The sequence below is a fragment of the Xiphophorus couchianus genome, chromosome 23 (assembly GCF_001444195.1).
Source record: "Xiphophorus couchianus chromosome 23, X_couchianus-1.0, whole genome shotgun sequence".
NCBI classification, from domain to species: domain Eukaryota; kingdom Metazoa; phylum Chordata; class Actinopteri; order Cyprinodontiformes; family Poeciliidae; genus Xiphophorus; species Xiphophorus couchianus.
Genome location: NC_040250.1, coordinates 19597360 through 19649923, shown reverse-complemented (window position 1 = coordinate 19649923; position 52564 = coordinate 19597360). Strand labels below are relative to the sequence as shown.

The window sequence follows — 52564 nt, the reverse complement described above, 5'->3', positions numbered from 1 at the left end:
ACAGGCTAAAAATAATTTTGCCTCCAACAGCTGGAATATTCTGCAGATATCCAAGTATGAGATTCCAAGTAACGAGTGAAAAATCACACTTTACAACCGCAGCATCCATTGCACTCCTTTGGGTTTCTTTGACAACTGCAGGAAACACCTGCACGCAGATGCCACTCTCTGTGCCCGTGGTATGCTTAAGTGAAATGACAGCAGAATATAAACACAGGCACACAACCACAGTCTCTTGTCAAGCCAGACTTTCAGGTGTGACTGGTAAAAATTTATTGAAATAGTCATTTCTGGTTAGAAAGAAATTAGGATCCATCACCATCTATTGCCACTTAAAATGTCTAAAATGAAGCACAGATGTGTCACATCAGGTATTTGTCATTAGAACAGCATTTGTAAATTGGTTTGGCCTTTTTTAAAGTTTTAAACATTTAGCCACCAGAAGCCTTCAGAAAGAAGATTGCATCAGTTTATAATTCTGGTAAGTATTTTAAAGAAGTTTTCAAAGAATTTGAAGCTGCAGCACATATTCAGAGGGCACTCAAAATATGCCCCAGTCTGGCCATCCAAGCAGTTTCACCCTGAAAACTGACTTCAAGGTGACACAAGTATCTAAAAACCCTAAAATGTCATCACAGGGCCTCCAGCAGGAACTGGCTACTGTAGATATGAAAGTGCTTGCCTGTACAGTCAGAAAGAGACTGCAAAAACATTCCTTTTATTGAGGACTTGCAACTAGAAAACCATTGCGCTATAAGAAAAAGTAGGAAGTCAGACTGCAGTTTACCACAAAGAATACAAAGACTTGCAGATTCCTTCTCATTGGATAGTTGAGTCTAAAACTCAAATTTAATCGATAAATAAGTCAGAAATGACATTCAAGGAAAACATCATACCAACTTTGTAACATATAGGCTGCGGGATGCTCACTATAATATAATCCACCATATATTAGATTAATTAATGGAGGGTGCTTGAGATTATCTGTAAAACAACAACAACAAAGATACAAGAATACTCACAAAGGACTGCTTGAGAATTAAGAAACAAAAAGTCCTTGGCAGTGTCAAAATGAAGATATTTTTTTGTCTTTGTTAAACTATTTGAAAACTTCTCTTTGTATTTATTCACACTATTTGTGTAGGATATATTTTGTTAAATGATTTGAAACAAGTAACAAAGGCACAAAGGCATTTAAGAAAAAGTTCTCACATCAAATTACAGAAAGCAATTGAAAACGAGCATAGTTTCTCACAATGTCTCTCCTCATATGGGGTCAAATGTAGCCTGTCTGAGCTACACTTGTGGTTTTCCAGAGTTATAGCAGAAGTGAAACTCGCAGCACAATCAGAACAAGGTCACAGGAAACCAGAAAAGCAAACATGAAGGTATGGGGTGAGGGGAGGAAACGCAGTGACACCAGCAACCGTCATTTCGCTTGTCTGAAAGGCAAGAACTTAATGACATATAACTTTACTGACTATTTTCTCAGCTCGTAGAGTCAAAACAGAAAATAGATGTCACAAAAAAAGTTCCATCAAAATGTAGCTTTATTTATAAACACATTTATGTTACAATAATGTATATGTAAAAAAAGGATATTCACAAAAACTGTACAGTTTAAATGTTGACACACAAGTATAGCCTGACACACAGCAGATCTGAACTCACTGGATTTCAAATAGGCTTTTAAGCTAAAGTGCAATCTGTAATTTTAAACCAGAGAAAGCTCAGGCTTTTTAAAAATAAATGGAAATGAAGATTTAAGGCCTTTTACTGGCGTAGCACTTATGAGAATTTTAACATTCTCTCTATACTCTGGGCAGCATTTTTCATGTCAGACAGATGGAAGCTTTGTCTATTTTGGGGGAATATGTCACACATCTTGGACCTGATGCTGCAGGGACGTGGCGGTGCTGGCTGGACGCGGGATTGCCGGGGGGTGTCTGAGGGTGCTCTTGCATTTCAAAATTGAAGCGAGTGCCCTTTTAATTTCTGAAGGCAACCTTTTTCCCCTCCCCTGTCCCTGAAGAGGCGAGAGAGAGAAGCGTTCGCTCCATCAGATCTGCTCTGGCGTGGATCTCACTTTCTTCTTGGTGCCTCGCCCTTCCCGTATCTCTGTTCACATCTCTGTAGAGTGGGGAGAGGAAGGGGAAGAGACAACAACGCACAGTTTATAAAAAGAGTAGCATACAGGCATACATCAATGCACAGCCACAAACATTCACTGACTAATAGGTTAGGCTTGTGAAGATACAGCAGGAGTTGCGATTAATTTGCAACATTAATTTTCTCCATGTCGAGATCATCGGCAGCAGCAGCAGATGTATGTTTTTGTTCTTTTTTACTCGTGTGCTTGCAAGGGGCAATACACACACTCCTGGGCCCCTAATGCACTATTCCTTTAGAGCTGATAGGAGGATCATGATGCTTATGTAGTCAAGTATGCCATTAACACAAAAGCCCACGCAGATAGTCTACCTCAGTCCCCAGACATGGCATTTAAATGTAAAAAGTGCTCAGAGATAAACAGAAGGGGGGGGATAACAGACCAAGGGAACCAAGCTGGCTACTGCTGAGCAACTCCTTCTTTCAATGTGTAGAAAAACATGCAACCCGGTCAGTGGCTTCATCTTCACAGCACACAGCACGCTGCTGGTTTGTCAGCTTAAACGTAAAAAGCAAAGAGACAAGATTGAGTAAAAAACATACCCGCGAGTTCCTGGTCCAACATGTTGATAAAACTCTCAAGCTCGTCTGTGTCTCCCAGCTTGGCTGAAGACAGAAAAAAGAAGAATTCAAGGGACTACAGAGGAAAAAGGCAGCAGTGGAACATTTCTGTCAGGAAATATGTGTCAGATTTATGGTATTTCCTTTGGCCCAATGCTCCCAAAGTGAAATATGAATCTAAGCAAAAATATTCTCTTCTTATTTTGTGCAAATTCAGGTGGTCATAAGTGCAGATACTTTTTATGGACATTAAGACCTTTTGCCCAGGGCAGCAAGGCCTGGGGGTAAAGCTATGAAGCAAAATTAGAAAGACTTATCTTCAGGAGTGTGCACATGTGTACACTATCAGTAAATATTACCATGGTGGAAGATGACACTGAAGCTGGTGTTAAAGGGGGAGTTTGATGATGTAAGACTGTTTGACTTGTATTTTATCACCTTTAGCTGAAAATCCAACATATTTAGCTGCAAAAAAATCCCCAAGGCATAAGGCTGCCACCATGAAGTTTTATCTATCTATCTATCTATCTATCTATCTATCTATCTATCTATCTATCTATCTATCTATCTATCTATCTATCTATCTATCTATCTATCTATCTATCTATCTATCTATCTATATTTTTTCCTGAAAACTAACATTATTCAGGTAAAACAGGGTTTGATGTGGGAGTGGGTGATTGTTCGGTTCAGTGAGGACCAGCAGAGGGAGGGGCTTGCCCAGGGCACCGTTCGTGCATGAACTGCCACTTCCCAATGTCTCAAAGCCTCAACAGCTTGGTAGATCCCCTCAGGACTTAGGTACAGTGCATAAAACCATGAAGATGAGCAAACTATACCCTCTTGGTCAGCTTTGTGTGTGTGTAAGTGGTTTTTGTTTTTTTTTTTAAATCAATTTAGATTCATCACCACGTGAGTGTAAATGCAATGGAATACATAGGGAGTAGTTCATTTACACACACACAAACACCTGAGACAGACTCCCTGCAGGAGAGTTTCAAAGTACGGTGCTGAGGAGCCACAGTCACAGCAGGGGGGGCTTTGTTGTTTCCAAACAAAACAGCTCGGAGCCTAATGTGAGGAGCATGCGTTGTTCTTGTTACAGTGATCAGAAGCAAAAGTGATAGTGATCACCGTGAGAACAATGGCTGAATCTGAATGAAGATGGGACGATAGGAGGCTTGCAGAACCTTTCAGCGCCAGCGTCGTGCCTGCATGGTGGAGCTCCTCCTCACTCGTATTCAAACTGTTTCCCATAGATGCTCCACTGCCTGGGAGGGAGAGAGGAGGATGGAAGAATAGAGAAGAGATAATAAGCACTAAGGGTTTTCCACGCAAATGATCAGTAGCAATGACAATGCAGGAGTTACACGTAATGATAATAGCATGTTCAAAAGTGAAGGTAAATGCCGGTTTGTGAGTGACTCCCATGTGTCAGCTGGAACACTTGAAAGCAAGCGCGTCTTTTCAAACGTTACCGGGGCCAGCACACTTTCAATAATGACGACGCATGGGAGCAGAGGAAAACATCTCCTCTTTCATCTCATAACCGCCGACAAATGAGCAACAATAGACAGGAAAAAGAACGATTACAGAAGATGCGCTATCCATAATTGGAGTTCATTCCAGTTCGTCATTAGGCAAACAGCCACTTTTCTAGAAGAGTGCAGGGTATGTCTCCTCTTGTACCAATAATTTCATGCAAATTAGACGTGTCAAGCCGTAGTTGTTTGGGCTATTAAAGATCGCCAAGTGATAACCCCAGAGACAACAGACTGTTATATAACAGGAAATGTTGTACAGAAATATCTTAAGTGTTCCACACATTCTGCATATTCTCTCATATAGCTTTTCCTGAATTTAATGAAATTGTGTTAGTACAATTCAATTAGAGCCAGTTCAAATTTTCTTTTTAAACTTACTGTAATCAGAGTCTTCCACCCCATTGTCTTCGATGCGGCTCTTGGCCTCATGCAGGACGCGCTGGTAATGCTGATGTTTGCTTTCAGAGGGGGCCTTCAGCTCCTCCACAACATCCTGGAACTCCTGCAGCACGTCGCCCAGCTCCAGCTCCAAGTCTGTGGAAAATTTGACAGCAGTTGGAATGCAATCCCAGACTCTGCAGAAAGGAAACTCCAAGACTGACTGGGAGCAGCAAAGCTGACACAGTGATACAAGGAGTAAAAATAAGATTCTGAGCTGGATTTTAGAAAGTTTAAATTAGTTTAAAATGAACAATGTGCAAATATACTCCAAGTACAAAATTAAGCTTAAACAAAAACGTCTTTGGCCTGGTTGTACACTAATGCAAAAAGGATCCCACCTGTCTGAGGGACACTGAAATATTTATCTCTTCTTTACAGAAGTACATAAGTTCCCAAAACAAACTTTTCTGCGAATGATTCAAATTACATGAAAAAAAATTCCTGACTATCATGCAGTATGCAAACATTATTTCTAAGTCAATTATACAGAAGTATAATGACAGAACAAACAGCATCAACAATTAATACACCATGGATATCTATTAGAAAGAGCTTATCTTCTACCTTTTATGGCATTAATATATTTTGCCATTCCCATTTTAGTTATTCCTTTCTAATTTAATATTAAATTCATTGACAGTGTCGCTAACTGCAATTTTATTTTTTGACCAATAGATCAAAGTAAAAGAAGGATCTAGATGGAGACTAGTGTACTAAAAACTATATATATATATATATATATATATATATATATATATATATATATATATATATATATAGGAAGCCTTAACATTCACACTGAAAGACTTGAACACTTCATGTCTCCAATAAAGATTTTAGTCCATAGCTCATAAATAAAAAATTGGAGATCGTTAAATGACAAATTACAAAACTATTTTTCCTATTTGTTCTTTGTTTTTTGTTTTTTTTTAACCAATTAAACTTATTGTTTTAAAGTATCATTGGACTCACCGCCTGTAATATCTGAGGACATGATAAAAAGAAGTTCGCCACAAGCTGCTGCGTCTCTCTGCTCAGTTCAGTCTGAAGCTGTCAGGAAAATGTAGTTTTATTTCACAGCCCTCTACTGGCGCCCAGCATTTAGAGGACGCGACGAACCAATAAAGTAGCAGGGGAAAAAAGTCAGAAATTTACTGTAAGTGGAAAAGTGGGCAGAAAGTTGAATGACAACGACAGGAAGAATCCGTTACGTAACAGACATACCGGACATGCTTTCATTGTGGAAGAGAAATATTATAGCTGTACGTGCACTGAAAACTTAATGAGTTCGTCTGTTAATTACGAGACAAACTTAACGCAGAGTGATCTGTGAGTATCGGTCGCATCAATTTTAAGATATAGATTGTGTTTTTGTGGCCGAGTTTCTGAAAATAAATAAATAAATAAATAAATAAATAAATTACTACTGTGAATTTTAACAAATATCTGAAGTAGTCTCAGTCTGCTGTAGTACCCTGCTCTGTCAACAGAGGCCCCCCTAGCCTTACAAAGTAAGTCTGAGGGCAATGTTATGCAATTTCAATACCCCTCATATTTTCCAGTTGTGAAAAAGATTAAATCATTTAAGCTCACATTAGACCAGAGCGAAATTAGTCCTCAGTTATTTATCTCTTAGTTTTTCCAAACTAGCATCCTGATATAGTATTAGGTCAATCTAGTTGTACAAAACTAGTTGTAAGAACTGTTGTACAATATATAGATAGATAGATAGATAGATAGATAGATAGATAGATAGATAGATAGATAGATAGATAGATAGATAGATAGATAGATAGATAGATAGATAGATAGATAGATAGATAGATAGATAGATAGATAGATAGATAGATAGATAGATAGATAGATAGATAGATAGATAGATAGATAGATAGATAGATAGATAGATAGAAAGAGAAAGAGAAAGAGAGAGAACAACATTATTGCCACATTTATCTTAAAAATATACTTTTTCCACAATTGCTTATCAATACATGTTGGGGTATCAAACATTACCAGTCATTTCCAGATGTATAAAGGGTTTAAAATCAAGATTAGGAATTAGTCTCAGCCAGAAGCAGACTCAGACAGATAAAGTGGGGGAAAAAATCATTAAAAGGCTGTTAAAACCTTATTAAGTGTTTACTGTGAAGCAGAAAGGCAAGTGGGGGGCAGGAACTACTACATTTATTATTTAAAAGTTAATAATTTCATTGTAGTTAAGCACAGTGTTTGTACAGAACCATCGTTAGTCACTGCCCTGCAGTGAAGAAAAACTATTCCAGTTCATGCAGGTAAACCTGTTATGTCTCTGCATTTGATCTGTCAGTTAGTCGGACAGACGGGGAGTGTGTTGTAGGAGGAGCATCAACAAATTATGCCTTCAACTGTGCAGGTTTAGATTGCTGCTACTGTGCTCAGTGATCACTTGCTACCGGGTGACTTATGTAGCATGTGCGAGGGCAATGGGCCATGGGACTCCTGATAATATGAACTGGGCTGGACTTCTGCAGGTCAGTGAATCAAAGATTATCAGTTCTGCTGGGTTCTTATTACTCTCTCAATGTTTCTGTGTGGCAGGCAGATTGAATCTTATTCTTAAAATGGAAACATATTAGAATCTCTTGATTTTGTGTGGATTAAGCACATCAGGAAAGTCTTCAGAGTGTGGATTTTGTGAGCAGTTATGTAATTACTCCAATTACTTTATATCAAATCAAACTTTGGTATTAGCTCTCTGCTTTTGTGCCTTTTGCGTGTGAGGATATTTGAATAGAGTAAACTAAACAATGACATCATTGTGCTTTTCGGTGTGTTGTTCAAGAGCTTATTCACCCATGAAGTTGTAACGCTATCGTTACCACCTGAGTAAATATCTCTTGGAATGTTTCCAGGTTCAAGGAAAGGAAATTAGGGTGAGAAATATAAAAAGAAATAACACTTGTTTTCTTTTTCTTTCACTCAGAAGTTGCTGATGATGCTTCATACCAAGCAGATCATTTGTGGCTCCATCCATTTCTCTATCAAGGAGGAACTGGAGCCTCATACTCTGGTTGGATCACTAAATAAACACTTTGCACCTCCTTACCAGCTCCTGACCGAGGAGTACCTGTGGATGAACAAAAGCACTGGGAATTTCTACATTACTGAGAAGAAGATGGATCGTGAGCACCTCTGCTCTGAGGAGACAAAAGACGATGAATGCATTATTTTGCAATCTGTAATTGTTGGGCCCTCTAGGGAGCTGGAGCAGTTTTCTGTGATCATAGAGGACATCAATGACAATGCACCATATTTTGAAAACAGCAAAATATGCCTGGATATTTCTGAGGATGTACCTGCAGGGACCAGTCTCATGCTGGATGACCAGGCTCGGGACAGAGATAGTGGACCAAACGAACAGCTGAAATACGAACTCAAAGGTTCTGGAGGAGTTTTTTCTTTAAAGGTTGAAGAAGAAGGACCACTAATCAAGCTCATCGTACAAAAGGCTCTGGACAGAGAGACTCAGGACCTGTATCAAATGCAGCTGGTGGCTACTGACTGTGGAGTACAGCCTCTGAGTGTATCAGTACCTATATTTGTCACAGTGACAGATGTTAATGACAACTGTCCAAGCTTTAGTCCTAACAGCCCACTCAGTGCCACAATCTCAGGAGACTCTAAGAAGGATACAGTTGTTACTCAGGTAGTTGCTGCAGACCCAGATTTAGGCCCAAATGCTGCTATTGTTTATTCCCTCAGTCCTAAGGTCTCTGAAAGGGCTAAGAAACTCTTAATCCTCAGCAGTCACAGTGGTCACATCAGGCTAACACAAGACCTTGAAATAGACAGCTCTGAGGAGCTGGTGTTAAAAGTGTTAGCCAGCGGCCTTCACTGCCCACCAGCAGAGACTCAGGTAACAGTATCCCTACTCCCCAAGGCTACCCAAGGTCTAACAATCAAGATCGGGTTCATAGCTAAGCATTACAACCAGACTGTTGTGATACCAGAGAGCCAACCCCCCACTCCCTTAGCTGTTTTAGAGCTTGAGGGTGACAGCAGCTTTAAAGACTCATCTCTTGCCATTGAGGGTGACGTGCCTTTCTTTTTGAGCCCACAGAGTGGCAAATATCTACTTTCCACATCAAAGCCCCTAGACTATGAGATGAAAAGTGAATATCACATTTCTGTGGTAGTGAAAGGGAGTTCATCTGAAAGGTCTGTGATCGCTCCGCCTCAGCGAGAGATCAGGGTGATGGTGGAGGATGTCAATGATAATGCCCCACATTTCTCCCAGACTGACTACCAGCTGGAAGTGGAGGAAAACAACGAGCCTGCAGTAATACTGCTGCAGGTATCAGCTACTGATGCAGACAGTGGACTCAACGGCAGGGTGACATACAGGTTAGATAAACACACATCTGCCATCTTTAAAGTTGACTCAGTGACAGGTCAACTATCTGCATTGGTTCCTCTGGATAGAGAACAGAAAAGTGTGCACAAACTCACTGTGTTTGCTCGAGATAGTGGGGTTCCTCCCCTGGAGTCCCAGGCCTCTGTAATTATTCGTGTTCTGGACCGGAATGACAATGCACCTGCTTTCTCTACTCCTCACTTCATCTTTTTCATCCCTGAGAATGCACCACCTTTTGCTCAGGTGGGGTTGATAGAAGTGGAAGATCCAGATGAAGGAGAGAATGGGAAAATAGAATTGCAAATTGTACAGGGTAACACATCTTTTGTTGTGGATAGCATACAAAGGATGCTGCATACCACCACCAACTTGGACCGGGAGATGACAGATCGTCATGAACTTTACCTGGCGGTCAGCGACAATGGCCGTCCAGTGGCATTAACCTCCAGTGCCAGGGTGACTATCTTTATAGAGGACATTAATGACAACAACCCAAAAGTGATCCTTCCCAGCAGCAATTATTCATGTTTGGTAGTCTCTCCAGGTACTCCAGTGGGTACAAATGTAACAAAGGTCTATGCCATCGATGAAGACTCTGGTGTAAACTCAGAAATCACATATTCTGTTGTTGCACCAAAGTCAGTTTGGCAAAACACCCCCTTCCAGGTAGACTCAAAATCAGGGAACATTACCTTAAGACAAGAGCTTTTGCAGGAAAATATGGGAATGCATAATCTGTTCATTGTAGTAAGAGACAATGGGAAACCAACTCCACTTTACACCACAGTTTGGATTAACCTGTTGGTTAATAAGAGCACAGATCAGTGCCATCTAGATAGGGCACCTACATGGACTGGGAGATCAGATTGGGTTGAAAGTGCTTCTATGTCTCCAATCTGTGAGGTGGAGACTGCCAGATCAGTTCAAGCGATATACTTTTATCTTGTGCTCTGCATGGCGGTAGTAACCATAGTTTTGTTTTTTACAACAGTTTGTTTGTACCTGAAACATAGAAAATATCCACCAAAGAAAAAGATGGGACATACAGAAGAGAATGAGATTCCACTCCGAATCAAAGACAAATATTATTCTGATGAATAGCAGCTCGAAGCAAGCAGCGAGTAATCTCACTCACAGTTTCAAGGATGAAAACAGCCAGAGAATTAGACATTTTGAGAGTATTTGTCTTGGGCTTTATGCAGTTAAAAAAAATCCCTACATGCTTCTGCAATTACCGTATATTCAGAAGTAGAAGAATAGTCCAGCAGGTTTCTGATAAAGACTCTGCACACTGTGACCAGAACTGATAAGAAGAGCATTTTTTCCTTGAAAACTCTTAACATTATAGACAAAACTAGTCATGGATGATGCACCAGGCAAAGCTACCCAGTGATAACGCGTATCACAGCCAGTGAGATATATTGTAGATTAGTCAAAACGTTCTCAAGAAATCATAAAATCTAAGGTACTTGTGCAACGTGCTGGTTGAGCCTATCTCAGCTTCCTGACTTATAGTGATGGGATCCTAAAGTATTTAGACACTTTAGGATCCACATAAGGGTTTAATGTTCCTTCAGAGGTGAAGTGATGAAAGTGTATAAAGGAGTAACCCTTGACTAGCTCCAGAAGTGAAGAGGCACACAAACGTCTCAAGTCTCCACCTTGCAGTTGTTACCTGATAACGCCGGTTCTTACCCACACGGTTGGATCGCACCCAAAAGGCAGAAAACTCACCGTATTGTGCCCAGCTCCCCGCCAGGTGTGCTGTTTTAATACCTGACTCTCAGAGGGAAGTCACACTCTACTCAAAGATGTTTTTACAAACAGCAGCTGGCGTCACATTCGGATAGATTTGGAGGAACAAATTAGATCTAAAGCAGGTTAAGTGCTGCATTAAATATGAATGAGCCAGGGTACGATGTGTGTGCAAATCTGGGAGCAAACAGATGTACAAAGAGGGAGGGGAAACTGTTTAAACTTTATAAAATCTGTACAGTGTAGTGTATTGTTGAGAGTAGGCCTGTGTGAGGTGGAAAGGAGGAAAGCAAGGAGACGGAGCCTGTAAAACACAATGTACAACAACCTGGTTAGTGCAGAACAAGGCTTGTATAACATGAGCTGTGTCTCTGAGGATGTCTGGGCTAGCTGCTTCAAAAATAAACAATCTAATAAGGCCCACACTGTGGGGATAACTACATTAACTGGGATCAAATAAGGAACTCTAAAACCAAATTAAGAATTGAATTAAAATAGCCTTTTTACAAGAGAAATTTAGGAATACATTGGATTACAAGATACAGTTTTGTTGTTGTTGCTGTTTTATAAAGATATGTACATATATGCTTACAAAGTGTTTTACATAATTCTATTTTATATGATTTAAGAAAAAATATTTACCTAAAAATATATCTATGTATTTTGTTATATGAAGCTAAAAATGCAGCTTTAAAAAAATGCAGTTGGCAGGTGAAAGTCTGCCATCTAGTGGATGCAGATGACGCCAATTGACCGACAGGGAGAGAATGAATCAGAAAACCAGTCTCTAACGTCGCGGCTGTCATATTGCCTGAGAACAGTGATGTGTCCCTGCTGCCCTGCTCCATGTTCAATCTACTTTCACTCACCTTTCAGTTTATCTTTTCAAGATGAACATTTAATTTCAGGCTATGAACAGCAATTGACTCCACAAATGCCCTGTGGATTAGTTGTAAACTGCATTTTAGTTGTGAACTGATTTTGTGATAATGTCATACAACTCTTGTGTGAATAAAATTCTAGTTATTTTTGTTCGTTTGTTATTGTTTTGCTATTTTGTTCAAGATCAATGAGGCAACCCCCCATTGCGTCTCAATTGTCCTAACATGTAGCTTTCAGTTATCCATATTTCCTGTTTGTGAACATTCCAGAACATAACAAAACATTTAGGAATGGCAATAACACAACACAAATCCAGCTCACCAGCAGTAATATCTTATGCAGTTTTTATGCTTAAGACGGTATTTCATAGATGGTGTTATGATAGGACCTGACAGTTTTACTCAGTCTGGAGAGCTTCACCTGACTATCCACAGGAAAGTTTTATTTCATGTTTCATTTAGAATACATACTCAGCAATACCATGACCATCTTATTTATGTGAATAAATACTGTGTTATTTTCTGTAATTTTAAGTCAGTCTGTATTGTTTGAATGCTTCATTTTCATTTTTATTTTCTTGCTCAATAAAATATGCTTTACAAATTATTTAGAAATGACTGGGCAGAGTGCTATTCGCTATTTACATGATCTGCAGCACCCAGATCTTGTGATGGTTGGTACAAGTGCATTTCGGTAAGTAGGTATGCCATAAAAAAAAAAAAAGCTAATTTATTTAAATAACTTGATTCAGAACTTGAACCTCACGCAATATACATAGCTATTTCAAGGGGGTTTTTTTGTGAATGTTGATTGTGATGCCTTACAGATAAGGAAAACTCAAAATCCAGTTTCTGACAAAAAGAACACTAAATAAGACATTTTTTCATGCCCAAATGTAATGCTTTGATCATTTTCAAGCAGGAAAGGTAAGAAGAAGGTTGTTCCTTTAGAAGATGTGCACATACACAGAGCTGAATCCAAGCATATTAATGGAAAGTTGAGTGGAAAGAAAAAATATGGTACAAAAGGTCCAAGAATAATCAGCTTAACTTCATAAAACTTTGTCTTTGAAAGTCACAATATTGTAAATGATCTTGGCCAGCATTTTGTAATAATCCCCTGAATTTTGATGACTAATTATGTGGGGAATAAAATATTTTCCTTGGGAAGAAATCCCCCGCCCACTCCGGGATTTGCATAAGATGTGCGTTGCTCCGTACATGCAAATCAGCATCAACAATGACCTTACTTGATATTTGCAAGTATAAGAGCCCTGACCTCTTCATTATCCCTCGACCTGAAGTTCATTGAAAAGCAACATTGTTTCTTTAAGAATTGCACTTGCAGTCATCGTTGGCTCTGTCCATTGTTTGGGGGTAGTGAGGGGGGACAGAACGCGAGTTGAGAGATTGATATACGGGGCCGAGGGCGAGAGAGACGCACATCTTCAGCGGACCAGCTGCGGAGTAGTCAACAAGTCCTGAACGCTTCCTTCAAGACATGGGTAAGAAACGTCCAACCCAGCGGACTCTTCCTTTTCTTAGCAGATTCAGTTTTATTTTAAATCAAATCTCAGTTTGATTGCATGTGATCGCACGTAGATGTGAGAGGGACTGTGAGGGGGCGTCAGAAGTTATTAAGGTCTTTTCTGTCAGTTTGGAGGGCAGCTATCGCAGCCTGATGCGCCGCTGATATTATGAGATTTATTTCATGCTTGAGATGGCAGGGCTGCTTTAAGGGGAGCCTTGTCGCATCTACTTTCGATTGCAATCTTTCTCAATTTCTAGTATGGAGAACTGGCCACAGTTTTACATTATCGAACGAAAATACATATAGTTTTTCGGTCTAATGTTTTCATCCAGATCCACAGTCTGCCTGCTCCTCCTGTCCTAATTGGCTAATTGAAAGCAAGGTGCGACTGAACGCACGTGGGTTGAGTTGTGCAATGACGTTTGAACTTCTGCGTGTTTTACATGGGACTTTAGAGATGATAACCCTTGCTCATCTTGACACAATAAATTTTTACTCCATTTTATTATGTCTGAATGACAGAGGGCACCGTTTGTAGGCCTAGATCTCTCACCCTCAGTCAGCAAAGCCAGTGTAAATATATTCAATTAAAGAGCTATCTCTTTGCCCCTTCTTCCATCTGTGTTTACTGTAATGGTACCAACCACAGTCTGCCTGCTCCCATTGTGCCCATCTGTGTGCAAAGCCACACATGTACACAACTTGCATTGTTTATTCAGATTTCCATCCTCCTCCAGCTCTGGCAACACCCCAGTTTCTATCATTTCCTCCCAGCCCCCAACCTCTCTGTGTTTTCTCAGAAGGAAGTCTGGGTGTGTGGATGTGTGTGTTTAAAGCAAAGAGGTGCCTCTGGCCTTTGTTTGCTTGACATTGGTGGCCCTTGTGCCCCCACAATGCTGTTGGACAAAGACTGTTGTCTCTGCAGTCACAAAAGCAGCCTCTCTCCATCCCTGCCTTGCTGTGTCTCCAGTCCCTTGTCCTCCTCCTTTTCTCACACTCTTCATTGCAGGATTGTGAATGGAGTCAGGGTGTGTGTTGTGGGGTCCAAGCAGATGGATTCCCCTTGTATCTTTGGCCCTTGGCTGCCATCTGAGTGGCACATAAGGGGATGCCACACTCGCTGTTACTAAACTTGTGCTGCAACTTAATCGAATGTTCACTAAAAAGTAACCATTGGTGTTTGGAATATTGTTTGTCACGTGACACGAGCTGGTATGAGATTCCCAAAATACCAAAACCTTAAGTGAGAAATGTACCATAAGGATTTACTCAAAAATGTAAAAATAAAATTCTTAATATAATCATTATTTTAAACCAAATATATTAAACCATATTCATCTGTAAAAGATTAGATTTTAGCAATATTTTTAGAATAGTTAAGTTGTTTTTAAGTTTGTGGAATTCTATGGTTGTGTGGTAATACTTTTGATTTAAAATAATCTTTCTCTGTAAATATTTTATCTTACAATGTGGACACCAGCAGCTAATGGACAAGTCCTCTTACTTTAGTTTTCTTCAGACTATTTAAATGTTGCCAAAAAATAATTCAGAAGTTGTGGAAGTCAGTAGATAGCACAGAGGACTTTTGCACTGTGGCTTTCACTCAATGGTTTATCAGGTATGCTGTTTGTTGCTTGCCAACTTTAGTTTGGTAAACAACAACTGTAGTTAATAAGACTGAAGGAAGGTAGCAAATAGAACTGCGATTGTGTGACATCCATCTCTAATCATTTTACTCCCAGTCCAGTTTTGTTCACTATATTTTGTTGCTGTTGTAAGAACAGTCTCTTAAAAAGCTGTAAATGTATACTGATTAAATGGGCTTGTCTTCTTAACTAATAGGTTGCTATGACTGCTGCATGCGCTGCTTGGGCGGGGTGCCATATTGCTCCCTTGTCGCCACACTGCTCTGCTTCTCTGGCATTGCCCTGTTCTGCGGTTGCGGTCACCAGGCGCTCACTGAAACGGAGAGACTCATCGAAACGTATTTTGCCCGGAACCTTCATGACTACATCACTCTAGCCTATATGTAAGCTATTTCTCGGAAGATAAAATTCTCTAGTTTTTGCTGTATAGATTTTACTTAGCCCTTCTCATTGTCTGTCCTTTTTCTTTCAGCATTCAGTATTTCCAGTATGTCATCTATGGTTTGGCCTCCTTTTTCTTCCTCTACTGCATTGCTCTCCTGGCTGAGGGCTTCTACACCACAAGCGCTGCCAAGCAAACCTTTGGAGAGTTCAGGAGCACCATGTGTGGTCGCTGCCTCAGCTCCTCGGTGAGCCGGCCCTGAGTGGGACGAGTAAAAGGGAACAGGGAGATTGGTTAGGAATACACAAACGACATAGTGTGGGTGTTAAAAATCTTTAGGCTCATGGGAATATTTTGGTAGACTCAAAATAACCATTACACATTATTTTGTGAACTACTTCTTAATGTATGATGTCCCTCTACAGTTCATAGTGATGACGTATCTTCTTGCTGTGCTGTGGCTGCTGGTGTTTGCCTTCTCCGCCTTGCCAGTCTACTTCTTCTACAACATGGATGCAACTTGCAGCACCATTGCTGTTCTGACTGAGACCCCAGCGAGTATAAACCAGCTCTGCGTTGATGCAAGGCAATACGGTACCATCTCAATGTTTTGGGAACTTTTACTGAAACTGAATTTATAGATTTTTTTATTATAATGGTTTTTTTTTCATTATTCTGTCTGTCACCAACCTCCAAATGAAAATACCAGTGAACGGGGCCCTGTGCAAGCCAGCATTCGATCAGGCTGTTATTAGGCCATTATTTGAGAGCATGATCCTTTAAATACTGATAGATTAGTAATGCATAGTGGATGGTATAGTCATATTTTGAAGCACACCGGTAGATTAGGTTTTTTTCAATAACATGACAAGATTAGATATTTTTATGAATAAAACCAAATGGGGGTGGGGGAATATCATTTGCCATTGCTTTTAATTTCAGAAGTCAAAATTTCTAAGCAAGAAAAGGTGGAGAACTTGCATAAAGCTGAAATTCAAGGTGTAAAATTTCCAGGTTTCTCATCATCCCCAATCTCAAAATTCAGTAGTCCTATGTCTGCCATAACTTGACTATAGCTAAGATACTCTGTACATTAATGAAGACATTGTTGGACTGTTTAGAAATACAAAATGCTGAGAAATAATATTGCTCTGTTTCTTCATTAGCCATTATCTTGTATTGCTAAAAGTAGCTAGCCTATTCACAGAGCTTGTTTGCAAGTATCCATGGTTTTTTGCTTGGAACTGGAGCTGAGTTCAATTCTGTTTGATCTCATTCCCAGATGCAAATTAATACTTCAAACATATGTGTATAAATCAGCATAATTGACCACAAACATTTGTTTCTGAATCCATGTCGATGGATTCAGCAACTCTTCTCATTGTTTGTGCTAAATAGCATCAGCCTACATATATATATATATATTTTTTGTGATTACCTCGCAAATAACCAGTCATAAAGATTTTTGATGATGACATGGCAGGAGTCTACAGCATTATGTATGCTACATTTGTTTGTGCAGCATTTCCAAGGAATCTTATTTAGCAACTGAGATGCAAAAATCATGTGCAAACATTTATTCATGCTCTAGGGATCCTAAATGGCTTTCTAAAGTGCTCACAGGCCAACACTTTCATTGTTTTAGAACTTTCATTGTGTTAGAGCCCTAGCTAAAATCAAACTTACAACACAATGCTCCACTGAGTGGTTTGTGGCTTTGTTATGATAAAAATCAGCACTGATTGTCTTTGCCATATCTTTTTTTATCATCAGTCCCTCCTGGTTTGTCTTAAGAGGGTCCCATCTCATCAACTGTGCACTAGTCTGGAGCTAAAAGAAATTACTAAAATAATATCCAGCTGTTTGTCAAAATGTTATTTTCAAATAAGTTATGAGATTTTAAAGTTTGACAATGAGAACAGTACAATAACACATTAAAAGTTAAGCTTGTATTCATGAAATTAGATTAGAGCTAAAGTGAGTTATTTTTCCCCTCAGGGCTCTTGCCATGGAATGCAGTACCAGGAAAAGCTTGTGGTATGACCCTGTCCAGTATTTGCAAAACCAGAGAGGTAAGAACTAGTGCTCTGGTGCCTGATGCATTTTATCACTGGCCTGACGGGAAGTGGAAATAATCATTCTGATCTTCTCCTATCAGTATCAGATGACCTATAACCTGTATGTTGCTGCCTTCGCTGGTGCGGGCATCACTCTCTTGGCTCTGGTGAGTGTGGAAACTGAGGGCCGGTTTGGGGTACAACGACCATTTTGTTGCTCATGTGACATAGTGCTGGTCAAAGTGTAGGCAGTGAGGCATTTCAGGCCTCCATGACTGATGACTCTTGTACTATTGCTCTCTGTTCCTCTTTGTCAGCTGACACAGGCAGCATAATAATGTTGTAATGTCTGGCGTTCCAGCCAGCCATGCAGCCATTATACTTTCATGCTCCATTACAGAAGCTGTTATATCAAGCTAAAACTATTAGCATCGTCATGTTTTGTTTTTATGTTTGTAGATATCCAGGATTTTGTGGGTCTTTTCATCTCCTCCTTTTTCCTTGTCTTTCTGTAGCTGACCTATACTGTGTCAAGCACCTATAACTTTGCGGTTCTGCGCTATCTTGGGAGAAAGGGCATAGGTCCAAGGTGTTAGGCACCCTGCTTCCTGTCCACTCTGTCATCTACAAGGGGACTTAAAGGGGACTTCAACATCTCTGTCTTTCCACTTCACCTGCACAGAACTACCTATGATCATGGACTTTATAAAACACTTTCCCCCCCTACTTTTTATAAGACTGTTTTTGTTTCATCCGTTTTAATTGCTATGACTTGCAGTAAATATGATTTTTCTTGTCAGATCATTTCAATGTTCATTTATGCAACCAATTAAAGTCAAAACATAACACAGTACTAATGAACTAAAACATAGGCTATAGGACAAGCACATGGCAGCATACAGCTGCTGAGTAGAACAAGGGATTAAAGGTTACTATGGCCACCACGCCTCACATCTGGTTGCTATGGGGGCAGACAAACATGCATTTGCAGTCTCATGCTGACCTCAGGACTTTTCTCACGGGCCAGAGAGAAAGCAGCAACAATGGAGTTGTGCCAGTTTGAAAAAATAGCCAATAAGAAGTCTCTTTTGGGGGCCACCTGCACTCCGAGTCTCGGCCAGAGGGGTTGTATTACGTGTCAAAGGAGACTGCTCTCTGGACAAAGAGAGGGCTAGACCTCTGCAAAGCCTCAATGCAGCTCCACTGCAACCGCATACGGAACACATCCATACTGTGCTGCAGGCTCACCTCACACAATGGACAACGGTGGATTCAGAGTGAAGGAATTATAGATTCAGTATTTGTTAGATCTAGTGAGGTCGTTAAATGTTTCTCACTGTGAGACAACAAAAGCTGTAGGTGCTGAATTATAAAGTAACCTCAATATCAGATTTTTAAAAAAGTGTTTCTTGCTTCTTTTATGTTACTGAGGTACTTTTATGGCAAAGAAACTGCTTTGCTTAATTCGTTAGGGATTATTTTGTAGTTATTGTATAACACAATTTAACTAATTGTAGCTGAATTTACTAATACAACTACAGTGTGGTCAGATGTCTACATACACTCATCAGTAGCATGCCAAAACTTAGGTTTTCTATTATTTGAACCGTTTTTCTTCCAGGGTGGAATGACTATGCAGAATACATATGTGTCTTCCTTTATTGAAAGACCTGGAACTCCACCCTTTAGAAAATTTAGGGATAATGTTTAAGAGGTAGGCTTTTGGGAAGAAGCCTGAAATTACCCCCACCACTCCAGTAAAGAAGAGCAGTCAAACAAAAAATATGCAAAACCATGTCGATGGTACTTTAGTTTAAATTTCTGATTGGACTGAACTTATTTTTTTATAAAGTGCCTTGAGGAAGATTGTGAATTGGCAAAACTGAATTGGAAAAAAATTGGTTTCTTGATAAGCAAATTTGTCTAAATATTAGTGGTGTGCATATATATATATATATATATATATATATATATATATATAAAAGCTTGTATATCAATTTAAGCGTTAGTGAATTAGAAAAAAATCTACCGGTACATTAAATTCTACCCTTGTACCCAGTTCCTTTTTTAAGTACAGTCTTATACTGCATCATCAATCCACCCTAATAAAGATTCATATGAATCATTAACAGCCTAGATTGAAGGCATTCATGAGTGATGATTGTATGCAATTTGTGACCCACACAAAAAAAAAATCTTTCTACAGATCATTTTTATTGATGAAACCTTCCTTAGCTGAGTTTTATTTGTAGGATGTTAAGCTGGCTGGTAGATATATTTTTCTTTCCTTTTGTGCGTGTTGGTAATGTACTGTTTGAAAATAAATGAAACAATTGAGCACACTGCCTTTAATAATTTTCATTTTGAGTCTGTGAAGTCACAGTGCCTGTTTTACTTGTTCTCCATCCCTGGCTCCTCGCCAGAATCAGGGGTCAGGGTGTTTTGTACAAATGTTTTGTACTTCCTCGTTGTGTCCACAGGTGCACTGTTGCCTTCACTTGGCTGTGTACCAAGTGTATGTGAAAACACTGAAGCACAGGGCCAAAGAGAAGAGAAGAGGCTATGACCTTTATAGAAGGATGCAGAGGGACAGAGGGGAGACACTGTGCTCTCCGTACTCTGCTGACACATTTGACATCTCCTGACGGCGCTGAAGTTCTGCTGAAAGAGCTGCTCATTACAGCCGTCACAATTAATCGGATAGGTCTGTGTTGTATATTGTTTCAGTTTAACAGTGGTTGCGTAGTTTGAATTGCTTTGTTTTCTCTAGGATACGAGACAGTATTCACTCAATCTTAAGTTGTAAACTGGAATATATGTAAGGTGTTATTTTTGTTAATCTGGGCATAATCTTTGTATTTAGTGCTTCTAGTTGATTTCCATTATCAAATTTACCTAAGTCTACAGTTTTGAAAAGCTGATTGGATTTGTCTGTGCCCAGATCTGATTTCAATGTGCAGTGCATGCTTAATGTCCTTTTACTGAAGGGAAAATAAAAATGCAATGCATGTTTGATTTCCATTTTAATGAAGAGGAACACAGTTGACTGTTTCCAAGGACAACACTTTTTTTTGGTTGTTTAGGACACACTGGGTGATGCAATGAAACTCAAATAAGAGAGAGGGCAGGTAAAATGTCACCATGATGCTATAATTTCATATCTTGATATTTAGAAACAATCTATGCAGCAATAACAATGTAAGGAATTTTTCATGTGACTACAGATGGCAAGAAAGTGATCTGGACCAAGTAATATATTCATTTTTGTTTCAGAATGAAAAAGAAGGAAATTAGTAGTCTTCCAGGTGTAAAAATGCAAACGACAGAATCACCATCTGGTATGATGCACACTTTATTTGAAGCCAAGCACTAGAGATCAATTCGTCAGTGTTGCTATTACTAGTGCAAAGTAGAGGAAGGGCAGCTGTCTCAGATCAGCACATAATCAAAATGAAACTATTGTTCTGCACAGATCGAGCTGCACTCATGAGTTGAACACAGGCAGTAAAACAATATTCTTTTACATTTTAAAAATGTAAAATAAAAAAAAACATAGATTACATTCATAAATATCAGATACATGGAAAAAATTATCAGAACATGGGAAATGTTATGCTCTTGGCTAACATTGATTTTACTAACAAGGTTGATTTCAGGTTTAAAAAAAACACATGACAGTCTTTACTATGCAAACTAGATAAAACTCAAGCAGCAGTGTAAGAAAATAGATTAAGTTAAATCACAAAAATAACTCACAGCTATTAGCCCTCATTTTAAAAGTTGGTGTAGTTTTTAAATTACATCTTTAGCTCACAGTTTTTGTAAAACAACGCAACCCTGGGTCATCTTACCCCTTTGCTAATTTGCACCAAAGAGTTGCATTTTTAAACTTACCCATGTCGTCCCATTTAATTTCTATTGGTAGGAGATAAAGGTAATTGCAAAAATGTTTAAATCCTCTATATTTAAATATGAACCATTTACACTGATTGAAGTGCTGATCTCATTTTGTAAGCCTGTTGTGCAATTTACGAAACACAAGAGTCATCTGATCAAAATAAAATAACTGAACAAGTAGTGGGTAGATTTTAGTCTCCAAGCCACATTTCCTTACAGCATAGCTACCGGGAGGTGGTTGGCTATTTAAGTCAAAGGTTGGCAATGTAAGTATGGGACATCTACAGGACGGATATAAATGGAGGCAGGGGTTTTAGGTCATGTAGCAGACTTCTCTTTTTCATATCAGAAACATCCATGTATTAAAAAATTAAAAACTACAGTAGTACAAAGTATCGAAGAGGTGAAATGACCCAACACACTCCACATTGTCAGCTTATATATAAGCTTGATTAATGTAACAGTACCTTATTCAGTTCACTTTCACAGTGAATTCTTGCAATTACCATTAGTTCAAAAAGACAAATGTTTACAACTTTTGATCTTGGTAGGTAAACAATGCATCTCAGGCTGTGACAGACAAACAAAATGCATCATAATGATGCGAGAATATAGGACCCTCTAGTTAAAAAGATAATCAATACATTTTATCTGAAAAAAATTAAAGAAAAATACTACACATACATAATGACAGTTCAGTTTAAATTACTATTAGCTGTAACATTGTCCAATACCATACATGAAAAAACAGAGCCTTCTGGCCACCACTAATAAAAACAAAGTGAAATGTACCTGTGGCCAGTGTCAGGTATATGAATACAATGACGGATGTAAACAACTTTTCCAAGTACTTTGTATGTTTTTGCCAAATGCTGTAAGAATGAAGAGGTGATGTAGAATATACACTGGAAGTAATGAGATGTACATCATTTCTCAGCAATGCTCAGGAGACCCTCAGGTGAGCAAAGTTAGAAGACTGGAATGTTGAGGCTGACGCAGGATTACAGAGAGGCCACTTATAATTAGAGCTCTTCAACCTAGCAAGGAAAAGTTTCTTCAACTGTCCCTGATCAAACACTGAAGCCCAATGTAACAATTGGATAGAAATAAAAAAGAAAAATACCAGAGGCAGAACGACTTTTGAATTATTTTGTTCAATAAGCATTCGTTGCCTGGTAAACTGTCACATAAAAAACTACCGGATATAACCGAGACGTAAATTCTCGATTACACCCAGCCTCAACGTAGTGCAGAGGCAAACAAAAGACTACCGTGCAACTAATGCTCACGGGCAAAACCGTAAACCTGATGATCAACATTCCCTTTCTATTTAATGTACCTTGTAGCCTTTTTTTTTTAAGAGTACTAACGTTTGTAGTTTATCGTACCACAAATTGAAGCTCAGTCAGCATTTGTGTAAACTGTAGTACTCAAATGGTCTGTGTGTAGCGCATACTTTTGCTTATAACTCAGCAGTATATTACTGTACCTAGTACTATAGTTAATACTTTTTAGTATATCACAATTAGGCATGGGCTAATATGAAATTTTTTCTGTAGTCTCCAGTAGAAATAACAGCTTACCTCTGTTCACACAAAGATTTGATCATGTGTTGCATATTTTAGTTACAACAGTTCACTAGAAAGCTTCTAGCTCCCAAATGCAGCATTAAAACACCCAAGTAAGGGCAAAGGATGGCGTTCTTTTCGACACCTTGACCCTCTTTTTAGGCCGGATTGGTCTTTTCTTTGAGTATGAAAAAATAAAGCCTAATTTCTTTGAGCAAGCTGACCAGCAGTGCACATTTATATACATGGAGGAGGGGCAGGGCTTCATTGCTTAAAGTCAAAGAAAATTCTAGCAACATCATCACTTTATTATAGTATAAGAACTTTAGACCTTAGAAATTGTATGACCAAGGATATTAGTTTTTAAGATATAACTTTTTAAAAAACTTGATATACCTTCATACTGGCACAAACCTAGTCAATACAAGCAGTTCAGGTAGTCAAGGGATTCTATGTAGTTTGAGATTTTAATTGTTTGCTTATGCAAACTAACATGAATAACATGACGTAATGGCTCTTTACACATCTTATCTGATCATTCTTAAAACAATCATTTTAAAACATCACCACTTTAATAAAGGTGATGGTCAGCTGGAAATATTTTCAAACTACTAAATTGGTCAACTTTCAATCAGCTGGCCAAAAGTAAGAAGAAAAAAAAAACAAGTAGAGGAGGGGCAAACTCTGCCTTAGTGTATGCCCAACGCAGGCAGAGAAAACTCCAGGACTTTTTCTTGTATCTTCTTAAAAATAATTTGAAACCATATGAGTGTTGCGATGGGGGGGTTTCATGGTTATTGAAATCATTACTTTCACTTTTATCTTCATACCAATAACCCACGCCAAATACCAATCACCTTGAGATCAGAAAACAGAGCAACTCCATATTTTTGTGAATTTATGAGAAAACTGACACTTTGTCTTCCAATATATGAGATAAAAGACAATGCTTCATTCCATTATTTGATACTACCCTCGCATATAAACAGAGAAGGATGTAATATCTTGTGAGATAGCACTGAAAGCAGAAAAGACGAGCGCGCCTGTCACAGAATGCCTGTACCTTCATAAGAGCAACAATTCAGCTCACAAGACAGCAGCTGAAATCCCTGACACCAGCTTCCTCACACAAGCTGCATCTCCTGCATAGTATCCTTACTGGATGCTGTACCATAAACCTACAGTACACCTGTTGTCAGAACAAACAGGCAAGTTTCAGCGAGAAAAGCTTAGTACCCCCTGCACTATCAGCAGCATGAGCCACGAGAGGTTTTACGGTTGCCATGAAGATCAATAGTGCTGCCGAGTAGTGCATGACCGATCTGGTCCTCAGCAGCTAGAACCACCCGGACAGCTGCTTCGAACGCAGCTGTGACATTAGTGTCGTCTTTAGCGCTGGTCTCAAAGTAAGGGCAGCAGCCGTTCTCCTCACACCAGGCCCGTGCTTCGTCCTCCCCAACCTCCCTCTGCTCCATGTCGACCTTGTTGCCCAGCACCACAAAAGGGAAGCTCTCCGGCTCTTTAACGTCAGAGTAGAACATAAACTCCTTCTTCCAGCAGCTGAGATTTAGGAAGCTCTGCAAGTCGTTGACAGAGAACGTGAGCAGGCAGCAGTCTGCGCCCCGGTAGAACGGGGTGCGAAGTGACTTGAAGCGCTCCTGACCTGCCGTGTCCCAGATCTGAAGGGTGACCGGGCGCCCGTCTACCTCCAAGTCTCGGTTAAGGAACTCTACGCCAATGGTGTGAAATGACTGCGAGTCAAAGCGGTCTGTGATGTAGCGGTTCATCAAAGAGGACTTCCCGACTCCACCATCTCCCAGCAGGATCACTTTCAGAAGCACGTTGTTCCTACTCATCGTGTTTCCCCCACCCAGTTAGGCCTCTCTGGTGGGTTTCAGGCCACTGCAATGGGTGGAAGATCAGGGTCAACTTAACCAAGAGAGAGAAAGAAGAACAAGAAGCAATAAACAATCAACGAATACATTCAAATTAATCCTGAATAACTGAGAAGCCACAAAAAGCCCTACATCGTCACAAATAAATGAATTTTGTGTAATTTAAGATGCCAGCAAATGTGCATTATAAAACCTTACCATCCTTACAAATCATTATATACGCATGCACAGCTAAAGTGCATGGATCAGATTACAGCTGTGCAGACATCGGCTTGAGACTGTTATCATGCTTTCATGTGCTCAGATCCTCAAACACCTGCTGTTTCCGTGTCAATGGAAAGTAGTAGCACCAGTGCTGTCATCGGATTCATTAAGTATTTCCTTATCTTGTGAATAAACTAAATGGGTACGACCTTTCTCAAGAGTAAATCGTCACCTCTATTATGATACACAGCAACAAAATAAAATACATAGTTATTTTAATTTGCATGAAAATCTAACAGTCACAGCACTTACATTTTAAATGGTTTAAAAGAAAATAATATTTCCTTAGCACTCATGACTAAAGTTAATCTTATTTTTGATTATTTCCAAATTATGCTCTTCTTAGTTGACATTCACAACATACTTAATATCAAGTCATTTTGTGTTTGTAAATACATAGTAAAGGGTTCAACGGTAATAAGGACTTCTTTTCATTTGTTTTTGTCATCCTGGAAAAAGCACTTTATACATAAAATGTGTCAGGATTTGTGATCTGCTTTTGATTTTCATACTCAGATTCAGTTTTATAGTTTTTTTTAATAGCTGTAACTCTATAAAAAGAATACTGAAAAAAACTTTAGGGCTTCTAGACCTTGGGTTTGAGACTAAGCACACCTGCATGAAACTGTCTGGGGAATGAAACCAATAGGACAGATGTGTAATGGTGAGATGTCTCCAGCCTAGTTTTTTCATTACTTTAAGCACAAACATCATAGAATGAACAGTATTGTGGAGATAAACAAGAATATAAAAACACCCTGTTGGAGAGGAAAACAACAAGCACCTGCATCACATCAACAGAAGCGAGAATCTGAGTAATGACAGCGTGATTTGCAACCTCAAAAACAAACATCAAGTTTGACATGTTCAAGCTTGTCCGCTTTGACTGAAAAACAAACTCTTCCTGAACTAACTTGTTCAGAAAGCAGAAGTTAATAAGGAACCGAAACGAGCAGCTGACACTAATGTCCAACTCAGCCTCCTGACAATGAAGCGACGAGTAGCGGGTTCAGAAGCTAAGCGGCTAGTCTGACAGCTTGTTGACATTCTGCTGCTGGTCAAGCTAACAGTTAGCCTCACTGTGTAACCAACTTACAACTATGTGGAAGAAACAAAAAAACTTCACGCTGAACGCAAATAAAACGTACCCCTTCTGTGATTCGTTTCCCTAGATGAATGCGCCAACCACACATACAATTTATCACTCACCTTATTTTTATGATGAATAACCCTGCGAGGTCTGCCCGGTTCCCCTGCATCTGACCGAGACGAGTCGTGACGTGCCCAGTGGCGTTGAAGAGCCGCGGGAACCTGGGTCCTAGAGCCCGCAAAGGCACCTGAAAAATGTTTGTTTATTAGTTTATTTATTTATTTTCTCAAGCAATATGTTTTGTGCATAATATAATATAATACAATATAATATAATATAATATGATATAAAGTTAACAATTTGGTTCTATCAACTGTAAATGTATATGTTATTGGACAAGTCTATGAAATAAAATGTATTTTCTGTGAATTAACCTCGATGTGTTAACATTCTGACTTGGATCCAAATGTTCTTTCTACCTTTAGGATGCAAATGGCCCTGACATTGCAAAGGGTTTCCTGAGAAACCTTCTTTTAATCATTTTTCCGCACCATTGGAACTACGTGGTAAATAAAGCTGTAATTGAAACATTGTGCATAGACTTTTAAACGATAAACACTGAAGACACCTGTCTGTGAGCTAAATGCTCGTCCGGTAAAAGTAACCAGAAATGTTTCAGTGAAACCTGTGCATACATGTGCGGACTACAAAGTCAAAACTGTTTCCTGCAGCATTTTTTTCAGTCAACTGAAACCAAGTCAAGCACGCTAAAATGTCAGGAGAACAAGGACGCTTGGCAGGCTGCATTCCAAAGAAAATATGACTGCCTGCAAAACAAATAAAGGCTCTTTGGTGGCATGTCCATACGTGACTTAATGACACTGAAGCAGATAAGTTTACTAATTATATGTTAGTTAAAGTTTAAATGAAGACATGAGAAGTAAAGACAGACAGACAGGAAAGTTGACGTGATTTTGTCTCCAAGTTAAAAAAAAATTTAACATCTCATAAAAGGAACTCAAAGATCTAAAAGATGAAATAAATGCATGTTATGCTGTGGCTTAATCGTGTTGTCTGAAATGGGCGACACATTGAAACATTGGTTAGGAACAACTAATAGCAAGAAAGTGGTGGATTGGCTAAATGGGTTTATGTTGATCTTTATCAGTTAATCTTTCTTGTTACATTTAAGGTATGTTTTAGCAGCAAGCTGTTAAAAGTCACTTTTTCTTTGTCTATTTGAACATAGACATTGTTTTAATATATATATTTTAATTCAAAATATTTTGGGGCAAATAGCATTTATTTGCCCCCAAATAACTTGTAGCTTGTACTGTTTGTATTTGTGACGTTTTATGTGTTGTGTTAATACCTGAACTCAATCATACTATTATATTTGCCTAATTTGCTAAATTTCACCATGACATGAAACACATAGCGAGTAAGTGTTGAGATTATCAACAAAAATCTCAACAAGCTCGACTGATTCTGCGTTTACTGCAGCTTTGATTTTGCTTGGCTGTAGGTGGCGCCAGAGGAGGGTAACATTTGAAGCGACGAGGAAGAGTCTGTTGTTACTGATGTTGGCGAATAAACCGTTAGGAGCGTTCATCAGAGGTATGTTTTGCTTTTAAGACAAATAAATATTTTATTTCTTACATATTTAGTATGCATTTTGAGTGTTTCATGGCGACATAAGTAAGAATGGCGTTATTGCTTCGATATATCTGGACAACTGGGAGGTTTGGTCCCATAGATGTTTACTTTGTTTTGCAAAGTTCATAACACATCATGATGTAGTAAACATGGAGGTGGGGGAACCTATATTTTATTATTTGTTTTAACCGTTCCGCAGATGGCAGGTAGGAGGAGGCTGCTGCCCTGCGTGGGTCTGGGGCTGCTCGCTGTCCTCTGCTGGGTGTGGGTCTCCTTCGCCTCTCTCTCTGGAGACCAGCTGCACCTGGACGTATTGGATGCGCCAGACCGAGGAGCCTTTCAGCCACAGAGCGCTTTGTCGGACATGGAGTTTGCCTCTGTCGCCTCATACAGAGGACCAGGGAACAGTGACCGCCGCAGCAAAAGGGAGCTGCCCATTCTCCTGTGGTGGAGCGGGGGACTTTTCCCACATTTCCCCGGTGACACTGAACGCGTCGACTGCGCCACGTCCTCCTGCTTGGTGACGAGCAATCGCAAGGTACAAGAGAGACCAACAACTAAAGTTTTTCCTGGAAGTTTGGGCTTGAATAGCAGGAAAATACAGTGCTTTGCATTAGTATTAATACTCCTCCTACTTTATCACTCGTCGTCACGTTGGAACACTAAACTTCAAAGTATTTTATAAGAAGTATGTGATAGATTAACACAAGTAGATCAAAACTGATGCTTCTCTCCCTTTTTCCTTTTCAATAGAATCTGAAAAGTGTGGCGTACCTGTGTGTTTACCCCCCTTTACTCTGATTTGTTTAATTTAAATCCACTCCCACAATTTTCTTTTAGATGTTGTCACCTTATGTGTAAATACAGTCCATTTGTGTGTGATTTAATCTCAGTCTAAATGCAGCAGGTCTGTAAATGCCTCAGAGGTTTTGTTAGAGAACGGCAGAATCATGAAGAGCAGGCAGGTCAGGGATTGAGCTGGGTTATAAAACACTATCCAAAGCTTTCAATATCTCAATAAGGTGTTCAATCCCTGACCTGAAGAGGAAAAGAGTACAGCAACACAGAACACCTACCAAAACATGGCCGTCTTAATTAAATGACAGGAATGGCTGTACGATAGCCAATCGTTAAAGAAAGCCATGAAAATTTATGTTCAGACTCTCCATTCAATCTGACTTAGTTTGAGATCGTGGTCTCTTGAAATATAAACCCAGTAAAAACATAGCCCAAAACATTTGCGGCTGTAATTTCAGTGTGAGGTAGCTGGATGAAAATACCTGGGACAATTTATAGACTTCTATTTGTACAGACTTTGGAAAATTATGCAGAATTTTCTTCTGCTTTAAAAATTTTAACTTTTTTCTGTTGGTCTAGGTCACGTGTGACAATTCAAATCCGGCCCACCATACGTTTTTACATGGTCCTCCAAGCTATAGTGGGATTCATATGTAGAACCTTCAAGATAACAGTTATGTGCTGAAATACTATTTTATCAATCAAATCAAAGCGGTTTTCTCAAAGCTGTAATTTCTCTTCATTACGTCAGTGTGAAACATGTTTTTATTACTTAATTTTAAATATAAAGAAAGCTATTTATAAATATATTATATTATATATATTATATTACCAATACTTTCTGCTATAACTGGCCCTTTGAGAACTTTTGTGATCTTGATATGGTCAAAATGAAAGTGAGTTTGATGCCCCTGGTCAATGTGCAACACAGCACATTGAAATTTCCGGTTTTAGCATCTTAAACAGTACCAGAAGTTCAAGATTATAAGACTTCTGCAAGGCACTGTGTATATGCGCACATTTATAATAATTATTGTTACCCTGTTTCATCTCGACTTGTTCTTGAAAAGGTCCAGTTGTACAAGAGGACAGCATCCATCATCTTTTACGGGACAGACTTCAGGGCATACGAGGCGCCACTTCCTCGCCTGCGCCACCAGACCTGGGCACTTTTCCACGAGGAGTCACCAATGAACAACTACATCCTCTCTCACGGACCTGGAATCCGGCTGTTTAATTACACGGCCACATTTCGTAGGGAGTCAGACTACCCCCTGACCCTGCAGTGGCTGCCCTCCCTGGAGTACCTGCTGGAGCCTGTGGCTGTGTCTCTGGAGGAAAAGAACCGCCTCAGGAGGGAGGGCTTGGCTCCAGTTCTTTACATGCAGTCTCACTGTGACGTGCCGTCAGACAGAGACCGATACGTTCACGAACTCATGAAGTACATCGAGGTACAGTGCTTGGCAGGAGCTTTTGTTTCTGCTTTAATTATAATGAATGAGATATTGGGGGTAAATTCAGACATATGAGAGAATAACAGCATTGTTACAGCATCATTGATGACAAAAATATACAGACACTGTCTTCTATTCATTAACTGCACATTGATGTGCCATTTAGATGCTCAGGAATCATTTGCAAATGTTCTATATATGTTGATGTAATGTGTTTCTATTAAGTAGCCTGAAGGGTTTTTGTTTAGTTGTTATTAAACTGCACCTGAAGTTAGTTTTGGTTTCATTAGCCCTTAATGCAGCATTAGTGCTCCATCTGGGAACAGAAAGATGTACTATATTATCTGGAAACAGAGGTCAGCACAACCTTTTGAGTCAAAAATCACATTAACTCTCATTGATGTTGCCAGGCAGATTTTTCCTCACTGCAGTTAGATGAAAAATATATGTTCATCTCTGTTTGCTGGCTTCAAAAAACATGCTCAGCATCAGAACCATTTTATTGTTGTCCCTCTAGGGAAATTGTCTTTGCAGCAAGGTGGGAAAAAAATTAAAACACAGACACAGTCACACAACAACACTGGCAAAATAGTAAAAAACAAATCTTTGAATTATCAGTACAAATGTCAATAACGCAGACTGAATGACTAGATCTGACCCAATCACATTTAAAACTGATCAGAATAATGGCCTGTCTAACAAAAGAGTCTTTGGTGGTTCTTGATTTGGGCTTCCTGAATCTCTTCCCAGATGGTAGGAACTTAAATTCACCATGAAGCGGATGACTTGGAGAGTGAGGAATGTCCTCTGCCTCTTGTAGGACTCTCTCTAAAAAAGGTTTCTGTTAAGACTGACTTAGACTTAGACTTAGACTTGTACTTTATTGATCCTTCGGGAAGACTCCCTCAGGAAATTGAAGTTACCAGCAGCTCCCAGGCAAAAAACAAAGATAACACACAGTAAGTAAAGTGCAAAAGAATACAAAATACAAATTAAATACTGAGGTACACACCAAATGTGAGTAACCAAAACCTTAAATTATGCAAGAAACAAGGAATAAGAATATAGAATATAAGAATATAAGTAAATATAAATACAACACAAAAAAATATATATATAAGAATTTGGCGGATAGATTGACCAGTGATATCGTATTGCACTATGTGGTTTGACCTGATAAGTATGGAGAAAAATACAAGGGGTCACTACTCCTTCCACCCTCTGTCCTGTGTCACCCCCCCCCCCCAGTGAGGAATTGTACAGTCTGACGGCATGGGGGACAAAAGAGTTCTTAAATCTATTGGTCTGGCACTTGGGAAGCAGCAGTCTGTCACTGAACCGGCTCCTCTGGCTGCTGATGACGGCGTGTAGAGGGTGGCTGCTATCGTTCATGATGTCCAGCAGTTTGTTCAGTGTCCTCGCCTCTGCCACCGTCACCAGAGAGTCCAGCTTCATGCCGACCACAGAGCCGGCACGCCTGGTCAGTTTGTCCAGTCTGGACGTGTCCTTCTTGGATATGCTGCCTCCCCAGCACACCACGGTGTAGAAGAGGACACTGGCAATCACAGACTGGTAGAACATCCAGAGCAGTTTGCTGCAGATGTTAAAGGACCGCAGTCTCCTCAGGAAGTACATCCTGCTCTGCACTTTCCCATACAGGTGGCTAGTGTGTTTTGACCAATCCAGTTTACTGTCCAGCCACAGCCCGAGGTATTTGTAGGCGTCCACGACCTCAACCTCAGTTCCCTCTAATCAGATAATCTAACTAACATGTTTAAAGTAGAATGTTAAAAGTCAATTAGCAAAGGTCGGTCTCATGATTTCATTTGTCTTGTGTCATGAGTAATTTATTTTGAGAGGAGTTCCTATGCAGTCCAGAAGTGTGGAAGTCGATTAGTGTTTCGAGCTCTAGATAGGGCTGAAAAAAAAAACAAGAGTAGATTTGGAAAATATTTCTATTTCTTGCTTTGCCTATTCTGTAAAATCCATCCATCCTCTTCCTCTCTTTCTGTACATTTTTCACAAGTTCCATAAATAGAGCTTGAGTTTGGAAAAGTTTGCTATTTTGCCATGATAAATGTGTCCTGACTGCTTCTTCTCATCTCTCGCTTCCATCCTTCTCTCCTTCTCGTCTTTAGGTGGACTCTTATGGGAAATGCTTGAACAACAGGCCCCTACCGGAACACCTGGAGGACACGGCCACCGCTACTGGCGAGGAACCCGGATTCATGAATTTCGTCGCACGCTACAAGTTCCACCTGGCGCTGGAGAATGGCGTGTGTCCAGATTACATGACGGAGAAGCTGTGGCGGCCCCTCCATCAGGGCTGCGTGCCCGTCTACCAAGGCTCCCCGGTGGTGGCTGACTGGATGCCCAACGACCACTCTGTCGTAATTATAGATAGCTTTCCCTCTCCCAAAGCTCTCGCTGACTTTCTCAAGCGTCTGGATGAGAACGATGATGAATACGTTAGATATTTAGAGTTCAAGGACCCCAGAAGGATTACTAACACTCGCTTGCTGGAGGGCTTGGACTCCCGTGAGTGGGGAGTTAACGACATGAGCAAGCCTAACTACTTAAATGGATTTGAATGTTATGTTTGTGAGCAGGAGAATGCCCGATTGGCTGCAGAGAGAGCATATAGGAAAGCCCCCCAAAAAACCCAACCTCCTCAGCGTAAAATGGCCAGCAACTCCCACATGGGTTGCCCACTGCCCAGCCCAGGGTACGGAGACATCAAAGACCTGCCTGCAGATGACGGGTGAGTAGGGGTTAAATCGCTGACTGTGCCAGGTGGGAAAACCGCCTTCTCTGTCAACCCGAGGGGAGAGAAATCGTTTTATTGTCTAATTGAGCCTCTGAAATTAGCCTAATCTGTTTGCATATCTGTCTGCAGATGGTTGCAAATATGGCCGCAGGACTACTGGCAGAGCCTCGACCAGGCCGAGGGGCTGGAGTCCCTGATAAGACACAACGAGTCGGACTCTTCTCTGCTGTGGAAGCACATCCAAAACATAGCTGTGAGCAGAGCCAGAGGGAAACACTGACACAGGCTCGGAAACAAACAGAGCGTGGCGCCCGTCCAGCTCTGCAGGGGGGCCCATATTATGAGTCCCCTCTGTTTAAATGACGGATTGACTCGTGGTTACACAACTGAGCCAGAAAACCGTTATATTTGTGGATTATGGCGTCTTACAAAAGTATCCCAACCCCTGGAGCTTGTTCACATTTTGTGACATTACAACCAAAACCTGAATGTGTATTATCAGGATTTCATGTGAAGTTTTTTTTTAAATGGATGGAAAATGATGCATGGTTTACAAATAGACAGGCATATGCATTCAGTCCCCTGAAATGAATACTAGAATCATCTCAATCAGCTTCAAGTCATTTGCACATCCAGGGACAGATTTTGCATGACTTTTGCAATTAGTCGGAGCTCATATTGAACGTATAGCACCTATGGTCGGTGATTGTATGATTCACTGATGTATACAGTTGGAATATCGCAAAAATATGAATGGAAAAATGTAAAGGGTTAGAAATACTTTTTCAAGGTGGGTTTTTGTGTACTGCGACAGACTGGCGACCTGTCCAGGGTGTACCCCGCCTCTCGCCCGGAACGTAGCTGGAGATGGGCACCAGCAACCCTCCCGACCCCATTAGGGACAAGGGTGAACAGACAATGGATGGATGGATGGGTTTTTGTGTACACCATAACAGGTTTTAATTTTCTATTCAATGTGACACTTGGGCAAAGGGATGCTTTAGAAGGACATTACCATATTTTCTCTGCTTTGAGGAATATGCAGGAAATGCTCTCTGTGCAGCTGGTGCAGAGAGGCAAATGCTCCTGGAAAGCTCCCATTTTTCTCTGGACTGGAGCTGAGCCAACGGGACCTGTCCTGTTCACCGAAGGAGATCTGCCTAACTGTGTGTGAAGACCATCAAGGCAGCAGCCAGTGGACTGTTTGTGCTTCTTTAAAGTTAATCTGCATGTGGCCAATGGCTATTAGCCAGTCACATTTATGCAAACAGCTACTAGAAGTGACAGTGCGAGGAAGAGGCGAGTTTGAGAAATGCAACATTACAAGCGGAAACCTCTGCACTAGCGGTTGTTCTCAAAAGCAAATCTACTCTGAATTTTTATGATAAATACTTTATATTATTACCCAGACCTTGTTGTTGCAACACACTAAACTCCTCTTTGTGCAATAATCCTCATTCTGGAGTGTGTTTTCAAGCACACTACTTTTGTAAGATGTTTATACCAGGATTTTGTAAGTCATTTTATTTTGTTAGCAATGCATCGTACATTTCAACACACTATTTTGTATCGAGATGAGTAAAATAAGCAAAAAGATTTTTAAAAATAGCGAGCCTTCTATATCAAATTACATTGTCCAAGCCCACCTGATATTGTGAATCTTTACATAAAAAACATATAAAACACATCCTTCATTGTAACTGACACACAAACATATTTCATCCCCCCAAAAAATAGTCTGTTCAACATGACTATCATACTGACAATTCCACTTTCTTTTTTTTTATGACTTTAAAATGTGTTACAGCAAAGTAAGAAAGAAATCGGTGCAAACTTCAGAGCAGTTCTCACTTATTATGCAAATGAACATGAATGAGCGGGGACAAGGATAAGGAGGTGATGAAAAGCTCCGAGGATTAAATAACGGTGGCGTAACAGCTCTCGCAGTGGACCTTTTTCTTGTGCAGGAACATACTGTGGAGAAGGTCTCCCATTGGCCTACTGCACACATCACACTGTGAATAAAAAAAAAAAAAAGAGCATAATCTTAGGCGATGTTCCAAGGAAAATTACCTCTTCATACTGTTTAACAAATCTTTAACAGTGAATGAAAGCATTTAAGCCTTAAAAACCAGTTGAAGACATTCATGTGTTGGAACGCAGCATGAAAAATATTCAAAGAAACCATTTTATTGGAATGAAAACATTTGTCAAAAATGCAATTCATATTGCGCAACACCTCCAGATAAATTCATCTTTAATACCACACTGACATTGTTTGAAAAATAAAACTTTTTGCATAATTAAGTGTGGAAACATGTTAAGAAATAATAAGTTTTGGGGGGTTTTTTGTACAAAGTCAGAGTCATATTTGTTGGCACTCCTGCTGGTAAAACTCTGTGCAACTCAGCTTTTGTCAATACACAGCACTTACTCTTTTCTAACACTCGGAGCAAATAAAGAGGGATCTTTGACCATTTCTCTGTGACCAAACATATTAGATGGTTCTAACTTATCCTTTATTTTCAACGCATAAGTTCTCTACAGAATTTCGTCTGGGGTCTGGGATGGCCATGGTAAATGGTTCATTTAGTGTCTAGTGAACAATTTCTGTGTTGCTTTGGCCGTATTTTGCTGAAAGATGGTCTTTAAAAGAGTTCGAGTTCATGATGCTTTGAACTGTAACAATGTTAGCTGGGCCTTTGCAAGAGAAACAAACCCACAGCACCAGAGATCCTCCACCATGCTTTACAGTGTGGAGGAGGTGCTTTTGAACAGAGTTATTGTTTATTTCAGCCTAGACCCAACTTGAATATTTGTTGCTGCAAAGCTCGTAGTGTATTTTTTAGTTTCTTCAAACCAGAAGATACACTCCATTTAATGTCCCAGAAGAGATTAGCAAACTCTGCCTGTTTGTAATTGTAATGGTGGGAAGGTAAATGTGTCTTTCCGGTAACCAGTTTGCTTCTAGATAGCATCTAGTGGTTGCTATGGAGACCTGGAGGCCTCAAGGTGTCACTCTTTGCTGCACCCTGGTGGGCAATAGCTAATAGAAATGAAACTGCATCATAGTACCTCAAGGAAGCAGGAAGTCGTCATTGCTCATTACAATTTATGGTTGCATAGATCAAGTTAGAAAAGCAAAGTTACACTTATTTTATAGGAGTTGTTATGAGTTGCCAATAATGTGACCTAAGGCATCTGCTCACACTAAAGGTTGGATTTTTATATATTTTCCAAACTACTGCAATAAAAGATGAATTAATATCAACGACTTTACACATCTTTACCGGGAATGTCAATAGGTCCAGAGAGTGCTATTAAAAAATCCACAAATGGAGGCCATTTACCTTGAAGCACTCAGGGTGGCAGTTAATATTGAGGTGCTCGATGCTGATCTTGGCATCGTTGCCCACCTGCTTTCCGCAGTACGTGCAGGTGGACGACAGGGAGACCCTGGAGGGAAACAGCGATTAGAACAATTTAGGCTGATCTCCTTTAATACGTGTAAATAATCCTCTGATGTCAATTCCCCATTCAGTCCCTGAAATTAGCTGAACGAGATGGCTTCCTGGAATTTCTGCCCCGCCGCTCACACACGTCTCATTGCGTCAGAAGTGGAAAAATAAACAGGCAGGAGGAGACGGACCTTTAGCTTAAACTGGATTTTGTCTCAGTGCGTGGATTAAGTGATGTAGGGGTTACCGAGAGGTTGCTGTTAAGTAACATGACGCTCTGTTTGAACAAGATCAGCCAGAGTGGCCTCATGTAAAGAAAAGCAAACACGCTCAAAGGTGAAAACAAGCAGCTTGAAGCACTTAAAAAGAGAGTTTTAGAGTTGCAAGTGGCATATTGAGGTAGAGAAGGAGAAGTATAGCAATTGAAGTGTGAAATAAATGCACTCTTAGGTAAATATGTAAAATTCTCACAAAAACTCAGCATACAGTGAATCTCACAAATGTAGACAACGCCTGTAAAAAACAATGGCTTTCTTACAAAAAAATGAGACCATGATGGATAATTTCCACCTTTAACCTGACATTAATCCTGTACAATTCAACTTAAAAACAAGCAAAGCTGTTAGGGAGTTAATGTATATAAAAACAATAGCTGCAATGCCATGAGTGTGGAAGTGTGCACACCATTAAACTAGTACTTTGTTAGAGCATCTTTTGAGTCAACTAAACTACTAAAAGTCAATTAATTGACAGCATATGAAATGCTTCGAGAGACGGATATTAAATATTCATTAGCACTTCATAACTGTAAGTGCTGTACACAATTCTGTAAAATATCTACATGTGGGCATTTTTATTTTTTGGAGTGCATCACATGGAGACAAACATGCTGTTATTGTGTGTTGATAATTCTAGTTAATACCAAAACAAATAGCATTTCCTTCTCTTTACAGACTTGCAAAAAGAAAGCTCTCAACCCGGTATGACATTATTCTTCACTCCTACTTCCGAGACAAATCTGACACAGTTTTGTTCAATAGTATGTATATAAAATGCTGTGGGATTTTATTTTTCTTTCTGCAAACTATGGCTTTACCTAAAGGAGGCAAATAAATGTCAGGATAAACCTACTAGGCTAAGTGTACTTTATCTCATTTGAATTGAGCAGAAAATATGTCACGTTAGAGGTGGAAAAAGTTTGGAAATGAATTATGACGGTTTATGTTCAATTTTAACAGGGATGTGTGTATAGACCCCCTCTACACTCTCAAGTCTTGGTGCATGAAAAAGGTTTATGTGCCAGAGTTTTACCTAGTGTAGCTGGAGGGGCTGCTGTACGAGTAACTGATGGAGCTTGATGCAAAATCATCTGACCTACAGGTAAAGAACAAAATGTACCATCATCTAAGCAACATTGATTAATGTTTTTATATGACTGCTTCAACAAATCAACAAATAATCGGTCTTACCCATTGAGTGGGTCGCTGAGATTGAGCAAATGCTCACTTGCGTCGACGTACTCCTTCACATACACAAAAGGCCTAAAGCAGAAAGTAACTTAATGTGGGTGCAAATTTTAACTTCAAGTTAAGCTTCCACTCGGGAGAGATGCTCACTTTTTGCTTTCTGGTTCCGGTTCCGGTGTTGGGACCCGTCGCTCTTCCACTACCACAGCTGGCCTGCAGACGGAGAGCACAAACCTTCGTGTCATCTTTCACACACAGATGACAGGAGCGTGAAGGGTTATGGGACCCATCATAAGACGGGGTCCTTCACCTTTTTTTTTTCCCCACCACTGCCTGTTAATGACAGTCATTCATTGGGCTCAGATTTGACAGTATGACGACTCCAATGCATGTCACCAATTTGACATGTGGTGGCCCGATGATTAGAGAGAGGGAGCCAAATGAGGGCAGACTGAAAGGCAATGGGAATGCCGCTCTGATTGTAGAATGTCATAAATAGAGCTGATAGATCTGTTAAAACAGGACTTGCAGGTACGTGTATAGCCTGAGTAAAGTGTTCAGGGTCTGCGTTCCCACAGGGATTTAGCGCAAATCAATTTAGATTAAACAGCTGTGTTACCAAAATCAATGGAAGTAGGAGAACACAAGCAGGAATCTTAAATAGACCACAGTGCCAGGAAAATTCATAGTTCTTGAAAGCCTTCACATTTTGTCATAATACAACCCCAAACCTTAGTGGGATATTTGTGTGGAATATGGGAGGTCAAATAGAGGTAAGAACAACCCACATTTTTACAAAAATTTGTAGATAAAACTTGAAAAATGTGTAATTCCTTGGTTGTGGGAATGTCTGCCAGCTATTCAAGTCTGGAGACTAACGTTCTTCTTCGAGTGAGACAGGATGAAGAGCTTCTGTCAACAGGTATGTTCAAGATTTGCTTGTGGTTCTCAGTTAGATTAAGGTCTGAACTTTTTAACAACCCTGTCAGCAGTGCAGAACAAAATGCAGCATGTTCAATGTTTAGCATGATGTTATATTATTGTATTGAAGCATTATCCTTGACTTGTCTGCCGTGTTACTTGGTTGTCATGACGCTGTTTGTTCATCGATGTTCTCTAAATAACTAATGAGGCTTTAACAGCACAACTGTACCTATCTATGCTAAGAGAAAATAATGAAAATTATGCACTCCGATAAGATTATCTCTAATGGGAATTGATTGCTCTAGATTGGAGCAAAAATACAGCTGAATAAAAAATAAAATACCGTTCTTCCTCCTCTACTTCCTCCTCATCACCATCTCCCGTCCCAGTGGAGATGGTATAAACAGTGGGGGACGTCCATTTATCCCAAGGGGAGTCATTCTCAGTGGACCTGAAGCACAAACAAGCATGTAACAGTAACATGAGCGGATGGTGTATTCACACTGTACATTTATTAAAAAGCAGAGTTGCTGGAGGCTAGACATGTTTGCAACAGCTGTGAGGGGAAGGTAGTAACAAATATCTGACCTATTTTCATCAGCATCAGTGCCCAATAACTTCCACCTCAGAGAGTAAATGCTGTAAAAGCCCAGCTCCTCCACCGTAGTGAAAGGAAACGAGGTTACGGGGATAAAAGGAGCCAATGTGCACCTGGAGCTCCTAATAAAGCGACAACTTACTTTCTCTCAAACATGATCACTGTCTGCTGATCTCCAGCCTTGTCGTCTGTCTTGGCTTCTTGGCTGAGATGGGGAGACAGACAGACATTGAAAGGCTTTTAGCTGGTAATGGACACAGATCAAAGGGGAGAATAAATGAAGAATAGTGGAGCGTGAGCTGCGCGCAAAACAAAAAAGTGTGTTCACCTCTCCACCGTGCTTGTCTCATGAGGGATTTCCCATGTGGTGGTCCAGGAACCGTCAGAGCTGGAGAAAATATTTAATATTAAAAATAAGTCTTAGGTCTGCACTTTGAGGAGTTTTTTTTTAACACATGAACATGAATGTGTTCATGTGTTAACACATTCATGCTCATGTGTACATGAACATGAATGTGTTCATGTGTTAACACATTCATGTTCATGTGTACATGAACATGAACATGTACAGGGTGTACATCATGTGCTTTGATGTACGCCCTTGTATTGCAGCTCTAGCTGCCTGGTTGGGGTGATTGTCTTGTTGGAGAGTGAAACTCCAACCTCAATGCATTTGCAGTTTTTATTTCCTGGATTATCTTTGACCATCTTTCTGTAATCGCTCATCTGCTTCCTTGTTGAAAACAGTATTTCCACACCATGATGGTGCCACCATCATGTTTCACAGTGTGGATTGTGTTCAAGAAGATGTGTGTAGTGTCATTTTTTTCACCGTAGTGTTCAATTCTGCTTTGACATTATTCTATTACCTCACTTATGCAAAATTCTACCCTTGATTTTCCCTTGGTTGTCATAAGGTTGTTTGTTCATCAGTGTTCTTAAAGTAACCTCTGAGGCTTTAACGGAACAGGAGTAGTTATACTAAAATGAAATTATAAAAGTTATTCTGTGTGAATTATTAGATTGCATCTAATTGAAATTAATTACGCTTGATTTTATTCAGGGCCAGCAGAATAAAATGGGGGAGAAAACTGCCGAAAGCAAATCACCTGTTCCAGATTTTTATTTGTCAGGAATTTCCAAAACTATGTATGAGTTTGCCACAAAATTATGGGGTACTTTGTGTTGGACTACCTACCACATAAAATTTAAATAATTTGTGGTTATAATATAACCAAAAAACATGATCAAGTTAAACAAGTACTTTTGCAAGTCACTAAAGCTGAATTCAGATCTTTAATTCAATTTGGATTCCTTAACTTAATTACATAACGTATTCCAGCTGAGGTACAGCAAATCAGGCCTGCATGCAGCATCACATGCTAAGAATTTAGATAGAAATAAAAGACACAAAGATCTCTGTCTCTATTCACCAGGTTTTCACTGTTTTGATATATGAAGAAACGTTACCTTGCTTTCAGGTGTGTTTTAAGGTTCAGTTATTGATATACATTGAATTTTGAGATACTGCTTCAAAACGGGGCTTTAATGTGTTCTCTCTTATTTCAATCTTAATAAACATACCTTTCTTCATCTTTGTCCTCATCCTCTTCTGTCATCTCATCTTCCTGTTCTTCCTTAGACTCCTCTTCCTCTTCTACTTTCTCCTTTTCCTCCTTATCCTCTTTTTTCTCTTCTACTTTCTGATCTTCCTCCTCATCCTCTTTTACTTTCTCCTCCTCCTTATCATCCTCTTCCTCGTCTACTTTCCCCTGCTCATTCTCCTCTTCTTCTACTTTCTCCTCTTCCTCTTGTACTTTGTCCTCCTCCTCATTCTCCTCATCCTCTTCTACTTTCTCCTCCTCTTCTACCTTCTCCTCCTCTTCATTCTCCTCTTCCTTTTGTAGTTTGTCCTCCTCTTCATTCTCCTCATCCTCTTCTACTTTCTCCTCCTCCTCATTCTCCTCTTCCTTTTGTACTTTGTCCTCCTCCTCCTCCTCCTCCTCATTATCCTCTTCCCCTTCTTCTTTCTCCTCCTGGAGAAAGAAGAGATGGAGTTGTTTCTCCACCACATTGATCAGCTCTTCCTCTTCTACTTTCTCCTCTTCCCCCGCATTGTTCTTAGGCTCCTCTTTGCTTGGAATTATCTTCAAGATAACTTGTTCAACTCCCACTGGTGTTATGGTCCTGGAACACAAACAAGGATGTAAAAGTAACATGAGTTGGTGGCATATTCACTCTGTACATTTATTTTAAAAAAAGCAGAGCAGAGTTACTGGAGGCTGGACCTCTTTGTCACAGCTATGAAGGGAATGTAGTAACAAATATCTGACTTATTTTCATCATCAACTATGCCCAATAACTTCCAACTCAGAGAATAAATAGTAAAAAAAAAAAGAAAAAATTGTAATATAAACAAGGTTAAAGGGGGAAAAATTGTCTATATGCAACTGAGGTTCTTTATAAATTACTCACGGTTTCGCTTCGTTGGGACATGAGCAGAGTATTTCTGGTACTGCTACACTGAAAAAAGGAAACAGACATACATTGAAAGATTTTTTTGATGGTATTGAACACAAAATAATGGAGCAAGTGTCTTTGCATCAGAAAGTTCCAGAAGCAGAACATTTAGAGAATTGTTGATATAAGCAAAATCGGACAACAGTGGACAGAGAACAAGTGCTGGTGGCTTCTCCCGCTGCTCTGCATTTACGTCTAGAGTCAGGACCTGGGCATGAAAAGGCTTCAAACCCAACCTATAACTTTTATCAAAAAATATATGCTTTTTTTACAAATTTGTTAAAACTGTTACATGTTGTGAAAGTATAGTGTGAGACAGTTGATCTGTTGAAAAAGTCGAGCTCCTCTGTCTTCCCCCAGTGCTCCCAGTGCTAACTGCAGAATTACACCACTCTGTCACAAATAACCAACCAGAGTCAGGAGCAGTGTCTTAGCGCTGTCAATCAAGCTTGTGTGCACGCCGCTCACATCCTGCCCCTTGCTCTCTGCTAAGTTACAGTTGGTTCACCACAACAGAGCCTGAAATGACTGCTCAGACTAGTTAGCATGGCCACTGATGACGACGCATAAACTGTTATCATGGAACAGTAAGTTGTTTCTCCACCACATTGAGCAGCACATACACAAGGTTGACTGGCAGTGCTAAGACAAACCTCCTGGTTCAGATTCATTGTTTTTTACTGGGAACGGTGTATTTCTGCAGATGACAACAGTAAAAGTGAGAAAAGATGAAGGAGATTGATTTTTTTCACAGATTATCTGTCATGACATAATGACAGTTTTTTAAAAATATGTAAAAAAGTGTTTTTTTTTACTAAAGTTAGATACATGAAGCTATAAAGGGATCGTTCAGAATTGCTCATGTTCTGTTTTAAGGCTGTACACAATTATCATTGTAGGTGTAGTAACTTTCTGGGTGTTTTTTTTAATATAAATTAAGATTATTTGGTCAATCAGAATAAAGGCAACACCAATCTGAAAGGCACCAAGACGTCTACCATCTCAAAACAAGTTCAACAAACAATACTTGATCAACCTCTAAACCATCAGAAAGTTTGCACTGGGGATAACAGGCGATGGAGGTAGGAAGTAATGATTTTCCTGTGTGAAAAAAATTTATAGAGAATAAAAAGTATTATTGGATAGTTAAGAAAACTTCAAAATTGTCAATTTTAACTTCTGATTTAACAGGCCACATTCAATTAAGTCACAACTTTTAAGTATGCCCTGCCAATTAAAAAGGATGTTTTTGTTCTATTTTGTGTGTGTGTCTCAAGATGGTGATGCTCAAAGAAATTGTAATTTTAGACTGGGACGTATGTTAAAATATTTCACAGTCACTGTTTTAGATCAGTTCCTGGAGCTAAATATCTGCTCCTTTCCTCTTCCATTGTTCAGCCACAGACATATTACACGGTCATAAACCTTTTGGCATCGTTATTGTTACTGCTCATGCAACACACAACTCTACAGAAAACAATAGAGAGAAAGCAAAACTACACAAATGGATAATAAATGCATATTGGGCATGTCCTCTATATTACAATAAATGGAGTCATTGATTATTTATTATAGAGCTGCAGGTGAAGCTTCAACTTTTAATAATAGGGGGGAAAAAAGATTATTTTCCTTGTGTTAATGCTATAATCTGCTGACTAAATTGCACCTTACCACTGACACAATAAAAGGCTAAACCATACAAAAATGTTGTAAGTGAAATAACAGATAGATATGAAGAGTTAATTCAATAAAAAATAATCCATCAGAGCACAAGACAGCCAAAGCTGAAGTCTTCAGATGTTCATCTTCATACTTTTACTGGTCCAAAACTGACAGATAATTAAAGCCAAAAACAAAAACAAAAAAATGGAAAACACAAGTAATAAATAATGATATTGAACATTTACTGGTAATCAAGCACTTCTGGACTTGGACATTCCCTCGTCTCCTCTGTTGCTGCTGAACTGAAAGACAAAATGTAAAATAGACAAGGGTTACCCACTGCTAATGGAGCATATTAATGGTGGAAGCTGTGGTGAATATACTGTATGTGCAGCACTTCAGAGTGATTGGTGCCAATTGTGAATAACGATGATTACATTAGGAGCAGCAGATGCAGCAAAGAAGACATTGTGAGGAAGCAACATGATAGTGTCAGAGCAACAAGCAGAGGTTAGAGGAGGAGAAAGAGGGAGGGATTTGGAAAATCTTTCCTGTACCTGTTGATGGAAACATCAGCGGAGGGCTCAAACAGGTCAGGGGGGCTGCAATAGGAGGAAAGTGGCTCATAATCAGAAACTGCTGCATTATGCATGCCGAGATGCTATCTGGCTGGCTGGAAGACAGTCACAGCGCCAAACCAATATGATTACCTGTTATGGGATGCAGTCCCTATCGGATTTGGATCAAACGGATCAGCCGAGCTGAAAAACAATTTTACACTGATTTCACTCTCAATTGTCAGCACGGCCCTGTCTGGTGTCTGAGGAATTCTGATCGCATTGACTCATAATGGAAAGATTCAATGCAGCTTGAATGGTAAACAGAAATAGAGAGCGGACACAGGGCCAAACTCAATCGGAATCAGAATCAGGGGTGTCTTTACCAAATGGAAATACTTCATTCAAATTTATACTACCCACTTCAGCAATGTGAGAAAGTGAGATATTTCTCACTAAGTGTTCTGGTATACTATCTTGTATAAATATTCAGTAAACATCTGCATTTTTGTCATTTTCCAACAGCAAACTTCTGCAATGTATTATATTGACATTGTATGTCATACACTAAGACTATACCTATATATATGTATCTATATATATCTATCTATATATATATATAAAGTATATATATTTTATGTGAAGAATCTGAAAAGTGTGGCATGCATTTGTGTTCATCATCCTCTGATTTAATACTTTGTAGAATAATATTTCTACCACCTTTACACATCTAGATACAATTTTTACCAAATGTTTTTGCCAAATTGCTCTTTTTCAGATTTGATTGACTGTCTATGCTCCTACTGAAGTAACATATCCCCACAGCATGATGCTGCCTAACTTAGCTGACTTGAGCTAAGTTGCTCCTGAATGTGGGTAGTTGCCCTGGACTTTATTTAAGAGTGTTAGGGTAAAGGAGGCTAATGATTTTATCTGTTTCACAATTATACTCTACGTACTTTGTGTTTGTCTATCACATCAATTTCTGATGAATTATGAAAAGTTCAAGGGGTGAATAAAATTGTTCTCTTGGCTTGGTGATAGGAAGACAGAATCATAGAAGACAGAGAGGAATGTATGGCAAGATGGGAACAAAAAAACAGGGCAAGTAAAGGTTACTGTTGCTGTTCTCATACACTATTTACAGTGTTACTCCATTAGGAAAGCTTGAAATCCACTGAACTATTTAACAAGCATGGAGACTGTCTGAATATGTTTTTTTTCCTTCTTTTTTCCATGAGCGCTCTTTGTCAGGAATAACCACAGCTTTGGTCGTTACAGTGTTGTGACTGTGGGGCCAACGCTGCAGACAGAGTTGGTATAAATCATTACGTTGCATATCGTGCTTCTTCGAGGGAGCAGCTCTGCACAGATAGATAATTGTTTAAGAGCAGCCTGTCATCTCCCGCTACCTTTGTGTTTCCACGTTTGTCTCATCCGTCTGCTTCTCCTCCTCCTGCTGCTGCATGCTGAGGCTGGTGGAAAGACAAAAACAAAAGCAGAAATACTAATCAGCACGGAGTGCTCTTTTCTATTTCCAGACGCGTGTGTAGATAAAAATGAAGGCTTTTAAAGTTTCAAAGTCGTTTCATTCAGGAATCGGAGGCTGTTTGGTTCTGCCACGGAGCAGTGGATTAATCTTCGGGTTTGTGATAAAAATGAATCTCATAAATCAGGGTTGCTTGTCTCCTTTATGTGTGGTAATAAAAAGAAACTACTGACACAAGAGGAGGGCAAAGATGGGAAGAGTGAGCTGTCACATCGGGCTTTTCTCACCTGCATGGTTCTGTGTTCACTATAATGACACACAGCCACGAGATTCAGGGTGTCAGAGGTCTGTGGAGGACTAGACTCACTATGCAGGCATTACACAGAAAAGTCCAAAGTGGGGAAGAGTTTTAGAACTTTATCGAGGTGAGTTAGGGTGATGCTTTGCTAGTTGCTAACAAAGCAACTACAGATTTACAACTGAGGAGAAACTAATTCTTCAAATGAGCACGGATTAGCAGTTTGAGGGGATAAAGAGCCTTTTCCTGTACCTGCCAAGTCCAGTGAGTAGATCCTGACTCCAGCGTCCCGGGCTGGATGGAACAGGCTCCGCTGGTTCTTCTGGACTGCAGAAGCAGAAAGCAAGAAGTTGATGAACAAAGAGGGGTTTAGGGATTCAGATTGGGGGTGTTTATAGCTCATACAGGCAATTTGAGACAGATGAGAGACTTTATGTGAAGTCCAACAGTGCCACCTTATGGATAACATTCAAAAATTCTTCTTAATTGCAAAATGAGAAAGAATATTTTTTAACGAACCCATCACTGAAACCCAGGAGATCGCCTGTTATTGGTTTGCCATCTCTGGGTGCTGTATCTGGCTCCTGTTCAACACTGCAGAGAGGAAGAGGCAGAACAAAAAAGAACAAACAGATCAGCATGTTATTAAAGCACCTGGTTTGGCAAAAAAGCCCAGAAACATCTCTTTATTAAATATGTTTGTACTGCGTTTAATCAAATGTAATTTAGGACAGTCATGTCTCATGTTTAAGGCACCAAAAATGGAGACGTGTGTTCTGTAATTACTCTGAAGTGAACACAGTGGAAATCAGAGCACATTTGTGTTCCTGCCAGCCACGCTACAACACAAGTGAGGCGGTTATTGATTTTGTTTACCTGTCCTCTGGGGTGGGACTGTCCATCGGGCTTTCTTCTTCCTCTGCCAGCTCTTGCTTGTTGTTTTCAGCGCTGCAAGGAGAACAAAGTCACGATCAAATAGTGTAGTGTTGGGGCCTTTGGGCAACAATGTTAAACTGAGAGAGTCTTATTTTTTTTGTCTGATAATGTGTAGGACTTGCTTTTGTATTGTTTTTCAGTAAATACCTGCTAGGGTTTGTGTCCAAAGAAATGAGGGTGTCGGACAAGGCCGCAATTGTGTCAATACTGGAGCTGTGGACGTAGATACGTGCAAAAAAGATGAAATATAGGTTAATTTCCATTCAAAAATGTGAAAGAATAAGGCATACACAAACTTGAAATCACATCGAGCGCAGTAGATGTGATTGCAATAATAAAAACAGTAATAAAAGAGGGACAAATTTCACAAATGTTTTAAGAAATGTTGCATTAGATAACCCTTTTTTATGCACTTGATATGTTAAAACTAACAAAAACTGATCACAATTAGATGTTTCTCTACTTTTCCAGCTAATGCATGAGATGCTGAGACAATCACATTTAGTTCTGAGGACAAGGGCTCAGAACTGAAGACCACTTTGGGCTGAAGAGATTAACTACTGAGCTCTACTAAGAAATAGAGAAAGAAAGGGAAGGATTTTCATTTTTCTTTTTTTCTTGCCAGTTCAACAAAAGTTTATGTTTTTCTGCAAACGTTCTCTGGGATCCAGCAAAAAGTTTAATGTAAGAGTGCGGGCTTCCCTATAGCCTGCAACCAGAAACTTGGATCTTAAATAACTTAAATAAAATTGCTCTTGCTAAGGTTGTGTCATCACACTCAATTGGATAAGGAGGAAGATTTTTCAACATTTTATGTTTACTAGCCAACAGTTTTGCCTTATTTAAGGTCATCAGTAAACATGAAAAATGAAACGAGACTCACGCTGTCTGTGGTTTGGGTGCAGGAGCAGAGGCAGCAGATGTGGGAGAAACAGCAGGGGATGGTTCCACCGTGCTGTCGGCATCATCAAAAATCTCCACCCTGCATGCATACACACAGAGAGACGTGTAAATAATAAAATGTAGAAATTTGAGAAGAAGCTTTGTTTCTTTTTGGCTCCAGAATCAAATATAAAGAAACTCAAACCTTTTAGCCACAAATGAAGGACTGCTGGTGGCCAAAGAAGTGTCAGGTGGTGAATCTTTAGTCCTGAAGATTTTAGAAACAAACGCTTAGAATAAATAAGATTTCTACAAAGCAAATTGGGATGGATTGGAAACATAACCACTTCCAAAATTAGGTTAAAGTTCATTATACCCATTAGAGATATGACATAAATGATACATACTCATATAACTTAGCAGCAGACATAACATAGGATCTCTTTCTCTCTGCTTTTGTCTTCATAACATGTAGGGCGGCCTCCGTCCTGCACAGTAAAACGAAGTGATATTACTCAGAATGTTTTTTTGTTGGGTTTTTTTTTCTGGGCACATGGCTTCTCAGTGGGAGCGGAGTCTCACCGTCTCTCCTGCTCCTCAAAGCTGAGCTGGCCCTCGGGGTTCTCTGAAGTGTTCCTCACAATGTGAGGGGCTCTACAGAGCAGAAGCACAAACACAAACCGCATGAAAAACATAACATTCTCAGCGAGATGCAGGCAATTATCTGGAAGTCTTATTCGTACACTTACATCCTCTTGTAGGTCTCTGAAGGCCTTTTAGTGAATGTTTTTGGTATGCTGAGAAAAAAAAAAATAATAATAATAATTTACATGCAAAAATGTGGTTTTCAGATCTCACTGTGCAATTAAACCTGCTGTTTTCAAAGGGAAGATGCTTTTACCTTGTGCCATTATATGATGGAGTTGAAACAGGCGTTTCTAGTTTAGTAAAAACACCCCTGAAGGTAAAAGGAACAAAGAATGTTATTAACATTATTTTTGCCACATCCCAACATTAATTAGATTATTACTAAAAACAAATATATTTGAAGGTAGATGGCTTGCATTTGTAATAAAACAGTGGGCCTCCACCAACTTGGAGTCTGACACCTCAACCATTCTTCCTCCAGACTCTGGGACTTTGAATTCCAATAAAAATAGAAAACTTAATTTAGAAGAGGACACTTTAAGTTCTCTTTTACCCTTAGCTCATCTAAGGTACATATGTAGTTTTTAATTTAGGATTTTCTTAACTTAAGAAATGTAGAGCTTGTAGTCCATAACCTGGACCATTTCTCTACCACGTTTTCCCTCCATTCAACTTTCCATTAATTTAATTAGTTTCTTAAGCAGTGACCTCTTGCGACCTACTCCAACAACAGTGTATACCATAACATTTCTGTTCTGTTCTTTTTTAATTAGTTTTAAATGTATAATTCTGGAAATAATGAATCCGTATGAGATACATTTGTTTTTAATTATTCAACTGACATAAGTAACATTTTCAATTGTATTCTCATGTTTTGAGTCTACTTTTGATTAAGATAAAAAAACTAAAAACTTTGATTTCATTTTTGACCTTTTTTCTTTTCTGTTTTTTTTAAAGAAATGGATCACAGTGAGTGTCTCTCCTACCTGATCAAATATCCTTGTGTTGCTGGTTTACTGAAAATCAAGACAGGAATTTCATCAAATAAAAGTGACAATTTTTAAAGTAAACCTGCAACTTTATTCACAGTTTTACCTCTCAGTGTCAGACTTTACTGGTGGCGGCGTGGACATTACTGGTGAGGAAACTGGGCTTGTTTCAATGGGAGTTCCGTTCAAACGCCTGTCTCTAACTTCTGCCAACCTGCACAGATTGCACAGAGAATTTAGTTGTGTCTCTTCGAGTGACTGGGCAGCTGATGAGATGGACGGGACTCTTTGAAGACATGTGCTTTACCATGGCTTTTCCTCCTCCTGAGTTTCAGCCTGAGGTTCATCTTGGCGCTGCAGCCAGCTGCCGTCTCCCTTCAGCTTTGTTCGTACTTTGATGGTGCGAAGCACAGATGCTCGGTCTCCCTCTGGGACACAAACAGGAGCAACACACGTTGCAAAGTGTGTTATTGTTATTACACTTTAAAAGTGGTGAGCTTATGAACATGAGATAAACGAGGTTAATTACAAATGCAAATCCTAAAACTGATTATTAGTTTAAACCTAAGTTCCAAAAGTAAATGAATTTTTTTTTATTTCAACTTAGGGATCTTAAAGAGTAGCTTGAATTTAACAGATTTTGAAAACAATTCAAAATGGAAAAGACAAGAGAGCATTCAAGTTTCCTGGAGTATATGTTTGTTGATGTTTGTTAATAAACTTGAAGGATTCAAATATATCTTGCTACCAAGGACAGAAAGGAGCGTGGTAAGAGAGGTAACAAAAAAATCTTTAAAGCACCCTTAAAGCACTCTTTTGCAGCAGAGAAGTGCTGCAAAGAGTTTGGCTTTATACACAATTTTACGGGGAGTTCCATCAGCGCTGTATATTAGTCCGAATTGTGACTCGAAAAACAAATTCATTAACTATGGCTGCCAAGCACAGAAAATATTAAAGTTTCAGGAAACTATTTTTCAGTCCTTTTCACAGTTTGCTCTCATTAAACTAGTGGCACAAATAAAAATAAAATAAATTATCTATTTGTGAATATGTTAGTTTAGTGCTTAATCACATAAAATAGAGTGAAATAGAATATACTTATCTTGTATTTCTAGTTTTGGTTAGTGCAACAATTAGGAAATCCCAATGGTTTTCCAACAAGCAGTGAGACTACACTCAGGTCAGGGGTGACTCCATTCCCAGGTCCAAGCTCCAATTTCCAAAATGCATTAAACATCTATTTTGAGCAATATATCACCGCCTTGCTTGCATAATTATGTTGTTAATCATTCCTAGTTTGTCATTTTCTTTAGCTGACCAATCAAAATAGGCCCTTCCTTCCAGGAAATAGTTTATAAAAGACAAATGACAGAACAGAAAGGTTTAAACAAAGTTATAAGTGGAATGTCTACCACTGTCCTTTTCAGCTTGACCCACCATTACAATTATCCCATCATACAGAGTGGCAGACGTCTCACTGTAGTTTTGACATAGATAGATGTTAAAGTGGCAAGATTACCTTTAAGTTTAAATGTTTCAAGGTCACACTTCAAATAAAGGGTTACAACATTAGCAAAGTAAAACAATGGCTTCTTCTTTTGTTCTGAAAATGTATGGCCTTAATAACTGTTTTGAGAAGTTTGATGTTTTGTGGCATGATAAAATGGTTGCTATTGTAAAGCTGTGGAGTAAATAACACTGCATGCTACTTTCTGGTGTAAAATGAACAACTGCAGGGAAGCTGCTTATGAAAAAAGGAAACAGTGAAAGAGAAAATGGGAATTCAGCCAAAATGTGACTATGGGCGATGACTTAATGAGCAATTAATATATTAAACCTATTAACATTTAGTGTCAATTTATTGATTTTCAAACTACATTCATGTTCATGTTGAAAGTCAAAAAACTATAGGCCCTTTAAACCTTTAGGGACAAGTGAAGGGGTGTAGCCCTCATATTATTTTACAGGGTACATGAATTCTTAATATGCTAAATCATAACAGCTCAGTATAGAGGGATGATAACATCAGCTATTATTGTAAGAAGTACATGGTATCATAATTAGATCACATTAATTAGTCTTCTCACCGCTTGACATGTTTCTTCTGGTGGGGTCTCTGTGCTTTCCCCTACAGGCAACCTGAAAAATACATCAGTAAGAAACCTCTTGAAGAGAAAGTGTGTGATCAGCAAACAACTCCTTATCTTAGAATTAGCATATTTTCAAATGGTTGTTCCTATGGTATGTTCCCTCTCCAAAAGCCTGTCAGAAATTCCTCATTCTCATCCTTCAAGCATGCAGGTCAACCTGTCCTGCCACATTTCAAGAGAAAAATACTTCAATTGCCTACATAACAATTGAAACACACAAATAACCATCTTCTTACATCAGCAGCTCGGAGTAACGTCTCATTTCATTAAAGATGGATTATGGTTGCTTATTTCCAAATTAGTCGATCCCACAATTTATTTAGGATCAGAAAAAAAAGTTGATCTGAGGTAAAATTCCTTGGGTATTATTACAAAAAAACCCCGAAAACACAGTTCAGTGACTGTTTCCTTATCTCGAAGCAGGCCACAGTTTATGCAAAACTGAAAGGGGGGGGTGGGATTTTTCAAAAATGGGAATGCAAATATTAACAGCTAAAATGCCTTAGGTTTTTAATTTAGCCCTTACAGAGCAACATCCCTCAGATAAATGTATCAGAGGGACGTTGTCCTGAATAAAAAGTGACTCTAAATGGAGAAGGGATTTTTATTCTGGCAGTACACACACATGATAAATCATTAATGAAACACAGCAGCTTTTAAAGGAAAGCGTTAAAGACGAGAGTCAACTGAGCTGACATGTAAAAATAAGTGGGCAAACAGTGATAATCATCAGTTTAAGCAGGCAAACATTCCCTCCATGTGACGAATCCACCTTCTGATGACAAAAATTGTTAAGATTATCTGTTAAATAACATTATAAACAAGCCAGATAGTTCATAGTGAGAGTACATACCTGTCCAACCCTTATGTCCAACAGGGCACTCTTCACACAGCTGAGTGTAGCCGAAGTGAGCAGTAGAAAACTCTTTCGTCCCTGACAGGTGTCTCAGCAAACTAGCAAACAGGTACGGGCGTGAGCTCTAACAAGCCCAGCCAGTCGAGGAAGGTGGATGTGGGGTGGAGCAGTGCGTGTGGGAGCGTGCAGGCGTGTGTGTGTGTGTGTGTGTGTGTGGTAGAGGTTGCTAAGAACTGATTTTCTTTGTTTACCACATCTGTGCTTTGTTCTAGAAAGTCAGCAAGCATGTACCTGTCGCGCAGGTGGATGATGATCAGTTCGTCATCATGAGCAAAAGGCAACAGGGAACAAGAGGAGGATGAGGACAAGGTGCAGAGCGTGC

The 52564-nt window shown here is 39.5% G+C and overlaps 6 protein-coding genes across 9 annotated transcripts; 3 read left to right on the top strand and 3 right to left on the bottom strand.

Moving 5' to 3' along the window:
* Nucleotides 1-1532: 1532 nt before the first annotated feature.
* On the bottom strand, nt 1533-5841 carry LOC114139709 (regulator of cell cycle RGCC). Its single transcript, XM_028009781.1, has 5 exons — nt 5688-5841; nt 4653-4808; nt 3921-4001; nt 2713-2775; nt 1533-2130 (listed from the first exon to the last, which is right to left on the bottom strand). The coding sequence occupies exons 1-5, from the start codon at nt 5707-5709 to the stop codon at nt 2123-2125; spliced, it is 330 nt and encodes a 109-aa protein (XP_027865582.1). The 5' UTR covers nt 5710-5841; the 3' UTR covers nt 1533-2122.
* Nucleotides 5842-7065: 1224 nt separating this feature from the next.
* Nucleotides 7066-11896, top strand: pcdh20l (protocadherin 20-like). Its single transcript, XM_028008690.1, has 2 exons — nt 7066-7225; nt 7678-11896. Exons 1-2 carry the CDS (start codon nt 7178-7180, stop codon nt 10207-10209), a joined length of 2580 nt encoding a protein of 859 aa, XP_027864491.1. The 5' UTR covers nt 7066-7177; the 3' UTR covers nt 10210-11896.
* Nucleotides 11897-12966: 1070 nt separating this feature from the next.
* Nucleotides 12967-21910, top strand: plp1a (proteolipid protein 1a). 2 transcript variants are annotated; one of them, XM_028008691.1, is made up of 7 exons: nt 12967-13249; nt 15118-15304; nt 15394-15550; nt 15729-15897; nt 17302-17375; nt 17462-17527; nt 19841-21910. In XM_028008691.1, the coding sequence occupies exons 1-7, from the start codon at nt 13246-13248 to the stop codon at nt 20003-20005; spliced, it is 822 nt and encodes a 273-aa protein (XP_027864492.1). In that variant the 5' UTR covers nt 12967-13245; the 3' UTR covers nt 20006-21910. The 2 variants fall into 2 exon arrangements, with proteins under 2 accessions (XP_027864492.1, XP_027864493.1); XM_028008692.1 differs by lacking the exon at nt 19841-21910 and adding an exon at nt 17876-19698 and having other exon boundaries at nt 12977-13249.
* rab9b (RAB9B, member RAS oncogene family) lies at nt 20697-26306 on the bottom strand. Of its 3 annotated transcripts, none has more exons than XM_028008695.1 (2): nt 26194-26306; nt 20697-24727 (listed from the first exon to the last, which is right to left on the bottom strand). In XM_028008695.1, exon 2 carries the CDS (start codon nt 24679-24681, stop codon nt 24073-24075), a length of 609 nt encoding a protein of 202 aa, XP_027864496.1. In that variant the 5' UTR covers nt 24682-24727; nt 26194-26306; the 3' UTR covers nt 20697-24072. The 3 variants fall into 3 exon arrangements, with proteins under 3 accessions (XP_027864496.1, XP_027864494.1, XP_027864497.1); XM_028008693.1 differs by having other exon boundaries at nt 20697-24754; nt 26194-26302; XM_028008696.1 differs by lacking the exon at nt 26194-26306 and adding an exon at nt 26133-26150.
* A 1254-nt stretch (nt 26307-27560) lies between these two features.
* On the top strand, nt 27561-33529 carry pofut4 (protein O-fucosyltransferase 4). Its single transcript, XM_028008944.1, has 5 exons — nt 27561-27691; nt 27930-28268; nt 29599-29979; nt 32121-32743; nt 32879-33529. Exons 2-5 carry the CDS (start codon nt 27930-27932, stop codon nt 33027-33029), a joined length of 1494 nt encoding a protein of 497 aa, XP_027864745.1. The 5' UTR covers nt 27561-27691; the 3' UTR covers nt 33030-33529.
* A 721-nt stretch (nt 33530-34250) lies between these two features.
* On the bottom strand, nt 34251-52334 carry znf185 (zinc finger protein 185 with LIM domain). Its single transcript, XM_028008943.1, has 30 exons — nt 52180-52334; nt 51264-51315; nt 49484-49604; nt 49283-49390; nt 49174-49203; nt 48441-48497; nt 48289-48336; nt 48122-48193; nt 47947-48027; nt 47745-47807; nt 47541-47639; nt 46805-46870; nt 46598-46669; nt 46241-46315; nt 45974-46048; nt 45347-45409; nt 44088-44138; nt 43935-43979; nt 43623-43679; nt 41671-41718; nt 41214-41382; nt 40780-41159; nt 39524-39583; nt 39338-39400; nt 38941-39048; nt 37824-37886; nt 37677-37748; nt 37519-37581; nt 36100-36205; nt 34251-34764 (listed from the first exon to the last, which is right to left on the bottom strand). Exons 2-30 carry the CDS (start codon nt 51271-51273, stop codon nt 34666-34668), a joined length of 2424 nt encoding a protein of 807 aa, XP_027864744.1. The 5' UTR covers nt 51274-51315; nt 52180-52334; the 3' UTR covers nt 34251-34665.
* Between the last annotated feature and the right edge of the window lie 230 nt (nt 52335-52564).

Excerpts from the sequence above, each read along its gene's own strand:
- LOC114139709 (XM_028009781.1), bottom strand. The coding sequence starts at position 5,709 with ATGTCCTCAGATATTACAGGCG. Across the intron at positions 4,809-5,687 it reads GTCCTCAGATATTACAGGCG|ACTTGGAGCTGGAGCTGGGC; the intron begins GTGAGTCCAATG and ends AATTTTCCACAG. Across the intron at positions 4,002-4,652 it reads GGTGGAAGACTCTGATTACA|GCAGTGGAGCATCTATGGGA; the intron begins GTAAGTTTAAAA and ends TCTCCCTCCCAG.
- pcdh20l (XM_028008690.1), top strand. The coding sequence starts at position 7,178 with ATGGGCCATGGGACTCCTGATAATATGAACTGGGCTGGACTTCTGCAG. Across the intron at positions 7,226-7,677 it reads ACTGGGCTGGACTTCTGCAG|AAGTTGCTGATGATGCTTCA; the intron begins GTCAGTGAATCA and ends TCTTTCACTCAG.
- plp1a (XM_028008691.1), top strand. Across the intron at positions 15,898-17,301 it reads CGTTGATGCAAGGCAATACG|GGCTCTTGCCATGGAATGCA; the intron begins GTACCATCTCAA and ends TTTTCCCCTCAG. Across the intron at positions 17,528-19,840 it reads GCATCACTCTCTTGGCTCTG|GTGCACTGTTGCCTTCACTT; the intron begins GTGAGTGTGGAA and ends TTGTGTCCACAG.
- rab9b (XM_028008695.1), bottom strand. The coding sequence starts at position 24,681 with ATGAGTAGGAACAACGTGCTTCTGAAAGTGATCCTGCTGGGAGATGGT.
- pofut4 (XM_028008944.1), top strand. The coding sequence starts at position 27,930 with ATGGCAGGTAGGAGGAGGCTGCTGCCCTGCGTGGGTCTGGGGCTGCTC. Across the intron at positions 29,980-32,120 it reads AACTCATGAAGTACATCGAG|GTGGACTCTTATGGGAAATG; the intron begins GTACAGTGCTTG and ends TCTCGTCTTTAG. Across the intron at positions 32,744-32,878 it reads GACCTGCCTGCAGATGACGG|ATGGTTGCAAATATGGCCGC; the intron begins GTGAGTAGGGGT and ends ATCTGTCTGCAG.
- znf185 (XM_028008943.1), bottom strand. Across the intron at positions 49,391-49,483 it reads CAGGAGGAGGAAAAGCCATG|GTTGGCAGAAGTTAGAGACA; the intron begins GTAAAGCACATG and ends CAATCTGTGCAG. Across the intron at positions 45,410-45,973 it reads CTACTCACTGGACTTGGCAG|CCTCAGCATGCAGCAGCAGG; the intron begins GTACAGGAAAAG and ends TCTTTCCACCAG.